A 71731-nucleotide genomic window follows, 5' to 3' on the forward strand; every position below is an offset into this window, starting at 1 on the left:
AACCCAAAATGATACAATAATAAAATGTTGACTTCTTATCATATATCCGTTTGTCTTTGATTCCAAAACTTACGAGTTTTAGGCATCCAGTGTTCATTGAAATTTCTAAGATCTTCATCAATTAAAATAATTAATAATGATTTTGAAAAATTGAGTTCCTATATCAGTTTAATATATATTAGGTTTAAGCACAGAAAAATTCAGGTTTTAAAAAGGAATGATCATCATACATACCAAAACTAGGCCCCGTTGTTTCTGGAATGTTAGTCACCAACCTGATCATTGAGAGAGTTGTATAATATTACAAGTTTACAAAACATTATGCTAGAAAAACTCAACATAGTTCAGTTCATGTATATACGAATATATTCATGGCATTTGGAAATTGGAACCATAATATTTGGCTCACCAATGGAGGTACTCTCTGAAGTTGGGGGATCACTTGGGCTAGGTGCAATGGTGCATCGGGATCAACCGCGTTAATGAAAAACTTACCAAATGACCATTGTAAGATCATTTGTAAATATAAATGATGAAATTGAATATTTTTTAAAACATAAAGAATCATATTAAAAAAATACAAAAACTTAATGGACAAAAATGATAGTGTTAACATTATTGTTTTTTAATTGTTGTTAAATGATCTTCGATAAAATATTAAAAATTAGTCTTTCAATAGATTATTTTGACTAAGTATCAAAATATAATCTTTTCGCTAATTGTATTATTATTAACGGTGGAAATTAAAGATATAAGTCATCAAGGATGAAGATTGAAAATTAAAACCATCCATGGTAAAGATTGAGGAGATATTATCAATGATTAAGATTCAAGATTAAAATCATCTACGATAAAGATCTAAGAAAAGTTTATAACGATTACGGTAGTTATAATTCATACTCTATAAATATAGAATTTATATTTTGCAATATAGGTTGAAACATGTAACACTCTTATATCCGTTTAAGTTCACACAATATTTATAAATCCACATAACGTTTACGAATTGACGCGTTAGGACAATATTTTTAACCATCATTTCAATTTCAGTTTTTATTTTCCTTTAGACCTTTACTTTTTTAATCTTCATTTTTTCTAGAAACTTTACTTTTTTCAATTTTCATTTCTTCTAAAAAAATTTACTATTTCAATCTCTACTTATTATCAAAATTTATATTAAAATTGTTATATATCAAAATACTATTAGAATTATTATTAAAGTCAATATTATCGAAACTCATTACTTTTTTATTTGTAATTTATTTCAATGATAAATTTTTTATATTGATAAAAATTTAACAAATAAATCCATGACAAAGAACTCCCTACAAAAAGGATAAAAGACATCTAAATAAAGAATTATCTCATTCCTTGCTTTAGTATACTAAGAGATTATGTTTGTTAATAAAACTAGCACAAATTTTACCGGATAGTTTAGCTTCAATTAATAGATTAGGTTATTACATGAGTTACAAACATAACTATTTCTTGTAAGTGTAAAAATGTTGAATAATAATAACTTATTTTTTTATACGTGGGGATTCATTTTTAAATCATTTTAGTTTCAAATACAATCTTATAAATTGAAGTTTAGATTCAGTGTGTGTGTGGTTCTGACTTTATGAGAATCTGTCGAATATATCACCTTTATATTGAAAAACAATTACGTCATATCACTAGTGAGGAGAGGTATATAATACTATATCTTTCCTCTCTCATTCTTTTTCTTTACAACAACGTTTTGTTTAATCTTGAACGCTAGAAACCATACAAAAGTTTTTCCCTGTCATCTTCACTTTTTACATATTCATTGTAGGCTAGTAGCAGCAACAGAGAATAGGTACTTCAGCACAAAAAAGAGAGAGAATAGGTGGGGACTTCGTTGCATAAAACAAAAATGAAAAGGAAGGGAAATATACGATCCAATCCCTAGGATAAGATATTTATTTATGATGATTCCTTTGTAAGATAAGCAGTTCATTCCCTCGTTGGCCCATGTTTGCCTCGCCTCAAATTATTATCTTTAGAGGCATTCGTGAGAGAAGTTTATTTTAGGTATGATGAATAAAATTTGTTTAATTCATCAAAAATATTTTTATATTTTTTTGAAAATAAAAAAATTATATAATATTTTTATCAGTTATGTTAATTAATTATCATATTAAATAATCTAAATGAGTAACTCATATTTTTATTACAATATAAAAATATTAACTTAGAAAAATTAAATTCCTACCTCCCAAAGGAAAGTTAGGATATCATAATTATTACTAAAAATTAGGGTATCATTAAAAAAAAACAACCAATTTTGCGTAAAAATGGTCTGAATAAAGGTGGATGAGGCATTGGTCAGGCAAAAAGGCATTATGAGAGATTCCCAGTACCACTCCACTCATCTTTGATTATTTTTACAGTCGCTTTTAGAAAATAACTTTTATGCTAATAGAATTGAAATAAAATCAACACTAACTGATAAATTTTGAATTTCAAGTGGCAACCTAGCTTAATTTTTTATTGATTTAAATTTTCTTCAACCCTTGGATTTTATTTTTAATTCAATTGATGGACATAACCCCTTGCCTACTGCTTGTTAATTTAGAAATATTTACGTTTCCTTGGAGGAATGATCAAAGTTGTACCTTATATTAACATCTAGTTATATTTTGAGTTGAATACAAACAACACTTGTGTCGGCAATCGCTTCTTTTAGGATAGGAAAGGAAAGACAACATTTCATGAGTTTTTCCTCCAAAATAACATTCGTGTACTTATGGCGAGCCATATTATTTTGTATTCTATTTGTTCTCATGCAGGGGTATCTATGGGTATGAATCACTTGCCAATCTGAATTAACTCAAATTAATTCGAATAGTTCAGATTGAATCATTTATGTATTTGAGTCAAAATTGAATGGAATCGATTAAAATCGATTATACATGGGTTAATCACGGATTTATATTTATAGATCCAATCAAAATCGAACCAAATCAATTAAAATTCTTAGAGTTGTTTGGTTTGACTTTAAATAATTCTAATACTAAGACTCAAAGTATTGGAATTGCAAGTGTTGAGATTATTAGTGTTGAAAATTTTATGATATTTTTTCAGATACATTGTTATTTGTTTTACCTTTTTTCATATTTTTTTTTTCATGTTTATCATATTAATTAATTATATTTTGTTCATTTGTTTCAACAAATTTGGTTGGAGTAATACTTATTGCAATAAATTAGATTGTAGAAAATTTTATTTTAATTTGTATTAATCTATTTTAGAATATTATGTGGATAACATTAAATGAATCAATTTTATTACTTTCACACATTTTATAATATTGTGTTAATTGTATTGGATATTTGAGTGAACATGATATAAAATAGTAGTTTAAAAAAAATTAAATGGATAACCCCATTGGCCTAAAATGAGTTGAGTTGGGTTCAAAAAAATTTATGAAAACCAAACCGAATTAAACCGATCAAATTTAATTGAATTGAATTCTAGATTTGATCAAAACTCGCATAAACCGATCAAATTTAATTGAATTGAATTCTAGATTTGATCAAAACTCGCATGAACCGACTCACCAACACTCCTAATTTCATGTACCCTTTTCTATAATAAGAAAGAACTACATCTAAAGGTTGTTGCATCGAATGTATAAAAGCAGATAAGACAAGAAAAATTACTATATCCAATGAGGATTGACCATATTCAATGTAATAAACTTTGGCAGGGATACAAACTATCACATATATCATACACGTTAGCAAACTGCTCCTGTAATCTATATGCTCGTACTTGGATGAAATTTTATTTGGAACTTCCCAAAGTAAACTTTGCCAAGCTAGGAATCGTTTCATTCAAGAAGCAATTGTTTTGTCTACTTTTGAAGTACTTTCGAACCTTCATAGGATAATAACCGGACAGCATTCTGGTAACTTAATTCAGCAAGATCTTCTTTTGTAATTAGTAGCATAGATGCAACATAATCAAGTACCTGCAAGTAGAATGAATTGAAGAGTTTAAATCTAACGAAACAAGTCCCTGTAAAATTTAATAAGGTTAAATTAATCTGGAGGTCCTTGAACTACTTGATAACTTTTAATTTGGTCCTGAACTTTTTTTTTTCAATTAGGTCCTTTAACTTTATTTGTTTTTTAATCGAGTCCTTTAGTCTAATTATTTGTGGAAAATTAACTGTCTGAGTAGCTGTGCGTCAGGCTTTAATTAAAAATATTAACATATATCTCCACGGGAATCATATAATATGAGATGCTTATTTTGAAAACCCAAGGTGATAATAGACTGAATAGAGACAGATACTTGAGCTACATACATTATGAATGTTTGTGGGATGATTGAGTGTTTCCTTTGGCAACATCGAATCATCTGCCAAGAAATGGGATGAATTACCGAGGGAAGAACCAGAAGTTGATGAAGTTGTTGTTTGGGCAAGAAGCTCTTCAATGAGAGAAGTATCTCCTTCAACAAAATGAAGAGAATCAATGTCTGACATTGGTAGTGCATCAGGTGTCACTGTTTTGACATATATAGTACTAAATTACATTCAACATTAATCATATATCAGAAGTGATGAAAATCACCATCTTCAGCATTTTCTTTGTTTTACTTGCTTTTAGTGACATAAGAAACCCAGAGAAGGAAAAATAAGCACTAAGCTTGGAAAATTCAGGAACCATCTCTGCAGAACCTAGGCAAGAATGAAGAATGACACCGGGAGGAAAAGGCCCCAAAGACCTGAAAATATTGCAATTTTTTAGACTGAAATTTCAGAGAAGCCACTTCATTATGAAAAATGAGAACAACACCATAACATTAATTGAATGGCTTTCCATTAGATAATGAGAATCTGAGCATCTAACCATGTTAAAAAAGAAGGCTAAGTTACAGATTTTAATACAGAAGCCTCTGGTATTGTAAACATCTGAGGCTCTAATACAGAAGTAATTTGTAAGGGCAGACAAAACATTGTGATACCCAGGAATGTTTACAGATTTTAATAGCCTTTCAATTTTCTCAAACACACACACACCCCTAATAGAGAAGTGATACCTTTAATTATATGAGTGTATCTAGCAATATCAAGTCATCTTATTTTCAGCAGTTGATATAAGACCAAGTGATAAGCATTGTTACATGCACCAATTAACAGTACTGCAAATATCACTAAATTTTATGTGGTACTACACTACTTCTGACAAGAAAAAATACAAGCAGTTTAAATATTTAGCTGATTATATCTGGTGAATTGAACACATGGCTTAGGTAACTGATTTCACTACCAAAATATTAGAAATTCAGGCAATTTGGGATGATAAACAAAAAAAGGAGGAAGTCAGAGAAGCTCCAAATCACAAAGTAGAATGATGAAGCCAACTTTAGAAGTCATTTTAGTGTAAGAGAATGTTGAGGATGACAAATCCTCCAATAGAGTTTACTAAAATTAATATCAAATCCAACTATATCTGAGAAGCACTGGTTCATTATAACTATATATCAAAGCAATTCAAAACAGAAAGAAAAAAAAATTTAGAGAGCAAAGGAAATCACAATTCCATTTGTAACAAAGATAGAAAACCTTCATTATATCATTTAGAAGTCTTACATACTTGACAAAGTCTACAGAAACAACAATGCATACTTTGACTTTGACCTTGTTGAAATTATATAGTTTCTGAATTCTGATAGGGAGTGACCCCATATCAATAGGGTCTATGTCAGGTGACACAAAAGAACATGATTAGTTTGGAATTTGAATTTCTGTTTGAATTTAATAAAACAAAGAGATGGGGGATTTTTACTAGTTTGAATATAAACACTCGGATATAGTAAGAAATAAAAACATCACCAATAGCTGTATCCTACAGAACATGTCCTTTAGTCAAATATGAATTTTCTCTTTCCAATCACCTCAGTATGGAAAGGAACTTTTGCAGTTCGAAAATTTGACATACCATCATCACTATTATTAAGCAATCTTTTAAAGTAACAATTGAAAGAAGAGAAAAGAAGAATAGATATTCATACTTCATTAGCTCAAGAAGAACACCAAAAGCACTTACAAAATGAACAGATGCTGGTTTGTTTAACTCTTTTGCAAGTTCAAGCTGCAGCCTCAATACTTTAATCTGCACAAATGTCCTAATGCATTAGAAGCCAACGATATAGGCAGCATTCTTCTGCGTAAACGGTCATCTTCTGTCATTAATATATGATTGGTCAATGCGTTTCATATTTTAGCTAAAGCTTTGCGTCATTTTCTTTTCAGTAGATCTAAGTTTGCACAAATACCAGAAGGCCAGAGCTCTATTTGATAATCTGGCAGTGAAATGTCATTCTTAACTGAAAGGATAAGGGAGATGGGACTGGGCTTTAGCCTTTGTATGTACTATATTATAAGCAGCATTACAAACTACAAAGCATTGATAAAGATTATATAGAATATAACCTTTTATATCAAGAAAAATAAATGTTCATTGAGAAATTGTAGTTTGACTCATTTTGAAGCCTAACTGATATGCTTCATAGTCCTTTGAAAATTAGCTCATCCTTAAGGCAGTAAAGCCTCAGAGATTAACAAAAACGGCACCTACCATAGATATTCAGAATTCAGCATCTTTAAAGGAAAGGCTTTTATCAAATTACACATAACCCATCCTTTTTTATTTTCCTACACTAACCCCCCTTTAAGTTTGAAACCATTACACTAACACCCCCTCAAATCTTATACTAACACCTCCTACAAGGGAGGTGAACGTAATGGTTGAAAAAAAGCAGGAAGTGCTTATGTAATTACACGAAACCTCAGGGAGGTGTTACTATAATTTGCTCTAAAGAAAAACCTTCACTCTCTCACTATGATCGACAAGTTCCACAATTGCCAAAATTCCTAATTATGTCTATGCTGCAAATTCAGTTTGAAATTTAATTTACTGTTTTCTTTACAGACAATTAGTCAGGGTCATTAACTTTAAGCTCACTTTGCTAAGTAATAAGATTGTTCTCAATCCAAGTTCGTTAAGAAAAAAAGGTATTTAATTTCATGTACATACAGCACTTTTGGTTCTCCTACCTGAACCAAGACTGTAAACAGTTGCCAAAATTATCTTTGGGCTTTTTAACCAACAAAATAGTACCACTCATTGCTAGCCAGAGTTTAAGTACTTTATTCTTTGGGACAGACCATAAGGTGTCCCCCAAAACTAAAAGGGGGAGGGACTAACCACTATCTCAGGTATCAGCTTAGCTCAAATCACAAGGTGCATCCAGTGGGTTTCAAACCTTGAACTGCAGTGTTTAAGAGTACTTAGATAAGTAATTGGCTACATTTCAAAATACTCCAAACAAGTAGATATTTATATCGTAAGACCTTTTATATGTACTGCTACTTGCTTAAAGTGGGAAATGGAAAACGAATTTATTTATGTGTAAAAGCTCTTTACAGTATATGGTACAAAATATTGGAATTCTTACAATGAACTCTTAAATAACTTGGCCAATATCATAGTCTCCACTACAACTCCAGATGTACCAAACTGCACCTTAAATAATTCAACCACTATATATGATAAATATTTTCAAGCATATTGTATCTCACATATACATGAGAATTATAGGGAAGAAATAGTAGTATATTAAAGCAATTTGCTCTTGTAACGCTCAAATGAAATGATTAGATTCATAAAGAAAAACCAAACGTTTATCCCTGATATATTCTAAATTCAAAAAGTAATTTACCGACTGAAATAAAGAATCTGCCATCAATATAAAGCAAAAGTTCTATTTAAGCATTACTTCACTGTCAAGTAACACTTCTCCTCTGACCCATCAAAGTAACACTCACAGTATTGGTCAATTTAATTAAATTTCCGAGGATTGGCAGCATCAATGACGGGGATGTTTAGTCGTGCGGATCACATTGCATTATATACATTTTCTATATTACAGTAGTATCTTTAAATTATTTAGAGTATCCAATAATATATAGATTGTGTCAGAATACTTTAGGGTATGTTAGAGATTATCTCTTAGAAGTTAGAATTAGTTTTCCTATTTTCTTAGTTTCCATATTTCCTAATATCTTATGATTTGTTTCCTTATTAGTTAGGATTATGATTAGTTAATAGTATAAATAAGGCATATTGAGTTAGGTTTTATGAACAATAGCATCATATTATAATACGGATCCGGATTCTCTACAGTAAAAAAAAAATCACGTATTCATACAGTCAGACGATTAGAACCGTGAGATGGAGATCTAAAGGTTCATAAATAATTTCAATAAATTCATCTTTAAAAACACTGATCGTCTGATGAAATCAAACGGTCCATATTCATGAGTGGCAGTCTTGTTGGGAAACTCCATTAACGGGGAACCCTGTCTTTCTGTGGTTTCAAATGGGGAAATTTTAATCGATCAGCGATGGAAAGAAAGAAAGAGCGTGATGCTTTCCAACTCAAAAAACACTTTGTATTTACATTTATCTCTCGTCTCATCAGCTTTATAAGCAAAGCACAACCTGATAATTGACACGATAACCTAAATAGCTATCTATCACTTTTATAATATATGGCTAAATTTGATGGACGCGTAGAAATGTCATGTTAGGGAGATGAATGCTCGTGAAAGTAGAATATGAAACTTTCAATATCATTCGAAAGAAAGTCATTTTCCAATAACATGAGATGGAATGTTGAGACAATAAGAAAAAAGATGAGATGGAATGTTGAGACAATCCAAGATTGTTCCTCTAGAGTTTCGTTTGGAATCAAAAATCCATTACAGTAACAAAAATCATTTCAGTCAGAATAGTTAAATTTTCATGAGAGGCACCATGACAATACAATCCAAGTCATCAAGCTTGTGTGGGTCTCGCTGCATTAGAATAAGGAAAGTTTATTCATCGCTATATATCCTTAGAGTCTTGAAGCATGGTGACTCTTGATTCTGTACTACCAATTCTTTGCACCTATATATCCAAATCCAGCAGTCAAGTGTCAAGACACATCACAACTTAAGTCCTTGACATAAATATATCCAACTACTTCAATCAAAAATCATCTATATATATAGATTATACATAATAGTTATCATAACTTTTCAAACATCAAAATACATAACCATCATATGTCCATAAGCTAGGATCAACTATATCTCAAAATAAAGAAAATGTCCTTATCTTTATCCTTATACCTATAGTTGCATTATACTAGAGTCACAAAAATATTCTCTCCATTACATGCAATGGAAGCCTACCATTACTCTTCATTACATAATTTACATACATGTATATGAATGTGTTGTATCTGACTAGTATTATTTTGGTAATATGTGATTGTCTGCAAATGCAATTGTTATTAAGTTGTGACCTTTAATTCTGTGAAATATACAAGGACTCTGCTATATATTCTGTGAAATATATTCTAGTATGAAAAACTATTTTGAAGCAACTGAATGCAACATTTTTTTGTAGCTTTATGATGTTTAATATTCATGTCATTTCAAGTCATGATGATCTTGTTTGTGCCTTTCCACTACTCAAAATGTTGGATAATTAAAAATGCAAGCGGCGCAAGAGTAAAAAAAAAACACTTTGTAGCATCAACAATTCAAAGGTAAAGATAGAGAAAAATCACTAAAACATGATTGAATTATATTTCAATTTCGCAAAGATAGAAAAATCATGGTTAAGGTAACACCTTAACAACAATTAAACAAATCTGCAGGAAAAGAAAAAAAGATGAATCATTATCTCCCATCAAGCACTCTAAACACGATGAGTCAAGAAGAATCATCATCATCATCATCCAAAGTCTCCTCCTTACTAAGCTCAAGAACTGCTTAAACTGGTGACAATAGGAATAACAATAACCAGAATAAGAATGAGCAGAAGAATGATCCCAATGCACATCCACTTCCTGCTCCTCTTCTGGTACTCCTTTGCACTCTGGAGACTCTTGGTTCCATCCTTGACATAGTGGGAAGCGTGGAAGACGTGATGCTCGATGTCGTCCATCTTCTCACCCTGTGCCTCCACCATGACAGCCATGTCAAGAAACACCTGGTGCAGCTCAAGCAGACTCTTCTCAACCTCCTTGGCAGCATCATGCCTGTCCTGAATTTCCAGCACGGTATCCAGAACCTTCCCTCTCCCGTGTTCCTCTATGGCCTTAGCAAGAACCTCTTCCTCGTTCCCGTTGGCGATGATCTTCTCAATCACATCCTCATCTGGGTGCTCCCCAGTAACTGTGAAGTACCTTCTACACACAGTATCCTTGTACTCAGTCATCATCCTCTGCCTCAGATCCTGAAAGTCCATCATGAGCTCCTTCAGCTTCTTCCTGAGGCCATTGGTGACAGCAATCCGGGTCCGGTAGATGGCGGGGGTCCCGTCCTTGAGGGCGGAGAGGCGCCTGTTGGCGGCATTGGCGCGGTCCATCTCCTCCAGCTGGGTCCGGATGGCCCGGGCCTTCTTGAGTACGGCAAGGATTTCAGCGTTGATTCGGCTTCTGAGGGCCTTGTGGGCTTCAGGCTTGTGGAGGGACTTGCTCTCCTCGTTGGCCTGCTGGAGCCGGCCCAGGATGTCTCGGAGGGACCCCATCTCGGCCTTCACCTTCTCGGCCTCTTCTAGGAAGAGGCCCATGTCTGTGTCCAAGTGGGTCGTGGAAGAGCTCAGTTCCACCTTGCGATCACCAGGACCACCGGCTTCCAAATCAACGTCTTCTTTCATTGCGACCTTCTTCAGCTCCACGTAGCTGGTGAAGGATTTCGTCATAAGATCGTTCATTTTTTTTTGGATTCTTAGTGAAGAAGAAGAACGATAATAGAACCAGTGAAGGGAAAGTGATACATGAAAATTTCAGAGCAAGTGAAGGGAGTTTTATGACTTGTGAAAGGAAGGGTAACGGATAGTTCATGACAGAAAGTAGCCGTTGCCATTTATCATGTTTGACTCCCAACGGCTAGTTTTTCTTTTTTCTTTTCAAATTACTATTAATTTAGTGACTGTTTTTATTAATGTTTAACTCCTCTTTAATTTCAGTCAAAGAAATAAAAAAAAAACTCCTCTTTAATTTTTTTTTTTTTTTTAGTTTTGGAAAGTGGGGTTTTCTGATTGGATCTGGATTGGATCAAAGAAGAGAACGAGCAGTGCAGATTGATTAAATATTTAGATTCTAATTTAGGGGGACATTTTTTTGTTTTCTGAGATTTCTCCTTGTTCATTCAATTTTTTTTTAATGATGATTTTCATATAAAAGCAGTTTGTTAGATTTCGTGTCCATGATCGGGCATATATATTCACACAAGCATTTATTTTATACAATTAAAATTTATATAAAAAATAATTTGTAATATATTATAGTAATTAAAATTTATACTAAATAATTTTTTTGAATATATAAATTATATTTTAATTTATAATGGATAATTTATATTCGATTAAGGTTATTTTTAATTATTGATAATTCATTTTTAAAAATATTAAAAATTAATTTAAAAATAAATATGAAAAGGACACATTAGAAGTTAAAATGAATTCATAAAAATTCCCATGTCGAAGAAAATCTCTTAAAAATACTATCTTTAAAAAATAGAGCAAATATTTATACAACAATATTTCTTGAATTTTTGTCAAATTACACATAACTCCATGAATTATTGTAATTTGTTCTAAAAAAACGCTTTTATTCAATATAGTTATTTAACTTACCTTCTATTGAATTTTAACCATTTTTTTAAAAAAAATATCTTATCTTTTTTATGAATAAATGAGAAAAGACCCCAAACAAAATATGAAAACACGGTAGAAACTGACGTTGAACCGCACTGAATTTGTCCACAAAAATTGAACTTTTTTTTATTAAAAATTGAACAGATCAAACTATTGTTCAGTTCAGTTTTTAAAAGCTTAACTGCTTCCAAAAGAATTGAATCCAACTGTAGTTCATCTCAGTTTATTGCTGTATTAATAAAGGAAGCACAAGAAAATATGGTATGAAATTATATAATGACAGTAGAATGTTAGTATCAAATTACTAATAGTAACATATTCACTTAAAAGAATAGCCGCAGCCAACTAGCTTTATTGTTGTATTCTTGTCTTTTTTGCATGCCACTATATATTTTCAAATAATTAATTCTGAATTTTGTTGGGAAAAATATCTGATGATCTGAACCTGCAGTAAGTTATAATTTCACACCATTGATTTCGGGTCTCAAATAATGCTGCGGAAAATGGCAATTTATGACACTTTCTTCTTCCTGCCTCTATTGCTATTGGTAACACAACTTGAGAAATGCTAATGCGTTTCTTTTGACACTCTATTTTCAATGTTGTTTATGATTGGACGGAATTTATTAAAAGTTATTAGTTTTAGTAGATCATACTTATTATTAATGATTATATCTCCAAATTGAAATAAGAGATATACTAAAATGAGTAATTTTTAACAAATTTTAATCAACTATGTAAAAAGTAATAAAATACTAGATGTCAAAACTTAAGTAAAAGAAAGTATGTTAACCTTCATTCTTAGAATTATCTAAGAAATTACAGTTCAAAACAATTTCCTATAACTCGGTTCAATCAAGTTCAAATTCAACAACCATAATCATAACGACACTAATCATTAAAAAAAAAAATACTTAACTGGCCATCAACAAAATAAGCAAACTTTGTCAAGGCTCCCCCCATAGCATGAAATCACATTAAAATGACCCTCCGATTTGAAAATTCAGTAATACGACTGACTTAATTAGAGGAGTACATTGCAACTTGCGAATTAAATCAATAGCTACTTTAGAGTCAGATTTAATAGTGAACTCCTTGAACCCCTTACTCCACGCTGAATCAATGCCAATGTACATGACCCACAATTCTGCATAATTAATACTGCAAAATCCATGATCAACAGCAAAAGAAAACAACACAATCCCCAAATGGTTCCTAAAAACACCATCACATGTAGCTTTCTTAGTGCTCAAATTTAAAATCATCTTATATCACAATTTAGATTATGCCTTATAAATCAAAAACATAATTATATGTTAAAATATTTATTTTTCCTAATGTTTAATTATAATAAATGTCATATATTAAAAATATTTAGTTACTGTAAATTTTAATTATATAAAAAGAGTTTAACTTTTATATAATTTCAGCATAAAATTAAAAGTTTTAACTTCAACCAACATTCACGAGAGACACTGGTTTAAGTTTTGATAGTTTAATTATAGTCCAACCGATATTAATAAAATAGTTAGATAAACAAAATATCACCACTTTGTATCACTAAAAACTAAAATAAAAATAATTTAAAAAATTAAATTAAAATCATTTTATACCTATTTGTAATATTTATTAAAAATAAAAAAATAAATAAAAATAATTTTTATTTTAAAATATTTTAGATTGAATTTAAAATTATTTTTAAGAAAAGTTTGTTTAAAATTATTTTTTCATCCATTTTTTTATGAGAAAAGATTATATACAGTTTAAAAAGTTTTACACCATCACCTAATCACAATTTATTATATATGATATAATTATTTTAAAATAATTCAAATGATAATTTATGATTGAATAATTTTACAGGGTAAGTATATACTCAGTAAATCTTTTTTTTTTATTATTGATTTTCACTTATTAAAGATCGGTTTTATAACTTTTATTGATCTCACTGTTTTTTATTTTTTTAGATTTAATGAACTCATTATTTGACTGGCTCCTTATTAGATGGATTCTAATTTTCAAAGTTATCTTATCAATCATTCAAAAATTATTATAGTTGATACGACTAATAAAATCAAGAAACTTGAGATATGAAAATCAATACGGGTATCTAATATAAGTAATACAGTTTTTTTTAATCTTAAATAAGATTATTTTTAAAATACCTTTTATTTAATATACTTATTATTTTTAATGTTTGTTATCAAATTCTAATAAATGATAGTTTAAAAAATAACACAATTTATAATAAAGCTTACTTTTTAAATAATAATAATAAGCGCAAAGTATTTTTTTTCTATAATCAAGGGATGAATTATTTATGTGTAAAACGAAATATTTAATCTACTTTCACACAAGTACAACTGCTTCTGTTTTGTTTTTGTTTTTGTTTTATGAAACTGATAAACATAATCTTTCTTCGCCTATTGTGGCACTTTTATTGCTCGCTCACTCTATCTCCATCCAGAACACAATCTTCTTCTGACTCACCCTTTTGGTTTGTTTTCTTTCAAGAGATCCAAAAGTAAAAGAAAAGAAAAAAAGGAGAAACTTTTTTCGGTTTCAGTGTTGTGAGATCCAAAACCAGAAAAAGAAGATGGTTAGTGCAATAAAAGCAGCCATTGGAGATTTGGTGTTGACTTTCCTGTGGGTCTTCTTCTCTTCCATGTTGGGACTGGCCACCAACACCATAACAACAGCGCTCGATCTTCATCACGTTTCTTACAACGGTTTTGATTACCCTTCCGCTGTGATCATCACTTCGCTCATCTTTATCCTCGTTACCATCTTCACCTTCGTTGGCAATGCCTTGGGTGGCGCCAGCTTCAACCCCACCGCCAATGCTTCGTCCTACGCTGCCGGGCTCGGCTCCGACTCCCTCTTCTCAATGGCTCTCCGGTTCCCTGCTCAGGTTCGTCCGTTCGTTATGTTCGAAGGTTTTAAATTTCGGTCGCTGCCTCCGTCTCTATTAGAGACCGAAACTTTGGTCTCTGTATCGAGGCTTTTCGGGAGTCATTTGCGACCACGTTGGCTGCATTTGTCAGCATTTTTTTTGCTGTCGCGGTTTGGTAGTTGTGTTCAAGGTTTTAAACTACGGTCGCTGTCATGGTTTCTATCCATGGCGTTGCGGAAAAAGGTTTTAAAAAACGGTCCACCATTGTAATTTTGGTTGCAGTGTCGAGGTTTTTCGAGTGATTGTGATTGCATTAGCTGCATTTGTTCGCAATATCCTGCAACATCAAGGATTGTTGTTACTGCAACTGTGACTGAAATTTTGAATTTTGGGCAAGACTTTGTGGACCAAGGTTTTTAAATTGCAGTCTCGGTCTCAGTTTTGTCGCATTCCTTGATTTTGTAGGAAATTGCAACAAACTAATGTGGTGAATCGGCCACGATTGTGGTCACATTGCTGGAGACCTTAACAAACCTTGACGTTGCAACTGAAATTGCAGACGTGGACTGTTTTTAAAAACTTGTTGCGGATAAATGTGGCCATAATTGACCCTAAAAACCTTGATTTTACTACCAAAATCATGTTTGCAGGCTGAATTGTTAGACCTTGGTTATGTTATGGTTCCTTTTGTTTGAGCATTTTTGGAGATATTTTGAATTCAGTTGAATTAATGAGTGGTGGTGGTGTTACACAGGCACTGGGTTCAGTAGGTGGTGTTCTGGCGGTTATGGAGGTTATGCCACCAAAATACAGGCACTTGATTGGAGGGCCTTCTTTAAAGGTTAGCTTGCATACTGGAGCTATAGCAGAGGGGGTTCTGACATTTGTAATCACCTTTGTTGTTCTACTCATCATGATCAGGGGTCCTCGTAGTGAGGCGGTGAAGACTTGGTTGATGGCAATCTCAACTGTGGTTTTGATCACTGCTGGTTCTGCTTACACAGGACCAGCAATGAATCCTGCCTTTGTGAGTGATTACTCTATACATCTCAATTAATATATTTATTGGTGTTTAATTGTGTTTTATCTTTCTGCTTTGCTCTATATCTAAAATCGTATAATTCAGCATGCTTTCAAATTGGTGTACATCCTTTCTGATCTATCCTGTCACTACTCCACTGCCAAACACCCAGAAATTCAGAGTTCTACTTTAATTTGATGGTTTTTCCCTCAAACTGTTTCCAATGCTGTGTCAACCCTCTTGCATCTTCTGGTATTTTAGCTCCCTTCCACTTTAATATTTTATTTCCTTCCTATAAGTTGGTCTTCTTCTATCTGTGTTCTTCATTTTGATCACCTCTTTCTCCATCTTAGCTTCTATTGTGCCTTTTATCAGCATGTTTCAGACAATTTTTCAGTTTCCATGTCTCACTCCTCCATCCATTAGTCTTTGGTCGTGTTCTTTGGTTTCACAGGCTCAAATTATATAGCTTGATTTCTTTTATTTAAAAGAATTATTTGTAGCAAGCCTAAAATCTTGACGGGAAGTGTTAGAATTAGTTTTCCTATTTCCTCTATCTTATCATGATTTATTTCTATAATTAGTTAAGATTATGATTTATGAGCACATCAACACATGCAATGCATCTCAATTAATATCAATTAGTGTTTCATTTCTTTTATCTCTCTTCCTCCCTTAACACCTAAAATCATATAATTTCAACAATTACTTTGTTGCCTTTGCCGTTTATTATCATTGATTTCCTTGTCTTAATTATATGTGTTGCGTGCACCAGTTTTAGCACACCATATCATCTAATCTTTGAAGGAAGCCTGATTTCTCTTCTTTCTTTTATTCCTTTTTTAGTAGATTATGATTATGATATGCACCTCAAGTTTGAAATTTTGTGTTGTCAAATCTTTTTCAGAAAAGTGGGATTTCTGGAATTTAACTTTTACCTTTTGTTGTGGTATAATGCTATTATGAGGTATGGTGTGTGCATTCATGCTGGAAGATTGTGTGCATAGTTTGTAGTTCCTTTTCTTTTGGTTACTATCTGCAGATACAGATTTTTCCACTGAGATTTTATACCCTCTGATATGATTTTTTTTCCTGGCTCTCCTGTGTGACAATACTTTTTAGTATTTTTCACATTTTGTACTGTATTTTTCATGATAATTGTTATTGGACATCTTAACAATTCTCATATTTTGCCAAAGTTGGCTTTGAATCTTGAACAATGGAAATGCCATCCTTTTATCTATATGTTAAGGCATACAAAATAAGGGGAATACTTATATAAGTTATTTGAAATTGATAGTACCAAGATCAGTTGTAGCTGTTGTGTTTCTACTTATAAAGTAAAGTAACTATTGTCATTATCTTCATGTCTCTTTATTCATCATTAAAATCACTCCATTTAACCTCATGTGTCGCCTCTTTTATTCTTCCTCTGCTGTATTATTGTTTTCATCTAATTGACTTGTATGCCAAGCTGCATCTTGTTTCTGCTCATAAAATTATCAATGTATAAACTTGTTCCAATGCAAAACTATAATACATTTGTGAATATTAAGTGCCAGTGTGCCACAAAACTTTATGTTTGGGAAATTTCATGGTTGATTTCAATTTCATATTAAATTTGACAAGTAAGAACTGTAGAAGGGGTGTCATAGAGTATTCATGTTAAATAAATGTCTGATGTCTGTCCTCTTTGTGTGAAAGCTGCTTTTGAGAAATTTTACAGAAAACCTACTAAATTTATAGGAAATATCTTCCTTTGTCACTTTGCCATAACTATCCCTCCCTTGCCTATGAGTTTTAAGGTATGGAGATTCAGGATTTACAATTGTACATGAGTTAACATTAAGGATAGATAATTTTGGGATCAGGTATCTCTTAGGGATGAAAAGAGAGGAAAGTTGAGTACTTCGAAGTTTGAACTTATTTGGAGTTGCTATGTGATGATTAGTTTAAAGTTTAGTGACTGTAGTTCCATTTTTCATTTTATTTTCTTGTATATTTGTCTGACCTTAATGCACCAGTGCCTTTGGCTCTAAGGGCACTCCTCCTCCATTTTAGTTTGGTTTTGGTTGTACTTTTTCTGTTTTTCATCCATTAAAGTTTGGTACTTACAGCAATTTCTCTTCCTCTTCAACCTCTTTTATTGATATATATGAATATAATGCCATGGATTTGAAATCTACCGGCCATTTCACTCCTAAAATAGTTATAAATTCATATATACTGTCGATGATAGCATTATGAAGTATGAAGTGCCAACCTTTCCATTCTATCCTTCCATGTTGTTTTTGATAATCCTGAATCTTTCTGACCATTTTTTTCTTTTTGTAACATAAGATGTTAATGTAATGTTGTGAGTCATATATGCATAATGAATAACTCAATGATTGGTATTATTTTCAGGCATTTGGTTGGGCATACTTTGAAAACTGGCACAACACATGGGACCAATTCTATGTATACTGGATTTGCCCCTTCTTTGGAGCAATACTAGCTGCATGGCTGTTCCGAATTGTCATTCCTCCAGCCCCAAGAGTGGTAAAGCAGAAGAAAGCCTGAAGAGACATGGTAGATATGGTTCCTGTGCTGCTGTTAAGCACCAATGCTAGTACATTAATGACTCTTTTTCTGTTTTTATCTTCTTTATTTTTTGCTTAGACCCTTTTATATTTATTGTTTTTTTTTTAAATCATCTCCTGTTCATTCCCCTCTATTCTGCTGTTGTTTTAGACTCTATCTTTCAGCTGACAGTAGAACAATACTTTTATCAGTTTTATGAATAATATAAATTTTAAACATGTTTCACGTAATTTGTAAAAAAAAAAAAAAATCTATTTAGCTACGAGGTAAATAAAATTATTCATCATAAAAAGATTGAAGAGACTTGGAGAAAGAATACTTGTAAATTTTATCAATTATGATTGATCCTTCAATTATCAACAGTAAATGCAAGGGAAAGCCAAGGAGCAAAATTTTGGTAAAATAAAAACAATATATTTGCATATTCAAGATGGTCACGAATTGGAGTTTTACAATATCTTTTGAAGAGATGAACTATCTCCCCTTCCATTCTCCATTCTCTAGTTTGTTTTTTTCTGAAAATTTGTTTCCGGCCTCTCCTCTGCAAACAATATGAGCAAGAGGTGTATATATGAAGAACGGAAGCATAAGTTTGAATTGAGGGTATTTTTGGAAAAAAGAGAAGTATATATATGTATCTATAATATCAATTTCTAACATCTGATGCACAATGACAAATATCGCATTCAGTAAATTTCTTCTACTAGTTAAATTGCCCAACTTGTTTATGAGTGAACATTGTCATAGGATTTTGGGTGTTATGATTTTCATGCGACTTTTGTTTTCGCATTTGGATATCTATCTACAAGGGACTGAATTCGAATTTGGTGTTCATGAATATTCTATATAAATATAAATAACATGATGATAAAAAAATTGAATTAAATATGTTTTTAATCTTTTAAATTTAGATAATTATTTTTTTTAGTCTTCAAAAAAATATTTTTAGTCACTCAAATTTTCCAAAAAATACTTCTAGTCTCTTTTTATTCATTATGTTCATAGTTTCACAATTTGGGATTTTTTTTTTTAATTTTAACCACCAAAATTTATTTTTTTAATTTAATTTTAAAAAAATATTTTCTAGTAATTTTAAACCACAAAAACATTTTACTCGTATGGTTTATTGATCATTTTTTTTATTTCATATTCCGGCAATTTTAAAGAAAAAAAAACATGGATGTGGAATTATCATGTTTTTTTATATATCATGATGATTTTAAACCGTTATAAATCATTTTTAAAAAATTAAATTAAAAAAACATTTCTAATGATAAAAAAAAACACTTTAAATTATGATATCAATAACACAAAAAATGAGAAAGATTAAAAATAACTTTTAAAAAATTTGAGAGAATAACAAAAGTAGAATTTTTTTAAGGACTAAAAATAATAATTATCCAAATTTAAATAACTAAAAACATATTAAACTTAAATTTTTTTAACAGTGAATCTATTTGCTTATCTATTTCCTCATTTCTAAACTTTTTTTAAAACATTTAATTAGTTTTCTAAATTATTTGATTTTTTTTTAATTAGGACCTTAAATTTAAAAAATATAATTGAGTACAGTTTATCATTATCAATTAGAATTTTTTTTTATCTATTTATCCATTTCCAAATTATTTCAACTTTTTTTAATTAGATCCCTAAATTATTTGAAAATTTTAAATTAGGTCCTTAAACTAAGAAAAATATAAGGGTTAAATATATTTTTAAGAATTTGAATTTAGTCATTTGAAAAAAAAACTTTGTATTTGTCCCCAAAGTTTTAAAAATACCAAATTTTAGTCATTTTCTTGACTTTGTGTATTGCTATAGTTAAATGTCACACCACGTAATCATTCAAGTCAGCGATTGTGAAGTGATTTAAAATGTCATCTAAGAGCATCTCAACAGTGATTTTTGGAAGGAAATCTTAACTTCAAGATCTGATATTCTTAGAATTCACTATTGGAGTTAAGAATCACCAAGATTCGCACTGTTTCCCAAAAAAGTAATTTTTTTCTCTCTTTCCCTAGCAGAGACCCGCAAGAAGAAACTACCACAAAGGGGAAAATTTCATAGGAAAGGGAGGAGAGGAGATGAACAACATAACCTAGTAAAAATGAAATAAAAAATTAAAAAAACGTAAATATGGGTTGATGAGCAACAAATATATCTCTTACATGTTGTTGATGAGAAGGAAGATGGTGGTTGCAAAGGTTTGTCACAGGACAGAGGGTGGGGTTGGCGGCGAAGGGAGGTGAGGGTGGGGGTTAACGGTTCGCGGAGAGGAAAGAGAGGTTGTGTAGCGCGACAGAGGGTGGCATGCTCAAGTGTGAAGGAGAAGTGGTGTGAGGGGCACGGCTTAGAGAAGGAAAATGGGAAGAAAGATAGGGCTTGGGCATGCCCATTGCACATCATTTTTTTTTTGTTAAAAATGATCATTGCACATCTTTTTTTAAAATGACCATGTCCTACCCTTTTTTTCTTCAAAAGATCATTCCCTACTAGTACCTATAAAAATTTACCATTGCATTTAATTTTGTTTAAAAAATATTATAAAATTAAACTTTTCATCTCCTATAAATTAAGTCATTGGTCCCAATTTATTTCACACCAATTTTCATTCTCATTCTTTATTACGGTCCAAATCAATTTAATTGACAAGTTTATATGAATTTATTGTAAAATCATTAACAACCTCTTTCCAACCAAAATTCTAACATCCTCTTCCGTTTTGGTATCAATAATGATAAAATTTAATTTTTATTATTCAATGTCAATGTTTTTTTATCAATGATATGTATTTCAATTATATATATTATCTTGTTGAATAAATACTTTAATTATTAATAAATTTTCTTTTTATGTAATTAAAAATAATATGATTAATTATTTTAAAATAAATATTAAAAGATAGATCCTTCGTAAAACCTAACAAAATGATTTAAGATCTCACAGTAAGATTTACGGTTGGAATAAAAAATGAGAAAGATTTTGAGAGTAATGAGATACTATAAAATCAAAAAAAAAAAAACTAAAATCTCATTTTGGGAATTATTATTGAAAATGCTCTAAGTTGTAACTAATAAAAAATTAAATACAAAATAAAATTAACTAATTAAAAAAGAATTAGAAAACAAGTAATAAAAATAGAAGTTTGGAAAAGGAAATGTTCCTATGATGAATCTGTTCCGTTCAGGTTCTATAGAACTAGTTCAAGTTCAACTTAACATTGCCATTGAATTCACTCGGAGCATTGTCTCCTGTCTCCTAACAAAGTTAAAAAAGAAAAACTAAAATATAGTATTTTTAAACTTCTTAGATCAAATACAAATATTTTTTTTAAAAGGATTAAAATTAAACTTGATATATTTTCAAGAGAAAAAGAGTTATAAAGTTATTATTGATAAATTTATTGACTTTTAAAATAATTTAAATAATAATCTATAATTAGACGATAGTATAAAATTATTTTAATTTTTAGGACATTAAGTTATAATTTCAAAGGAATAAAATCATATTTAATCCAAAATATAATTGAATTACTACAACTAGTTAAATGGTGACAAATTTTTGTATTGTTTGAAGTTGTTATAAACTAATTCTAGAGTCTTAATTGCAATATTTTTACTACATCAAAGATTGAATGACAAAATATTTTTAGTTAAAAATATTGAGAGAAGTATAATAATTTTGAGCATCCAAAACGGTTATCGGTAATTCCCAGCTTCACAAAATACTGTTACAACCATTCTGGCGTAGAATCCGGTTCCAGACAAACACACACTCCCACATCCAAATCCAAATAGAAAACACAAACACACTCTCACTTTTTCTCATTCACACCGACACACGCATTCCCCCCATACGCCGTCGTTTTCCAAAGCTTCGCGCCTTCAAATCCAATCCACATTCCCATCAATCAGCACTGGAGTCGCTCCAAGTGCTGAAGCCTCCCTCCCCCTCCGCCGCCGGCCAGATTCGCTTCCGCTCCCCTTCCTCCGCCGAACTCCTCGCCACCGCCGAGCTGGATCTCGAAACCACCAAAATGCTGAAACGCTCCGGCCGGCCCCCGCCGCCGACGCCGGAGTCGCTCACCGACAAGATCTACCACCTCCGGGGTGCGTTTCTGATGGTGGCGGTGCCGCTCCTCCTCGTCACGCTCGTGCTCTACGCCATGCCTTCCGCCTCCTCCAGCGAGTCCGTGGAGGACTACGCCCTCACGCACCGCAAGGTCGGCAACGAACGATCCACCTCCTTCGCCGTCATCTTCGACGCCGGCAGCTCCGGTAGCCGCGTCCACGTCTTCCGCTTCGATCGGAACTTGGATCTCGTCCACATCGGGAAGGACCTCGAGCTTTTCGTTCAGGTGACTCAAAATCCATGGATTGCATTTTATTTTATTTTTATCGGCAAATATTAGTCGTCGTCATTGAAAGATTTGAACACCCTTTTATCTCCAGATTTGCATTTTATTTCCTTCGAATAATTTGCATTAATCTAATAAATGCAAACCAACAATTTAGTCCATAAAGTATTGCACTATCTCCTAAATAGATTTTAAAGTAATGGAATTATATTAATCAATAAAATATTGAATATCCATCAGAATAATTAATATATTTTACAAATAGACTAATTTGAAGGATTTTTTTAATACTTAAAAGGACTATTTGGTATGATTTTTAATACTGTACTTGGGTTAGATTTGGGGTGGAAGAAGAGAGATAGGGAAGAAGTGAAGTGAAGTAAAAATGAGATAGAAGAAAAACTGTCTCTGATTTTTAACTCATGATTTTGAGAAATTTATCTGAACAACTTTACATCAGAAAAATCTATTCTAGTCTAAACGCATCAATATTGAATTTATTTAAAATAAATCATTTATTTATGGTTAATCTATTAAATTGTTAACAACTTATACTTCACTACTTTTCCTGCCAGAAATTCGTTAACTAAGTATGTGTATGATATCTCTCTATTTGGCCCATGAGCAGTGATGAGGTATTATACTGAAATATGTGGAAATTTATGTTTGATATTTTTCTATTTTATACTGTTGTTTATGTTTAATCATGGTATAATTTGAATGTTTCAAGGATTTAGTCCTTGAATTTTTCAAAATTGAATTCTAGTTGTAAAAGAAACACATTTTCATAAACCAAAATGCTGGTTCAAATTTTTTATGTCAATTATATAAAGGTTTTAACAAATGGTTGCGAACAGCGGTTTCATTGCATTGGGAAATTGCAAACAAATGTGGCCACAATGGTTGTTGCAGAAACTCCAAAAACCTTGATGTTGAAGTCAAAACACACAGTCATGGACCTTTTTTTTAAAACCTTGATCAACGTTTTTTCTGTGGTGGTAAAATTTTTATGGTGTTGCAGATTAAACCTGGTTTGAGTGCTTATGCTCAGAATCCACGACAGGCAGCTGAATCTTTGATTTCTCTATTGGATAAAGCAGAGAGTGTTGTTCCTCGGGAATTTCGGCCAAAGACACCCGTTAGAGTTGGGGTGTGTGTTGTTTTTATTTATTTTTTGTATTCATATTCGTTTGGATATCTGAAACTATTTGTATGCTAATGCAGGCAACTGCAGGTTTGAGGGCTTTGGAAGGAGATGCTTCTGGCAGGATATTGCAAGCGGTAAACGTTGCTTGCTGCATCTTGTCTCATGTTGAATACTTCTAGCATATAGTAGCCATACTCGACATTTTAAACTTATGTTGCTTCTGTGATTTTTGAATATAAGGTCCGGGATTTGCTTAAGCAAAGAAGCACTCTAAAATCTGAGCCTGATGCGGTAACAGTGCTGGATGGAACACAAGAAGGTGCTTTTCAATGGGTATGCTTTATGAACTTATTAGTCATTATTTTTAACTTCTGAACAAATTTAGACTAGAGGAGAATTGGCAAATGACAAGCTTTTAGTGACATCGAATGGGTAGTTACAATGCATTTTCTCTAAAGAGCAATTCAATCTCTTTGATAATATATAGAGAAGCCTCACTATACAAATCATCTGCAGTCACTCACAGAGATATTAAAAGGAGAAATCTATAGTCTATATCATGAAAAGGTGGGGGAAATTTCTCAATTAGAATAAATGCTTAACTCATTGACAATTTTACTCTAAGGTTGTCTTTAAGAACTAAATTTTCCATCTAGTGGGATAATGTTTGGTTGTTGTAATGCGACATTGCTCTTTACTTTATGGAGAGTTGGATTTAATTGCTGATTTGGCCATTAGTGATATGGCAGCTAGACGTACAATGAGCATTAATTATAGTGATTATAGTACTATTTTATTGTGAAACAAACTGTTAACAACAGACATGCCTCATCAGCTAATTTTAAATGGGTTATGTGGTTGGAAATACAATTTAAAATAGTTAAAGAATGCTAATCTTTGGGACCCTGGAATGGAAAGCTTGAGTTCTAACCTGTGATTTCAAGTTCTTGATATGAAATATCAGTTCAGATACCATTTCCTAGCAACTAAAATTATACACTGCTAGAAAACATTTTGCATGATTCAAAAGTGGACTAAATTTTTTAACTTGAACTGCAAGCAAAATGGGAAATTAAGATATTGTGTACTCTCCTCTACAGTATTTTGTTAGTCTTACATTGCCTTTTGTTTTATTTTAGGTGACTATTAATTATCTACTGGGAAAATTGGGAAAAGATTTTTCAGAGACTGTTGGGGTAGTTGATCTTGGAGGTGGATCTGTTCAGATGGCATATGCCATCTCAGAGACAGATGCTGCCAAGGCTCCAAAATTATCAGTTGGAGAGGACCCATATGTCAAGGAGATGTTCCTAAGGGGAAGAAAATATTACCTCTATGTTCACAGGTTTTTCTTCTTGCTCTTGATATGCCATTCTGAGATGTTATGTTTTATGGAGCGGCCAGTTCTGTAGTCTTTACCATGATTTTCTGATAGATAGATATTATGTAATACAATTCCATCTCCATGGTCAATAGGTTTTAGCATTTTGCTTGCTTTCAGTTACTTGGGCTATGGTTTACTAGCAGCTCGTGCAAAGATTTTAGAGGTTTCGGATGATTCTGGAAACCCTTGCATCTTAAATGGCTTTAATGGTAAATATTACTTTGGCTTTCTGCATGTCTGGTTCTAATTTGATGCCAATAAGAAGTTTTATTTTAAAACATCTTCAGGATCTTACATTTATGGAGGAAAATCGGTCAAGGCTTCATCCGCCCCTTCTGGTGCAAGCTTGAATGAATGCAAAAACATAGCTTTCCAGGCTCTCAAAGTTAATGAGTCAAAATGTACACATATGAAGTGCACTTTTGGTGGGATATGGAATGGTGGGGGGGGTGATGGACAGAAAAACCTTTTTGTTGCCTCATTTTTCTTTGACCGGGCAGCTGAGGTATTTATTATTTTATTCTACCTTGGACCAAATATTAATTCCTCTATTTAATGCAACTTTGTCATACTAATCATGTTATTTATTCATAGGCTGGTTTTGCCAATCCAAATTTACCCGTTGTGAAGGTTCGTCCCGTGGATTTTGAGGCTGCAGCTAAGCAAGCTTGTAAAACAAAACTTGAAGATGCCAAATCCACTTATCAACGTGTTGAGGAAGGGAACCTTCCATATTTATGCATGGATCTCTTATACCAGTATACATTGCTTGTTGTTGGATTTGGTAGGTTTTGTACTGGTGTTGGAACAGTTACTGCGTGATAATTGATGCTTTCTGTAAAATCTTTTACTTTTTCTGGGTCAATCATTCTCCAAAATATTGAGTAATGGTATTATCTTCCAGTACTGATTGGATCATATGTTTGCAGGCCTAGATCCATGGCAACAGATTACATTAGTGAAGAAAGTTAAATATCACGATGCTTTTGTTGAAGCTGCATGGCCCCTAGGCAGCGCCATAGAAGCTGTATCATCTACATAATGACAGACACCAGTAATGATAATTACCCACCTGAAATCTTCTGGGATGAGTTTTATCACAAGTTCTTTTGAGGTGAAGTTGCCTCCATTCATAAAATGATCAGAAATTGCTATCAGGTCAAATTGGAATTAAATATGGGGATACATTTCAAGAATAACAAGAAGACAGATTCTTTATTTTCATTTGTAATTATTTTACAAAAGTATCTGATTTACAGCTTTGGAAGACTGATTCAATTCATTTTGTTCATCTATTTTTTGTAGTCTTTAGAGATGATGGACATAAGGGTGACGGGGGGGTAGTATTTTTTTTTTTTTTTTTGTTGATTCCTGATAATAGTTAATTGAGCAAATTACAGAAATTTCCCAAAGATTTAATCATATCACGCATGCACCCCCTCCTTTTCTTCATCCTACAAAAAATCCCCTAATTTTTGCCTTGGCATCCCCTACACCCCAAATGACGTAAGCCCTGTTTAATTTACGGATCATGCTTTTTTTTTCCTAAAATACCCCCACCTCATCTTCATTAAGCCCCTTAACCAAAATCATTTTGCAGTCAATGAAAATTTCCAAGAAACTTTACCAACAATTTTGTAAGAAGCAGCATCAATTTTTTAAAAGAAATTGCTACAAGAAAATTAAAACTAGCTTCAAAATTTATATTAAATAAATGGATACATAATTCCAGAGCAATCAAGAACTCAAAAACTAGAAGCAAAGAAGACATAAATGGATACATTATTTCTTTCCCCTCCTTCAAAGGATTTTGTTTCTAAACCTCCTCTTAGATTGAAACAAACACCCTCTACTCTTATGCGACGTGGCTTTTGCTGGAACGTCGATGGCAGCAACGACTGAGTAGCATGCTTAGTGGTTCCCGACAGCGGACGTTGTTCCATAGGTTTGTTGGAAATAGAGAGAGTGCATTTTTGGATTTGACAAAAAAGATGGAAACATTAGTTAAAGGGGTTATGGGAGGGGAGGCCAAAGTAATGTGAGAAAAAGGAGAGGATGCATGTGAAATATGACTAAACCTCTAGTTAATCCCTCTTTTCCTTCTTATTTCTTGCCCAGACTTGCCATGCTCTTGAAAAAGCCTATTGGATCTTATTGAAAGATAGGTTGCCACAAAAGTTAAACTTGAAAAGTGAAAGGGACCTAAAGAAATAAGCTTGGAACTTGCAAATGTTTGGAGTAATTACTCCTTTCCGACCAAAATTATTGATGTCTAAGATTAATACACATATTTTAAGAAATATTTAATGTACTCACAAATTACATATACTTAGTCTAAAATACTCTTATTTAATGTCTATGGTGGGACTAGTTGTAGAATATATCATAATTGTCTAACTCATGTTAAATAAGGGTATATGTGAAAGAAACTAAATAACAAGACTTGAATTCTTGAAATATGTAAAATAACAATAGTTTTAGAGGGAAAAAAAAGCTAAAACATCAACATTTTTTATGTGAAGGGAATATTGTTTTCATCACTTGTCAAACTCATAATTAATTTGTTGGGACAATGCTAAGGGACTACACATATAATTACGGGTGTTTGTGACTTGATTGATTTGATACACATATAATTAGGGGTGGTTGTGACTTGATTGATTTGATTTTTTTATCGAAAAGTTATCCAATCCAAAATTAAAAAACATGCACGATTTGATTTGGTTTGGTTGTCATTTAAAATAAAATCTAAATCAAACCAAACAAATATTTTATAGTTTGGTTCAATTTGTTTTTTATTAAAATATTATTTCATTAAAATATATATATTTTTTTCATATTTTAAATACAATTACATTAAAAAAATTGTTAATAACAATCTATGAAACTTATTAATATGCTTAACCTTCTATAATAAAAATATGTAATATTTCATCTATTTTAAATCAAGTATATATTTAAAAAGTTGTTGGAAAAAAAAGTAATATATATTATATAAGTTTCATATACATAACATTATAAAATTTGAGAAAAACATCATCCAAACAAATTCAAAAAAATCAATTTGGTTTATATTCAACTTTTTTGAGCGATTTTTAATTTTTATTTTGGATCAATTTGAATTTGAACATTCGTACGTCTTACCTTAGTTATGTTTATTTTTTTTATTCCTTCAATTTCAAAATAGTTTTTAATTTTTTTTTTTTTTTTGGGAAAAGTCTTTAAAGTTATGTTATGGCACCCAAATTAAGAAATACTTAATTGATATAAATATAGACTCAAATATTCTCATTTTTTCAACTGATATGTCATAAATTATTCTACAAATTCTCATATTTTTTCAACTACTTACATTAATAAATAACAGTAAGATTTGGTTAGTATGAATTGAAGAAAACAAAAAATGTTATTTTTAATGGTTGGTGTCTCTTTTCAATGCAAATATTACTTTATTCTCTTAATCATATATAGGGGTACTGTTGGAAAAAATAACTACAAGGACTAAAATTTTGAAACATATTGTGATTGTTGGTATTTATCTGGATAATGAATATTGTGTATTATATAATGCATTTATTTGTTGATCGACTACATAATGCATATTGTGAATTGCATAAGTTCTTATCTGTTAATTGTATAATGTATACTTCATAATGCATATTAAGTTTCACATCTTCTACGTTTTTGCAACTACAGGGACTAGATTGATAAGTTTTAAACTATAGTGAATAAAATGAAAAGTAATTATAACTATAAGGATCAAAAGATATTTAAATTTAAAATAATACTAATTTTATATCCTTAATTATTATAAAAGTATACAGTAGTTTATATAAAATCTTTTACCCTCTAAGTATATGTATTATTTTCTCATAAATTTTACTGAACATATCTATTATCTAAACGAAAATTCGTGCCCCATGTGGATAAAAGAATGAAGTTACATTGCAATAGTTTAAGGCTATAGGCAGGATGCATTAATCGTTACAGCAATGGAACCTTCTCAAAGAATTATCTCACTAATTTTTTAAAAACTAATTAATATTTTTCACAATTTTGATCCAACTAAAAAACTTATATTACGTAATTATTACTCATTTGCTTGATGTAAGAGTTACGTCAGATAATTCTTTTTTTTTTTTACACAGTTTTATTGTTGTATAATACTATTATGTAATTCGAAAACAAGAAGTAAGAACACTGCTAGCTGCAAAGGTACTTTGACAAGGGATAAGTGCGATTCTTTCTTTGGATTAGGTAAGGTGCACGTGGAAAACTACATGAGTGTGGAAGGTCAAGATTTTAAGGCTGATTGGACTAACCTAATACCATGAATTTCGATTATTAATTGGAATTGGAACGGTGCCCATATATGTCCCTTGACTAGTTTGGAGCATATAATTTTCAGAATGTGATACAGTCAAACTTTCTAACAAACTCACTGTTTCATCGAAGGAATTCTTTTCATGTTGCCCGAAGTCGTGTAGAGATGGACAAGAAGAGTGAGAACGAATCAGGGTCTGAGGCATTTGAATATTTGATGTATATCCAAAATTTAAATTAAGTGTCATTTTCATATTTATTATTCGTCTATGTTTATACATCTTGGAGGAGAAGTGAAAATTGGGAAACTTTGAGCCCTTGTTTAGTATAATGGAGTAGAAAGGAATCAAATAAAATTGAGAATAAATATTTAAATTAAAATAGTATAATAAATGTGTAAGTCTCACTAATTTTAAAATTTTCTTTTTAGTTCTCTGGTGTAACTTCTAATTGAAGGGTAAGTGAGTCTAAATTTTGTACGGAAGATTAATTTTATAAAATATTTAAAAGATCAAAATTTGTGAGATATCTCAATGATTTTTTAAGGAATTAAAGGTTTTAATTATAATAGTTAAAAAAATTATTATTTATCCTATTCTTTTAAAAATTTAAGACAATTCACATTTAGAGAAATGATCAATAATGAATATGGTGTTGAGAAGATAAAAATAATTTTAATATCAATCAGGATTTCAATTATATTCTTAATTCTTGTGTTACTTTTAAAATAGACATATAAAAAGTTATTTAATATCACTCGGGACTTTATGAGTATTTAATGAATACTTGTCTTGGTTCTTGTCCGTTTAGATAATATGGATTGCAACTTTAATAGCCAGCGTGGACGCTAAGGAAAGCGACTAACAATTGATATGCAATTAAGCTTTAAGCAAATTAAATCTCATTCTCATGGTGCACAGTCCACACAAAGTTGAAACTTTAGAATGGTCGTACTTGCTAGCTCGCATATTATGAGCTCTATCCACTCCAATTCTTTTTAGATAAAGAGAATGTAGTGTAGATTTTGAGTGAAAGAGGTTTTGCTATCTTTTCCACCAAATTCATGTATCCAATTATTATTTTAACATACTATAAACTGATTTGCTAGTTGCTGTCTTCCTTTAGTAAAAACTTATTTGATATTTATTTATTCTAGCAACTACAAGTAGTAGGAATAAAAAGTACCAAAGAATTTTATAACAATTTTGATTGTGACGCATGATATTCAATCAATTGAGTTATATTCCTTATCAATTATTTATTGTAAAATATACATATATCTATAACAACTAGTAGTTTAAATATACAAGCTAACTTGTTAAATTTTGAATCAAAGATATTCAACTGGATGCTTTGACATTCCTTTCAATAATGTAAGACATGTATTTTTTATTGTTTATCTGTTGTCGTGTAGTTCTTTTTTCTTCTTTGTGAACGAAAAATTAATGTTACCGGACTACACGGGAAGAAAAACCAACAAGCTAGGGTTGTGTGTGTATCCACCAATATATAAAAATGAAACATGTAAAGTAAGGAACATATTCGGTCACAACAAATCTTCTAAATCCAATATTCTTAATTAATAGTTTTTGCATATATATAATTTTCTTACCCTTTCTTTATCTTTAGCAATAAGGTTACCCCACATCTAATATATTCTCTTTATTAAATTCTACAATATTAATTATCCAATTTAAAGTGAGGCTCTAGTACTATAATAATTCTTTTTTCTAATAAAAAGTGAGATTCTACTATTAATTTAATTAACAATATTATCCAGTTTTGTCTTTAAGATATTTATTGCCATTGTTTTATTATTTAGCACAACATTTTTTTAACTAACATGAAAATTAAACTGATGATTTTCTCACATTCCATCAAAGAGTGGGAAAGAAAAAATAGAAAAGCAAGGAAAAGAAAATATGTGGATAGTCATAGGTAATGCAATGAAAAAATAAAGAAAATAAAATAGAAAAGAATGTTAAAAATAAAAAATTATTATTTTTTAGTTTTTACAAACTCTCACAATCTTCAAAATGTGGAAGCTACCCTTAAATGAAGAGTTCAATTACCTTGCATTTCTTCTTCTTTTTTCCAATTTTATTTGAATTCTAGAATGAATTTCCCTAATTATTGAAGGAAACGCTCAGAAATATTTTTTATGCTTAAATTCTATGAAGTAATATTAAAATAATATAAAGTCTATATACAATGTAATGTGAGCATATAACTTATATCAGTGCTATTTTTTATGTGAATGAAAGCAATGGTCCTTTTAGAAATCAAAATCCAAGCATTAGGTGCTTCTTCTGACTTCACAGTTGATACAATAGTCCAATAGTGAAACAAACGTGTGCATTCAAAAATACCCAAAATAGTATATATGGAGACAGCTTAGTTCGAAAAAAGCATCTTTGAAGAATAATTATTGATTCAGTCAAAGAGTTGTGGATAACCATGACCGTTTTTTTAGAAAGACATTTTAACATAATTGCATTTTCAAAGTGTGAAATTATTTCAAATTATTTTTTCTAAGTATTTTAGGAAAATAAAAAGACATAACCTTTGTTCACTTTATATCTCCTTATATATATATACTAAAATAAACAAAAGAATATTAAGGGAGTATTATAATTATATTATATAGGTTTATTTTTTAAAAATTAATAACTTCTAATTTTTGCAACACGACAATATATTACTAATATACAGTATGATTTAATTGACAACTGCGCGTTAAACTTGTAAAAGAGAAATTATACAAGTTTGATTTTCGCAAAACACATTATTGAACATGATATTTTAAATATTAGTAAACTCTGAATGAAATATAAGTTTCATTGAAAAATAAAAAATCTTAACTACGGTTTTAACACTTTTTTAAGAATACACTATCTTAACACGAAGAGAGTAGAACCCAATAATTAACTCATTCATGCATTCAAATTTGGTCAGATGCACTTGCCACCAACCCGGCAAGTTCGGTATGTTATATTTTCTGGGAGAAAAAAAGGACATAAAACTGAGTTTCAACTTTCAATTCACTTAGTAGAAGCAATTAATGTCACCGACTGTGGATCGAGATGAACCCAGACAGTGAACAACAAAACAAGGAACACGTTCACACCATTTGTAGGAATGAGAATTAGGCGAAGCATGCATGCATGCATGCATATATGGTCTCAGAAATTTGATATGTCGTATCAGAGGTTTTAATGGAACTGTACCATTTCCACCTACGTGATGGCCCCTATAACCCAACGTGCGGACCACGAACCCAATACGTACTTGGCACATGTTGGACCCCAACGATTTCCTAAAAACTTGGCACAACACATAGAGGAGTGGTTGACTAAGGTGACTTTGAGTATGACACAACCTTCTCAACTTACTTGGAACGTGTATATATAGATTTGGGGAGATATTTTGAGGTAGTTTTACTGATCCTAGTGATAGACCCATAAATACCTCTGAGCACCACTGACTTGCTCATCAGATCTCTTTTCACATATACATTTCCACGTTAACACCAAAGATCAGAGATTTCACTTAGAAAAAAGGACTAGACAGCTCAATCGGAACTTGTCAGAAATCAACAAGAACAGAAATCAAGAGATATATAATAAATAACTTTGTTGATTTTAGCCGAAGATATGGAGGAAATTAAAAGAACTAGGGAATAAGATAGCTAATTGTTCTACAAATTAATGAGAAACTAGGTCAGGCAACCAACTCTAGGTTTAAATGCTAATTTGCATTAGATTTTATTTTACTACTCATTTATTGAATAAGTTAGAATAAGTTTTTTTTTCAGTATGTAAAAATTATTTTTTAAAATATATTGTATTATTTGTTAAGTATACGTAGAGAGTTATTTTTACTATGTCTCTCATAATTTACAAAAAAAATATAAATGCTTTTACCAAGTCATTGATTTAAAAATATATTTATTAGTTAAAAATAAGTAAGAATTTAGGTCAATTAAAAAAATTAAGCATAATAAATTGGTTTATTAAGTATATATTATTATTATTAGTTTTTTATTAAAATTTTGAAAATTACATACTTATTAATTTATTTAAAGGTTTAAGTCTATTGATTTTCTTCATATAAGTTTAAGCCAATTAATTAGCTCATTTAGAGTAAGAATTTTTACTTATTCAAAATATTTTATTATAAAATCAGCTTTTGAGATAGACTTTTGATGTCAGACTTCAAAAAAAAGTAAGGTATTGTATCACGTAAATAAACTATATTCAAATCATATATAGATTTGAAAATCCTTGCGAATTTCCATTAATTCTTAATAATTAGGCTAAAAAATATTGAGAAACATCACTTTAATTTATCCAGAAGGAGACCATGATGTGTAAGCTTTTAATTACTTGTGCATCATAATTTGAGCAATAATAAAACTTTCCTTTCTAATAATTAAGCAAAAATATTGAGCAGTCAACCAAGTAGTTTTTTTAAACCACTTGAAACTACTCATGATATTTTTGAGTTTATGGGGATATGTGGCTTTGTAATAAAGTGACAACAATTCAGTAATCACAAAATTGGATTATACTCCATTCTAGTTCCATGAATGCCATCTGGACCAATTCATTTGGTTTGATTGAAGAATATCGTTTTCGTTTAAGATTTTGATAGTATATATATATATATATATATATATATATATATATATATATATATATATATATATATATATATATATATATATATATATATATATATATATATATAATATTTTTGCTATGAAAACTAAAAAAAAATGCACACACTTTTTGGGCGATTAACTGGATTCATGTAATGCATCCAATTGATAATACTTGTAGGGTTCCAACCAAAAAAAAGTTGGTCAGTGGTAAAAAATTATATGGCAAAAATCTTGATCTGGTATGTTTCCATTTTCTCATTTACAACATAATAACAACTATTTTCACTGATCGAAGATAAATACTTCATGAGAAAAAAAAAAGCAATGCTTCATTAATTTTCCAAAATGACAAATAATTTTAATTTTTTGATAAAACGTCATAAAAATGAAATTGACGAAGTATTTAATATTTTTAAAATCAGGTGGATAATTAAGGCAAAAAAAATTATTTGTTCAAGATTAATCATCAATTCAAATGTAATTAAATTAGGGTTGAATCAATAAAACTTAAATATATATTTACAAACTTTTATGATATATTAAATAATAGTTTGATATAAAATTATAAGAAAATTCAGTTAAATAAAATTTTCTAAATAATCTAACCGATTTCCAATCCAAGCAATTAAATTAACCGTTGTGATACTATTCTCTAAACTATATATAGTACATATGTCTCAATTGCATTTAATTACAGTATTAAAATTAGTTTTAATAAAATCAATTTTATCCTACCTTATAATAAACGGTCCTGAATAGGTAGGTGCGCAACTATTTCCTAAGAATTACTGCAGAGAGAAGGTGCCACCCACCAATCATTTCTACCTTGAGTTTGGTGGACACGTGTCACAAGCTTATCTCAATGATGATTATGTCACTAACCCGCCACTATCACAAACAAGCCACATTTTTTAGAGGTCATAGATTTGCTAGAAACGACAAAATAGAAGTGTGACTTATTTGGTAGAACAAGCCAATAGGGTTCATTGGTGTGCCAAAGTGTCCCTCTTTCTCTCTCTATCAAGCTTTGGCCAGCCAGCACATCTCTCTCTAAAAAATGGACCCTACTTTGGAAAATCTTGCAGTTGCTTTTCCTAGTCCTTCATCATCCCCCCCAACAGCCATAAAAGGCCTTACCCTCTTCACACCCCCAAAAAAAATTCCAATCCTCTCTCAACTCCCAAGATTTGGCTTTGTGTCTTTGTGTGCTCATTTTTCACTAAACACCAACCCAACCTCATACACAAACATTCTTAATTTTGATTTTTTGTTATTATTTTCTTTGTTTGTTAATTACTTATATTAAGCATCATGGGAACCCCACAATCCAATAACTTGCCACCAGGTTTTAGGTTCCACCCTACAGATGAAGAGCTCATTCTTCACTACCTAAGGAAGAAGGTTGCCTCTATTCCTTTGCCAGTTTCCATCATAGCTGAGGTTGATATCTACAAGTTTGATCCATGGGAGCTACCAGGTTTGTCTACGTTTAAATAAGATCTATATTCTTTTTTATATTTTAAAACTTATAAAGATAAGAATTGCTTTAATATCTAGAAAAAAATTATGGATTTTGATATAATTAATTTTAGAAAGATTGGACACTCTAGAAAAGTTTTTCAATAATAGCATTAAAATCTTTAAATTTTCTATCATGTCATAGAATTTCTCTTAAGATATACCATGTCAAGTCAGGTTGACGTGTGTTATTCATGTGCACTAGAAGAGTTTTAATTTTCTTAATTTTCTTCTTTTTGTATGGAGTGTGATGTGGAAGATTGATGTTTTTTTGTTTGGTGTACGTGGATCTTCAACAGCTAAGGCCGAGTTTGGGGAGAAAGAGTGGTACTTCTTCAGTCCTAGAGACCGGAAGTACCCAAATGGAGCAAGGCCAAACAGGGCAGCAGCTTCAGGGTATTGGAAGGCCACAGGCACTGATAAGAACATAGTGGCATCACTGCCAGGAGGAGGGGTTAGAGAGCACTTTGGTGTGAAGAAGGCTTTGGTGTTCTACAAAGGAAGACCCCCAAAGGGTGTCAAGACCAATTGGATCATGCATGAATATCGCTTTGTTGACACCAATAGACCCATTAGGATCAAAGACACCTCCATGAGGGTGAGTCCCCCCACACTACACACTTATAAATGTATTTTATTTAACAACATTTTCAATTTTGCATGACAACTAAAGAAATTCAAGAATATGCAAAACTTCATCATGGATCTTATTGTCAACTTTATTGGAACTTTAGTATATTTTTATGTTTTGATTAGTTGTATTTATAAACAGTGTTAAAAATTTCTCATTCTATCATATTACTCTGAAATATCGGATTTATGGAAAGTGAACAATTCATTTTAGAGAATAAAATAAGTAATATATTCTTACTTGCTAATGAAAAGATTAATTAACACATGTATTATAAATTATACATGTGTCAGAATATTAACTTTTTTATTTATCAATCACTGAAATTATTTACTCACTTTGAAAGAGGACAATCCTATTTCAAGACTTCTGATATTGTTTTGAAAAATGATTTTTATAGCTAAAACGTATCACAACTTTTGTTACTTTTATTCTCTACTCTTTTTTATTTTGAAGGAATATTTTCTATATGTGTATAAGAAAAGAATAAATAAATAGATGAATACATATATGAATTAATGATTCAATATTTAAATAGCAAATTATATATTATTTTGTTTGTTTGTTTGTTTAGTTGGATGACTGGGTTCTATGCCGGATATACAAGAAGACCAAACATGCTGTATCTCCAACCACAGAGGCAGCATCATCAACACTGCAAGTGATCAATGAGCAATTAGATCAAGCAGAAGAAGAGGAGCAAATCAAAGACAACCTTTTACCAATTTTGAAGAACAACACTACTCTTGTCCCTCCTCAACAAACCACACTGCTCATGTCTCAGAAATCTTTATCCTTTTCCAACCTCTTGGATGCCACAGATTACTCCATGCTCAGCACCATCTTATCTGAGAATAACCACTCCAATAATTACCTTACTCCAAGTGAAGCCTTATTCAATAATTGTGAGAATCTGGATCAGGAAATTACCCCCCAAAATTACTACTACAACAACAACACCAATAGCTACTTGTTTCAGAAGAACCCTTCCCACATGGAAAACATGGCTAGGCCAAAACGCCACCTTTCAAACATGGATCATGAGGACAACATGATATTATACCCTTCAAAGAAATATCAAAGTTCCTCTTGCAATTTTCCTAACTCTAATCCACAATGGAACTTCATGTTCAAGCAGCCACTCATGAGTCCTCAATATCTTCCATTTCAGTGATAAATAGCCAAAAATTATACGAGTCACATAAAGAAAAGAAAAGAAAAAAAAAAGGTTAGGGAGAAAATAAAAATGAAAAAAAGAAGTGAAATATCTACTAGTTGAATGTGCCGTATGGTATCCACAACCTGTTCACTAGGTAAGGATTAGCACACAGAAATATAGCAATCATTTTCTTTTACTTTTTCTTTCTTCCCTTGTTGAAAAATGATGAAAAGAGGTTTCATTGGATTAGTGAACTGTTTGGTACGGAATCAGAAAGCAAGGTTCCACTGTTCAAGAGTCCAAAAAAAAAAAACCATGTGGGGAATCACAGACAAATCGTGTACAAATTAAAATGTTAATTTGTACGTGTTGGGTTGGGAAATTAGTTTTAATTATCTGTACTTTTGTAGACTTGATGGGATTGGTTGTATCATGATATTATTACATTCTTATTTGGGAATGGCTTTAAATTTTCTTTTGGATTTGCAGTATCACCATTTGCCATTTATATGTATAACAGTGCACTTTTCAGTATGTTTTATCACCATATTTTACTGCATTACTTTATTGAATACACGGTGAACATATAACTAGATTGAAAAAAAATATAAGAATGGGTATATAAGAATATATATCTCTATATAAGAATATGTACATCTAAAAAAATAATACATATCTCTATCCAAGAAATTAAAATACATATAAACATTAAAAATCAAAAGTCAAATTAATAATTAATCAAATATATTAGAAAAGGAGCAAGAATTAAAATTAAATAGTTTCTATGTATTCGTAATAATTTTCATTTTATTCTTTTTATATGAAAACTGTTGCGTTTTAGAAACTAAAAAGTATAATAATGTATAATATGCATTCCCAAGCCAAGTCCAACTTTGCTACATATGTATTGTTCAAATCAAAACATTGAGTTTGCGGTTGTGGTTGATTTAATGAGTATTTTGTAAAAGTAGTGTTATTTATTTGCGATATCTTTTAAAAAAATATATAATACAGTGATATCAGTCTTTCGTTTTCGTATATTTTTTTATATATTCAAATTAATATATTATATAATATCTACTTGATATAGTCTATCAAAAACTATCTATTTGATATAGTATCTTTTCTATATATCGTACACGTACAATTTTTAATTTTTTTTTAATAAATTGATGGGTTAAATAGAAAACACTGATTCTTTAAATAGTCTGTTTTAGTTATATAGTATGCGACTTACCAAACCCACAATATTAGTTGGCGCCTAGGTATGACACACGCATATGTGGAATTCTAAATAATTAAAATAATTGTTTTTTGCACAATAGTTTATTTTTGGTATTTTCTTCTTTTGGGCTCTGGCTTCTTTATTTTTGCATATTAAGTTATGTGTGCCATAATTAAAAGAATTTACTGTATCATACAAATTTGTCCGAAAAACACAAGTAAATTAGTAAAAAAAAAAATTAGATTAAATTATTGATTTGATCCCTATAGTTTCATTATTCTTATTTTTGAGTTCCTATAGTTTGAAAGTAATTTTTTTAGTCCTATATTTTATATTTTAATTCTTTTTTAACTCCTGTAGTTTAAAAATGTTTTTTTAGTTATTTGTATTTTAATTTTCTTTTAGTTCCTATAGTTTGAAATGAATATTTTTAGTCCCTATCATTTTGTATTTTAATTACTTTTTAGTTCTTACTAAAAAATATAAAAATAATTAATTACAAATTAATTATAAATTATCAATTATTTTTTATTACAAATTATCTTACAATAAATTAATTACGAATTACTTGCTCATATTTTTTTAGTTAATTGTAATTGATAATATTATTCATATTTTGATGGTAAAGACTAAAATGAAATTAAAATATAAAATATAGGGACTTTGACCACTTTCAAACTATAGGGACTAAAAGAGAATTAAAATACAAATTATAAAGATTAAAAAAACCATTTTTAAAACTATAAGGACTAAAAGAGAATTAAAATATAAACTATAGTACTAAAAAAATCACTTTTAAACTATAGAAACAAAAAAGATAAGAATCGTAAAACTATAGAGACGAAATGAGTAATTTAAGTTTTTTTAATATCTTATGCATTAAGTGCATGTATGTTTAAGAAGTTAAGGAAATAAAAAAAAGTATAATAAAGAATTTTTCTATTAATGATATATAAAAAATTGTTTATTTTCTAAACATTTTTTTTATTTATTTTAAACCCTTTTTTATCTTATGCACTAGGTGGATCTAAATAGAAACTCACCTTAATGGTAAATAATAAACATGCAGAAGTAATAATACATGAATAGCATATCTTCAAGATTAAATAATTAACAAGTTGTGATTAAAATATTCTAAGAAATAAATACCAAGACATCAAAATAAATTAGTTGAATGAGGTACATAAATTATTGACTATGTTTGGGAAAATATTTAAGTTGGTTTAATTTTTTTTACTAGTTGAAAAATTCAAACAAGTTTTTTAGTAGCTTTTCAATAATTTTTAGTGTTTTTTTTAAATATATTTGAAGTAATATTTTTTAAAACATTAATTTTTAAATTTTATTTTACTTTTATCCTTGATATATTTATTGATTTTCATGTTATTTTTTAAAAATAAGTCATGATATTATTATTTTATCATTTTACACTTTTCAACTACTTTAATTAGTCTTTATCGAACACTTCTAATTTAATAAGTTAGTTTTTTAATTTCTAATTATTTTTTCAATTTTCATTTAACTTTTCAACTAATTTTATCACATGATTATAATTTTTTATACTTATTTTTGCTTTCTACATATTAAAAAAAAAAAGAAATCTATGAGAATGGGTCCTCTACATGCGTGCATCATCATCGATGATTAATTAGTTATATTTTTTTGAAAGACATGATTAACTAGTTATATATCTACTATGTAATTATGCATTAAGTCTCGATTGCTCGATAGTTATTAATTAAGGTTGCATCATGCATGACGGATAATTCTTAAGTATCTCGCTAATGCTATACTTTTCTTGAGTCTTTCATGTGTTTAAAGCGAACTTTGATTCCTTTCGTTAACGAGAAGGAATAAGAACAAGGAATGTGACAAACACTCATGTCTCGTATACATATAGTAAAGAGAAGGACTCAGGGAGATATCTCTTCCACGAATATATGCATGTTCACACTACTATATATACCTATTATTTGTTGGTTAAAAATATGTTTAAGAAGGGATTTTTAAATCCATACTCAGTGTTTAATATATTTACATTATTTAGCAGAGATTTATAGTATCACTGGTATCATTTTTCTTGTTGGTGATAACTGGTATCAAATATCAATTCAGTTATTAAGTTATAATTATTTATCATGATAATCCTTCTTGCCGATTTTGATAAAATAAAAGGACAATAATAATCATTTTGGATTAGCTGTAAAAAGACCATTATAATAATTGATTATTTAAATAAGTTATATATTTTTTGTCAAAAATAAATAAATTTTATATTTGAATATATATCATATATGTTAGATGAAAGTAATTTTTAAATTATCTATTTCATTTAAATTATCTAGAAAATTTTCTTTTATATGAAAATTACAAATAAAAAAATAAAAGTTATTTTAATAGTTTGTTTTGTATTTAAAGTGAGCTTTAATTAATTATCATTCTCTTTCCAAATATTAATTAATTAAATGAGAAATAATTAAGTAGAAGAAGAGATGATTACTTCGAATAAAATAGGGATATTGTATTTTAGAATGGTTGAATAATATTTTGGTGGGAATAAAATAGGAAGTTTGTACTTGAATTTCATTATTATGTTGTGTTTGTTACGAAATAAATACTCAGTCATCTAGCAACACCGAAATAGAGTAAAAAGAAAAATGAGTCGATCACATTCTGCAACATTTCTACTCTGAAATGAGAAGAATAGAAAAATAAAAAAAAAACTTGCTTGCATCGTTACATAGTGACCCCTTGTTTTGTTTCCTCTACTAAATAAATAAGACTCTGTAAGGATCATATAATCGATAATGCTCTCGCATAATTCATTATATGGTCATTGGGGACGGATTTAAAAATCTATTCAAGGGGTGTTTTTTTTATAATTATTTAAATATTTAATTTTTAATAAATAGTAATTTTTAAAAATATTTATTATTTTTACACATAAAATTGAATCTGATTTTTAAGACCTTCTTCCTCACTTTTTCTATCTTGCCTATTGCCTATGCCATGTTCTCCCAACGCTCCTCACTCACTTTTTCTATCTTGCTTGCCAAGTCACCAACTTTTCCTATTTCAAAGACAACAAACAAGGTAAGACCTTCTTCCTCAACTCTAATGCCACCTTCTTCGTCTTGTTACCACTCTTCAGATATTCTATTGCTTTCTCAAGTAAGTTGCATTTTTATTTTTTCTTTTACCCAAACTGGGTTTTCTTCAGGACTATGCTTAGGGGCATTCTCTCATAGGTTGATAAAAAAAAACTTCAATAAATTCTTAGGAGTCACATAGACTGATTTGTTTCTTTTTGGTAAGTGGAGAAAATGCTGTATCATATTTCACACCAGCAATAATGCTAGCCTCACTCAAAAAAACTTAAAAGGTATTCATCCTTGCTAAGAAGTTTTGAAACATCAACACCTGTTTCTTCCAATTTATCCCTCACAATGTAACGAACCAATGTTCAAAACTCTGCTAAGAGGGGGTCCATATTTAGTGTCTTGATAAAAGTTTGCCTCTTGTAGAGGATAGGATACTTAAGGGGAACAAAAAAAAAATGGAATAATCATTAGATTCAGTTGAATATAGCTATTTCGAAGCCCACCAGCTTGTTGATTTTTAGTATTCTAACTATTTTAGCAAGTTATATAGGCACCTTTTACTATAGAGGAACATGTGGCATGTGTTTCACACTAAAGGGGCAGTGCTTTCAACCAAACAGAGGTGTCAAACCATATATATTGTCATGCCTTTGATTATTCTGATAAATTTGATGTTAAGAAGTGTTTGATTCTTTTTGCTTATTAGTTTTTCAGAGATTACACTGTAATTATTGTGTCTTTGTGTTGTCTTGTTGATCCATTACCAAAGGCGACTCAAGGACTCAGACCTAAAGTAATTTTAAGAATGAGATCTTTTATTTACTCATAAAATAAAAGAAAAGTTTTTAGATTTTTTAGTTATTAACTACTAAATCTCTTTTTTTTGTTAAACAAAATTATGATATTGGTGAAAAGTTCTGCTCATTAATTGTTACTTAAGGTACCATTAAAAAGATTAACAATTACTTATAATATTTTAATTAAAATTTATTTTCAAATATGATTTTACAATAAAAAAAATTTGAGGTATATTAGAACAAAAATTTTAGGACCTTTTTTTTGAGGTCTAAAGCCCTTGCTTGGGCCTAAGTCCTTTCCACTACTTCAGTGTCCTGAATTTATTATCTTAGCTCCTGAGAAACTCAATTTGTTTTTTTGTTTTATTTTTTATTTTTCAGCTCTAAAATTACATGCTTATAAGACATTCAGACTGTTGTTGTTGGTGTGAAATATGTGATATGTTATATACTTATACCCATTACCATAGCAGTGTGAGCTAAATGGTTCTGCTACATTGTTCTTTAATTTTTATAAACCTCTGAATGCTTATTATTTGTTGTGATTACTCATGAATCATGATTAGTTTCAAGGTGGTTTCTCTTGTTTAGTTGTTCATTTTTGTTATGTGATGTAGTTTGGCTAACACCTCTCATGATGGATGTTTCTGCTGAGACATAAACACCGGGTCATCACTAAGGAATTGAGAGACATAAATGCCGGTGTGATTTTCACACAGCAGCAGATTGCATCCATTCGTTGGTCACTAGACATGATCATGGATACCCTGCGAAACCTTTCACTGCAGAGCATGGTGTGTAGCATATGGAGCCCCCCCTGATTCTCTTTTTTGTGTTGTGGGGTTTTTAGTTTTTCTTTAGACTTTAGACTATGTTGTGATTGTGTTTAGATTCATGTTTTAGTTTTGGGTTTATTAACTTTTTGGTCCATCATCATTGGTAGATTTTCATTTTTAGTCCTTAAGAATTTTAAACTAGGAACCAAAAGTGAAACTAATATTTTTAGGGACTAAAAAGAAATAAAAATTTGAGGGACTAAAAATAGAAATTCACACACAAATAAAAATGGATTCAAAAAGATAATAAACTCTTTAGTTTTAGTTAATGTTTAGACTATGTTGTGATGCACTATTGTAATTTTGTGGTTATTTTGAAGTCTATGGATTTTGGGGATTTTGCATGTGGATGTTTGATGTTATCCCATTCTTTGGATTCATTTTGAGCATGATTGTTGATCCTTTGGTGTTTTAATTTCTATGAATTGATTGTCGTATGCGTTGGTGGGGGCTAATGTGGTTATCATAGCCTTGATACATAGTTGAACTTAGCGCGATTAATGGATGTGGCATGATAACTTTGGATGGAATATGTCGACTGAATGTCTTAGCTTGGGTTACTTGCGACTGTGAGTCCCTTGCGTCTTGATTGATAAATTCCTGGTGAGTATTTTTTGGTCGGCATAAATTCCTTGTGAGTGACACCATTAGGATTTATGCACTTGGTTTTGCTGAATTCTTTGGAATATATGATTGGCATGCATGTATAAAAGTCATCTAGGCAATTTTTTTTGTCCTTTTTACTTGGCCAATTCGATCGTGAAGTGAAACCCTAGCTTAAATCTTTTCCTTGTGATGCCCCTTGAGCATGAAAATAAATTGTTCATAAGTCATAACCCTAGCTATGAGCCTAAAATGAAAAACAATGTTCTACCCACATCTTAGGGATAGGAGAACATTAGTTTGAGTTAAAATTTGATTTAAGTTTGAGAGAATTATTAACAAGGATTTAAAGGGATATAACGCTTGAAAAAAAAAAACTGGTTAATGTTTAGACTTATATTAATATACTAATTTGTTTTACATAGAGGGGCTTATGTTGATGCGTTATGGGAAATTTTTTATATTTATTTTTTATTTCTACACATAAAATATTATTTTCTTAAAATTATATATTTTTTCATTTTTAAAATTAAATTATATTAAAAATTAATAATGATAATTTACGAAACTTATTAATATACTAAATATTTTATAAAAAAACATTTGTCAAATTTTTATTATTTTAAATTAAATAACATATTTTAAAAAATTCATCCGAAAAAAATAATATGTATTATATAAGTTTTATATATATTTCCTTTAAAAAAAAAGTTTCATAGTACTCCAAAATTTATGTATAACATTAAAATAGTATAAGTCTTAGTTTAAGTTTTGGAATTTGATTCGGATTAAAAAAATATAAATCCCAAATAATTCAAATTAATCATTCAACCAAATTTAAAAAGAATCAGTTTAGTTGGTTTTTCGTTTTTAATTTGGATTGATTTGAATTTCAGAACCTTGAAAATAGAGTAGTAAAAAAAATGTGCAATTTAAATAATAATTAAAAAAAGAAAAGGAAAAAAATGCTGCCTCCTACCCTAGTGAGTAGATACGAACAGCAACACTCGTGGTCGTGGCCGCGAAACTCGTCGTCGTGTTCTTGCCGCACACCACTTCGTTGCGCCATCTTCTTTCAACAATCAGCCACAGCTCTTCTCCCACTTTCCCTAACTTCGAGGCCACCAACTTCTCATATTTCAAGACAAAAGGTATGAGCTTTGCTTATTCACGTTGTTACAACAACTGCAATGTTCACACATTTAACTGCTTTCTTAAGCAAGTTTTTTCGGTTTTACACTAACTGGGTTTTCTTAATTTTGATACCCTTTTGCTTGAACTTTGTTAGTTACACTTGCTTCACAATGAAAATTTTCATGGTGTGGTGGTTCTCAAATCTCAATGTTTGATGTACGGACTATGCTCATAGCTTTAGATTTTTTATTTTTGTTTTTTTATTGAAATTATATTATATAGCGATCAAGTATTGTGAGTGATGGAATATAACTCAAAAAACATGGAAGAATATGAAAAGGGATCCGAATAAATTGAATTTGAAGCTGTATAATGGATTTAGTTTCACACTTGAAAGAAGAAATGGAGGCAAGAAAAGTAAAAATACAACACTCAATGTCAATGAGATTACAATTAGAATGAATTTTTTTTTATTGTTTGCCTTCTCTTGCATTCTTTTGTGCTAAGTGATTATCACTGGCATTATTGTTACAACCTGTTGGTGAAATGTGTGGCCACTGTTGGTTTGTTTCTATTATCACTTAGATCTATATTGTTATTATACTTTATTTTATCATTTCTGAAAGTTGAAATGGGTGTACTTCTTGTTCCCAACTTTGCATACATGGTTTAGTTTAAGTAGAATTGCCAGGTAATAATTAAAACATCAAAATGTTTAAGTGATAAAGCATGATAAAAGTTGATTATAAGATCTAAATGTTTAAGTTCTTGACTAATGCTGATATGGAAGCCTGCAAATTTTTAAAAAACAAATCATAACAAAACAATGCAAACCTAAGTCCCTATATTCATTAAACAGTAGATATCAGACAAGGAGTGAATAGCTGTTTTGAAGCCCACCAGCTAGTTATTTTTTTGAAGTGTTCTGGCTATTTTAGCTAGTTAGATGGGCACCTGAGGCACATGTTTCACCGAAGGGGCACTCCAGTTTCCACTTTGTACTTATCATTATGAGGTTTCTCAAAACTCTTGCTTTGCAGGAATGGTGGGTTTATCTCTTGGAGAAACGCATTTCATCCAAGGTGGCATTGCTCAAGATCTTCGTTGTGATGGTAGAAAGAGATTGACATATCGACCAATCTCTGTTGAAACTGGAGTGATTCCCCAGGTAATGCTTTAATCAGTTGACATTTGGCAGGGTATTATGATGATTTGTCATTGGTGTACCATTGATTTTTTATTTTTATTTTTTGCTTTAAATAGTTCTAATTTATGTATTTGATAAAATAACTTCATGTCAGACCAATGGTTCAGCAAGAGTCAGAATGGGTGCCACAGATGTTATTGCCAGCGTTAAGGTGGTTAAAAATTAAAATGTTTGGATTGATTTCTTATTTCTTGACTTGTAATATCCTTTTGTTTGATACTATAATAAAAAATTCTTTTAAATATATTGAGTTGTTTTACTAACCATGATATATTGGCTACACAAGAGCAGGCTGAACTTGGAAAGCCAAGCTTGTTGCAACCTGACAAAGGAAAAGTCTCTATATATATTGATTGCAGTTCAACAGCAGAGCCAGCTTTTGAGGTAGCATATTCTATTGATTTTCTTCATTCTATTTGTTTAATGAAGTCATCCATGTATTTTGGCTTTCTTCATGTTATTAACTTTAACTCTTTTAAGTACCATGAACATTGATAGCAAAACAAATAAGTAAATCCTTAAAAGCTTTAAATGAAAGTTAAATGGTGGGTGCATTGGATTAATAAGCTTTAGAAATTCATCATTGATAGTGTTTTCTATTATTGTTGTGTTATTTATCATTTTGGTTCTGTAAATACCTTTTAATGCTTCAAAATTACTATTTTATTTGGTGCTCTAAATCTGTGGCTGCCTTGTATATAGGGTAGAGGGGGTGATGAGTTGGCAGCAGAACTGTCAAATGCTCTTCAACACTGTCTCTTGGGTGGTAAAAGTGGAGAAGGTCTATTTTCCCCCTATAGTGAAGATTATGCTTTCCCTTTCATGTTGTTGCATCTTTTTAATATAGCTGTTGAACTCTTGGCTCTTTTATTTTCCCCTTCAGGTGCTGGAATTGACCTCTCATCGCTTATTGTTGTCGAAGGAAAAATTTGTTGGGATCTTTACATAGATGGGCTTGTTGTTAGTTCAGATGGAAATTTGTTGGATGCTCTAGGCGCTGCCATTAAGGTACAACTCAAAACGTAAAAGGGAATGCTAGAAACAAAGACAATGATGGATTCCTGGCTAAAATAATTAGCATTTCAGAGATCATGATTTTATGACGATTTCAATTTTCAATAATGTTGACCTTTTAAGTCTTCTATAGTTTAGCTATTGAGGTTACTAACATCAATAGCAGTTCTTTGGAATGGTTAGAGGTTACCTGAAATTATTTGTTTTCATTTAGGTACAATTGAAAATATCTTCCTTGCTGTTTTCTTTAATCTTTATAATGTCTCAACGAATTTGCCATAAGTTTCATGGAGGTTTTCCACGTGGATTTCCTTTTCTACTATGATGTTGAATGCAAACCCATTTTCAGAATTAACTGGAAAGCCCCATTGCAGCTTATAACTATTATTCTTTTAGGCTGCTTTGAGCAATACAGGTATTCCAAGAGTCGAAGTTGCTGCTGGAACGTCAAATGATGAGCATCCAGAAGTTGACGTAAGCGACGAGGAGTTTCTGCAGTTTGATACATCAAGAGTCCCTGTCATAGTTACACTGACTAAGGTAACATACATGTGCTATCCTGTCTTCTCAGAGTAGAAGTGGCAAAACGGGCCACCCTTATGCGGGTTGTGGACCATATAGTGGGCTAGGCTAAAAGAAAACAGGACTCAATTCGAGTCTCTAAGATGAAGCTCAAGCATATTGTTAAAGCCCCTTTTTTTAAAGCTTTTGGCGGGTTAAGCCTGATCCAGGCCATAATCAAATCAGGCTAAAAAGACTTGTGATTAGTTAGTGCTCAAAATTTAAAGCTCAAGTCCTATATTTCATCAAGCTGGGTCGGCTAGCAGAACATATTTTGCCACCTCTTATCTCAGATTGACCATATATGATAATTTCTTACGATCTCTTCTTTCTAGGTTGGGAGGCACTATATTGTGGATGCAACATCTGAAGAGGAATCACAAATGAGCTCTGGTGTTTCAATCTCTGTTAATAGGCAAGGGCACATTTGCGGTATAACCAAACGAGGAGGTGTGGGGCTGGATCCAAGCATCATTCTCGATATGATATCTGTCGCTAAGCATGTAAGCGAGCAATTAATAAACAAATTGGATTCTGAAATTGCTTCTGCTGAAGCTGATGAGGAGTCATGACACAGAAGCACTTAGTGATAACTAGGGTGTACCGAATGCTTCAATTATTTTGGACAAAAATTTGTAACCGAGTAGGGATTAAAGATACTAAGTGTGTCCGAAATAGTAATTGTTATAAAAAAACGTATATGTGAGATTCTAATTATGAGTTTATTCTAAAAAAATCCTACTAAAAAAAACGTACATGTGTGTGTGTTTTCCATCCCTACAGTGTATAAGACAAATGTATCCATTTCGATTAGGGTCATGGTTACGATTCTACAATATATGTTTTTTTCATTTCGTCGAACATTAATTTTATGGCATAGATGCTTATGACCTCTTCCTCTATGCCCTGCGGTAATGATTTCTCTGACATTACGGCCTTTACCATAATGATGTTGTCCATAGATCAAATGATTTTGTGGATTGGATTATACATTATAATCTAAAAAACTAATGCAAATTATTGTGATAACATTATAATCTAAAAAAATAAGTAAAAATAATGTGTGATATTTTGTAATTTAGAGAAAAAAGGACAAAAAGTCATCCATTAAATTATCCCTAAATTATTTTAGTTACAAAACCTTATAAAAAATTTTAGACACTACATGTATTTTCATCTAAAACCATCATGTTTGGGTTGGATAACATTTTTTTTTTGTTGAAAAAATAGAGGATTAAAAGCCCCTAAGAGCAGTCACAGGAACTATCGGTCCCTTCAATATCAACTAAGAACCCAAGCTCCTTTTAGCCATTGTATCTACTACCTGATTAACATCTTTGGAAATATGATTTCAAGTTACACCCTCTGATCTCCCATGCACCAAATGAATCTCTTGAATTGACTGGTAATGAGGATGAAGATGATCACAATTACCCTCTAGTGCTTTAATAGCCTTAGCAAGCTTGATGCCATGAAGAATAGCCTTAAGTTTCCCATATAGGATAGAATCTCCTCTCAACTGAGCTTGAAAATCACAAACAGAGCTTCCTGCATGATTGTGAATAACTCCTCCGCAGTCCATAACTTCACCAAACTGGACCATTGATGCATCACAATTTAGTGCGACTGGTCCCTCCTTTGGCATTATCCAATAGGTTTCCTCAAGACCCGAGCTAGAACGAACCTGTTGGGGGAGAGTCCGGAATGATCCAAACATCAGAATGAGACCAAACCTCATTGCAAAATATGCACATATTCCTCCTCCACCAAATCAGATTCAGAATAGATCCAAACAACTTGCTCCAATTTAAACCTTTTCTCAAAAGTCTCGAACCTTGGTTCACCTCCAACCATCCTTTCCAATAATCACAATTATAAAAAATCTGATTATTATTTGAGTGCATAAAGAATTGCCAAATCAACATACTAGATTGATAATCCCTAAAGAGATGAAAAAGAGTTTATGCTTCATTCTAACACAATTGACACGAGTCATTCTCACTGATACCAAAATGCTTCCTCCTCACATTTATTAGCATAGTCTCGTGATTAATCTTCCATAAGAAGTTTTGAAATCGTTCTGGTCCTTCCCAATGATGCACCAACTTAAACAACCTCACCTTAAGAAGATGGATTCTCCTAGCTTTAGTTGGGAGTGGACACAGTATTCCAAGCAACAAGATGGATTCTCCTTGCTTTAGTTGAATCTCCCCATGTAAATCTCCTGCAAGCTTTGTCAATATCCTCATAAACTGACACTGAAAGCAAGGTGGACTGCATCACATATGCAGACAATGTTTGAATGACAAACTAAGCTAAAGTTACTCTTCTATACCAATTTCTACACTTAACTGGTTCCTTTGAGGTACTCCTACATTTTTAGGAAAAAAACACATGCGAGATTTCTCCAAATTAATTTTCTGGTTAGAGGTCCTACAAAAAAACTTCATAATATTTTTAATCAACATTACCTGTTCCAACAAAGCTTCCGCAAAAAGAATAAGACCATCTGCAAACGCCAAATAAGAAGTGGGAGAGTCATGTTTACTCAAAGAAATAGGATTCCATGTTTCGTGACTCAACTAGATTAATTAATTCAAAAGGCCTCTTTGTGCACATGACAAAGAGATAAAGAGAAAGTGGATTTCCCTGGCTAATACCTCTCTAGAGGGAGCAAAATCTTCCAAGGCTTTCCCATTCCATAAAACCTTAATGGATGTAGACAAAATACAATGTCAAATCAACTCCATAATATTTCCAGGAATACCCACATCATGCAAGGTATCACCGACAAAATCCCAATTAAGCCTATCATAAGCTTTCTCAAAATCAATTTCGACCACCATCCATTATTTTCTACTCTTCTTGTTTCTTATTGTGGAAAATCTTTTGAGCCACAATAATTCTGTCACCACTTTAATGACCAGGAACAAAGCTAGATTAAAAATGATCTATCAACTTACTTATATAGGGTCTAATCCTCAAAGAGAGTAACCCGATAATCACCTTATATGTCACATTACATAAACTAATAGGCTTAAAATCTTTCATAAGACTAACCTCATCTTTCTTGGGAATGAGAGTGATAAAGGTCTGGTTCCTTCTGAAATTGCATGAAAGTGGTAAAGGTCTGGTTCCTTCTGAAATTACATAGGGAGGCACCAGATATGGTTTCCAAGATGAGAGTGATAAACCTCATCTTTCTTGCAGAGGTCATCACCAACCACAACTCAATACTTCTAGAAGAAAACTGCTTGGAAACTATATCTGGTGCCTCCCTAAGAATCTTACTGTCTGATAAATTTCCTCAGATGTTGGCATCCTCTCATAAATCCGAAAATACATGGGAAATGACAAAAGGTTGGTACACTTTCTCGATAGTATACAAACTCTTGTAAAAATTTGTTATCATCCCTTCAATCTCATTCGGGTCAGTGACATAGTTCCCCTCTTCATCCTTAGTTATGCCATACATGTTCCTCCTCCTTATAATTGTGACACCATGAATATACTTGTATTCTTATCCCACATATATAGCCATTTGACTCTTGATTTCTGATACCAATGTATCTCATCTTCCACTAGCATTTGTTCATACTCCTTCCAACTCTTTTTATATTCTAGATCAAGATAAGTATTAAAGCCTAAACCCTTTCTAGCATCCAACACATCGAGCTTCTTTTTCCAAAGATAGCCAAAAACCTCCCTATTCCAATTCTTCAACTGATAAAAAAAATGTTGGATATTTTTGTACCAGAGGGTCAGATTCTTGGGCCCAGGTCCTTTTCACCAAATGGGAAAAGTCTTCATGCAAAGTTTAGGCTGCCTCAAACTGAAAGGATCTTCTGACACATTTATATATTTAAAATTTGAATTCAAGATTATTGATTAAGTTAAAATATCTTCGTATCAAATTTATTATAAAATTAATTTGTTTTAAAAGAAAATAGTAACGAGTTATAACTAAGAAAATATATTTTAAAAAAAATGTGAAAGTGAAAATTCATACATTTTGCACTCATTAATTTAATTTTTATATTTTTTTAAGTATAATAAATAATTTTTACTACCCATTTGTTGAATTAATTATTGGGGCAGAGCTGCAATTGGCGTTTGTATGTCTGAATTAATTAGAAGGGTCCACATTCAACTATCAACGATCACAAGGGTTACGGCGGCTATCAATGATGACTTGTTTACATTCAAACTAACAGCAGACATTTTTAGGTCCTATGCTAATCAAATACACGTCCAAATTGCAACGTTGAGAAACTGTACTTTTATTTTTGAAAAATAAAAATGTTAATCCATCAATGCTTGAAAAAATTACAATATATCAGGAATGTAATGCAATGAAAATTTTATTAGAAATTAAAAATACAAATTAATAATTTATTGGAGACTTCAAACATTTAAATAAAAAAATACCTTCTCCATTCTATAATGAGTATTGTCTTAGTTTTTTTTATATAGATAAAAAATTCACTCCTTCTAACTTATAATAATTGTCGTCATATATTATTTTACATAAATTAAAAAAAATTAACAAGTGGATGAAAGAAAATAATAATTTGACAAAATTAATCTTATCATCATTAATTTATTTTTAGTTTTAGTTGTTTATTATTAATATTATAAAAAATATAAGTAGAAAAAATAATCATTGTTACATTAAACAACTAAAATGATAATATTTTGAGAATTATTTTTTATTTCTTACATGATAATTATTATGGTACGAGAGAAATAATAAGAACTTATAAATAAAGAATGATACTTTCTTTAGTTTATGTAGTACGACATAATTTAAAATAAATTCATGATTTTTTTATAAGATATTTTAGAATTCCTATGGAGTATTTTATCTTTTTTTCATTAATGATCCTTATTAAATATTTAACGATCCTTATTAAATATTCAATGTATTTATGCTTTTTATTGATAGTGATGCATTATATTCTTAAACTTTAATATTTTCACATTATTTATTACAAGTTAATGATTATTAATAAGGGTATATACATTAGTAATATTTTAAAATAAATTAATAAAATTAACTGAATTAATTACTTTTATTAATTTATGTGATTGATGTTTAAAGTGTTTTATAATAAGAATCATAGGGAGTAAGTACTAAGGACACTAGTTAAGAAACTTAGGGTATTTTTTTATTGAGATGCTAAAAGTGTATTACCCGTGATCTTTGCACTCTCCTATATAATTTTTATAATAAATATTTTATCTTTTTAATTTTTTAATTATTGTTATCATAATTATTTTACAAAATAATTGGTTACAAAATAATTATTTTACCAAATTAATGTTATTATAATTAATTCATTTATAATTTCTATTATTCATCATTAATATTGTTAAAGGTAAAAATAAGAAAAAGTAATATTATGAGAAGAGAGAATTTTTAAAAGTTTTATGTTAAAAGGGTTTTATTCTTTCTTTCTTTCTTTCTTTTTTTACTGAAAAAGGATTTTATTCTTTTAAAACGAGTTACCCACTGAAGTAACAAATCTCAATCATTCATGAAAAAAAGATAATTAACGGTTAATATTTCAATATATTCATTATTTATTGTGTAAGATATTGGCAGTTGAATTTCATATCAATATTTTTTTCGTCCGAATGTAAGCATTCCCATAATGGACTAATCTCTCGACGCATAAAAATCATTGAAGTATATTTTGTTCTTCCAACAAAATCTTCATATGCAGTATTAGTAATTAAACCCTTATTAATATACTTAAAAATTTTAAAAATTCAATTATCTACTGGAGGACTTTGTTGTAATTTATTATTTTACCCTCTGAGCTGAGTTGCTAGTCGATCCCATCAAACACTATACTTTTTTATTACAGCATTTTTTTTTATTCCGTGTGAATCAGAAAACAACGACTTTAGACCAGACTATTAGTTAATGTTTCCTATACATCAATTTCATCATAAATTGAACTTACACAATTACAGATAGTTGCAAGAAAGAAGTTTCATGGTGCCTTTTTTGTACCAATTGTAAGTGTGATAACATGCTTTCAACTGCATTTCATCAATAATGATGACGGAAAATGAAAAGTGGAAAACAAAAGGTGAAATCAATTGATTTTGTAATGCTTTACAAATTTGTGTCATCCTGTTCCGAGTAGCCTTTACTTTAAGATTTGCTGTGCTAATCGCTATACATTGCAAGTGGCAATTATGCAATACCTTTTAAAACGAAAAATCAACCAAAAATTAGTAAAATAAAGCAAAAATAAAAAGAAGCTCATTAAATTTTAAATAATCATTTTGATTGTTTTTTCAAACCTCAATTATTCTCAATGAAATTTAATGGTTTGATAGAATAGTTATGAACGATAGAATTAAACTAAAAACTATTTATTAAACTTGAATAATCTTATTTCAATTGATTTATACCTTTAATGATTTAATTTTTTTGATTTTTGCTTTTCGTTATTGCGTATTCTTCTTTGACGACATACCAGATTTTTTATGACTTTGATATTTAATTTTCCTTTGCTATACAATCAAAGCAAGTTCAATCAAATTTTTAGTAGCGCAAAAACAGAACGTTAATTAAAGTGAACCCTCCTGAGAAAGATGGCTAGCCAACTTTTCTTCTTAATGTTATCTGTTAACTGTTGAAACCACTTCCGTTTAAGCCACATGATTTCTTAAATTATTCAAATAGTTGTAATTTGTAAATTATCAATTTTAAAGATAAATAAAATTAAATTTGAATATATAATATTTATTTAATATTATTAAAATACATGTCTAAATTAATTTTGATCATAATTTTAATATTAAAACATATATTCTGATAAAAATAATTAATTGTGTAAAATATGTTTATATTTTTTTATCTCAACTCATTGGTTGGAGATTAATTCTGCTTGTGATATGCATTATTGATCTAAGGGAATTTTAAATAAAATGAAAATCAAATATAAATTTTTCACATAAAATAAAAATCCAATATAAATTCTTTTAGTGAATAGATCCTTCTCACTATACATAACAAAATCTTATTTCAATCTTTAATTTAATGTCTTTATACTACTCATGCATTTTAATTAAATTATTAATATATTTCATCATAATTTCTACTTCCTAGCGTCGTACTCTGAAAAGATTTGATTCCTTTAAATTAATTTATCTGTCCATTTAAGAAAATGATTCATCTAACTCACTCTGATTATTAACATTAATTAAGATGTCACAGTCTATATAGTGCACGAGTAAAACAACCCTTTTGTACTTTCTTTTTCTAGTCTTCCTTCTAAGTTCTAAATACTCATTCCATTACACTGTGCACTTCCTTCCTCTCTCTCTCTCTCTGAGTGATTTGGTGGTGGCCATAGTGAGTAGCCAAAGTGCAAGAGAACAAAAGGGTGATGTTTCGTTTGTTTTGTGAGTGTTGAGAGTGTGAGACATGGAAGAAGCAGAGAAGGAGTTAGAGAGAAGGAGCAAGTTTCTGAACAGTTTGATACAACAGAAGAAGAAAGCCGCCATAGAGTCAGAGCATGAACATGAGAGTAGTCTCAAGGTTGATGTCAGAGCTTGTGACATGCCCCTCCCTTTGCAGAACCGTGCCTTCCAATGCGCACGTCTCTACTTGGAGTCTATGCCACCTGCCAACAAGCTTGACAGTAAACGCCTTGCACTTGCCCTTAAGAAGGTTACATTCATTTACTTTCTCTCTCTTCTGGGGAAATTTTCCTTTTCCAAAATCTGTTTTTGGTGTCTGATCCTTGGCATATAATAGAAGCTAGAAAGTCTCAATAATGTCTGATTTGGAAGTTTGGTGTTGTGTGGGAAAATGGTCAGTTATTGGAAAAAGGTTGTTGTTAGTTCTCAATGTCTTGGCTGGATTAAAATTAGTGTCTTTCTGAGTCTGTGACTGAATATTTAATAGGACAAATTAGATGTTTTTCCTTTGGTGCTTTTAGTACGTACTGTTGTCGAATCAGAATTGGAGTTTCACCCAGATAACTTATGCTATTGATCTTTAATGCAAACCTTTATTATAGAAATTACCAAGGTAAAATTCCACTTCTGATTAAACAACAACACCAAAAGCTCTTAAAGAATTGTACCACCCAAGGCGAGCATCAACTGACGCGGGTTGCATTTAAGTTTTGTCTTATTTAATATTGACTCTTTGATTTGCCTAGCTCATTTTTCCTTATTATTTTTTGAATCAGTGGATTAGGTATATATAAGCAAATTTGTATGAAGATTTTGATTTTGGGTGTTGATATTAGGTCAATTGGGTCAACATCAATGGAATGTGCCTAATTGCTTTCTGCTTCAGTCAGGCAGTTGGGACTAACTTGTTTCTGTTACTTTGTCCTTCTTGATGGTGACTTTTGTTCGCATATGAAATATCTATGTTTTCTCATCCATGGCAATACTATCTTGCAAGCGCACATGGTCTAATAATTGTTTTGTTGAGCTTGCTGAAAGATTGGTTTTTGAATAATTGTGGAGTTGATAGATGGATTTTTTTTTCCAATTGCTTACTTATTCTTGAACTCTTTATTTTGATCCTAAATTGCTTCACCAAGTCATCCTCCGGAAGTCTCTGAACATATATTTGTGCTTCAAAAGTTTTATGGTGGTGGTTCCATGAAGTTTTCTGTTGCTTCTATCTCACCTTCCTTCTCAAGTGCACCGAGACCACATATTCCCAGCTTGACAAAGTCCTTATTACTTTGTTGTAGTAGTTTGTGGTACATATAGTTCACCAATACCAGAAATTTCAGTTCTGTTTGCCATCTGAATCTTACTATATTAATATAATTTGTTATGTTGTTCTGGGGGTGTATTGATAAATAATGTTGCAGGATTCCAGATCTGATGCAAAGTCCTTAGAAGCTGTTTCCTTTTCCCTCTTCTCCTATCAGTGTTTTTGGTCTCCTTTCCGAGGTTTCCCCATATGGATTTATGTATAGACAACTGATCTTTGTTATAAAGAATGCACAAATGCTAAGAAAAGAATAATACTCAAAGCAATGAGGTCTTAAATTTTTTGCAGTATTGGTCTTCCTCTAATCAGAATTTTCTCATTTCTTCTTTTCCCACAATATTTTTCCTCTTATTTATAAAAGTTGCATGGATGGTTAATCCTTTATATGTTTCAAAAATGAGTTGAATGTCCTCACTAAGCCACAATTCAGAAACCGCTCTCCTCGCTAAGCCGCTGCCCACTATACATGTTTAAAGGGTGCACCAATGCATAAGGCTCCCCCCACTCTCTCTGCATCTACAAGAAGCAAGAAGTTACTTCTGTGTCATTTGGGCTTGTTGACGCTGTTCCAAACACGCTATAAAACTATCCAAACAGTTTCCTATTGTTAGTTTGAAGGACCAAAATCAAGAGTATGCTTGCACTTGAAATGGGCTTTTTCAAGCTCAGAGTTTAAATTATAATGTTATTTTGACAAGAAATATTTGCTTGCATAGACTTATCTGTAAAGAAATAGAAAGTGGACAGAAGTTAACCCACAAAACAGATCCAGCACTATATGTCTTAGCCTCTTAGGTATCCTCTTAGACTTATTAAATTTAAAGGTTTGGGATTATGATGATCTTGTGAAGATACTGTTACTATTTTTTTATCTTTGGGAAATACATGCATATATGGAATTTTATAATCGAACAGATTCAAAACAGACCATGCTTGTACTTTTTGGATAGTTATTTGAAAGGAACTGCAGATTTGAGAGCATAGATTTATGGTTGCATTGAAATGTTGGAAGTGGTCTTTGCATTTGATTTGGTAAAGAATGTGTTGATCTTGCATGCTATGTGAAATCTATAGCTATTTTCTGTACCATCCATATCAATGTGAAAACAGAACTAAGATCAAAAGTGATACATTGGAAATTGCTTGTTCTGTTCAGTGTTCACAGCTGATCATAGAAAATGGAAGGGCATGATGAATTACATCAAACCTACTTGTTGCTGTCATGCATAAGGATTTGTGCATTAGTTGACGTTGAGCATAGGCTTAGTTATTTTCAATAAAATGGTGGAGGTGGGTAGTTATTCTTTTGAGTTTTGTATCTTTATGGTCCACTAAAGGTTGCATACTTGCATGACTTTTCTTTTGTGACTCTCCATGGATTCAACATTCAAGTATGGATAAAATCTGAAAAACATGTTTATTAGGCATGTTAGTTGTAAAAATAAATAAATAGGTTGCTTATTTTGGGTTGTCTTTTTTGTTGAAAATGTTATTTGGTCCCTCATTTCATTTTGATAGGGGCTTCACGGTTGGCAGATGCTATTAAAAGTTATAATTTTAGGATTCCTATTACACACCAACAGCATGCTGCATTCATATCTAGTATATCTTTTATTAAATGCATGTCAGAGACGTTTCAATGAATGATGGTATCTTTGGGACAAATTTGATTCTTGCTAGATTCTTGGTTGATGCTTGCTCCATATATTACACTCACACCAAGCATACCTTGATCATTTTAGCTAAAAGTTTACGTGGTTAGTGGCAGCCAAAAGTTTTATTTATTTATTTATTGGCTAAAATAGATTGTTGGTACCTTATCTACATTTTAGGTTTCAGTTTTGTCTCTTAAATTTAAATTTTTTCATTTTGGTACTTTATAATGTCTGTTATTTTAATTGGTCCTTATGTTAGTTTTTGGCACAATTAGTATCAATTTTGACGCGACATCTCTTACTACACAGTATGCCATGTGTCACCAAGTTGACCAAATTAGTGTGTGATAAACTAACAAAAAGACCAATTCAGTGTATTTGAGAAACTTTAAGGGACCGAAGTAAAAAATTTAAACACAAGGGACTAAACTGAAATGTAGACAAGGGATCAAAATTCTATTTTAGCCTCTTTTTTTTTCTTTCATGTATTTGGTTCCTCACCGATTTATAATATTTGAACTGGATGAATCATTGCTAGATTTCAAATTGACATTACTTGAAAACCTGTTCTTAGCCATTGTCCTTTTACCCCCTTTTGAGCAATGGTTTATTGTACAGCTTCTTTGTTACCTAGTATGAACTACTTGGATGGCTAATGATACAAAGTACTCTTACAGGAATTTGATTCTTCTTATGGTCCAGCTTGGCACTGCATTGTGGGTACTAGCTTTGGTTCCTATGTTACACATTCTGTTGGTGGCTTTTTGTACTTTTCCATTGATAAGGTTTATATCCTTCTCTTCAAGACAGCTGTTGAACCATTGGACCATTGATAACTTAAACAACTGTGAGCCATGCCTCTTTGGGAAAATATATTTAAAATTTTTAAACCAGCTGATATGTAAAATTACAAAGTGAAACATTTAAATACCTGTATACGGTGATATATTTGATGCACTTCTATTTGGATTTGTAGTCTGTGGGAGAGCATTTCGAATGCCAAATTTGTTGTGGCATGTCACAAGATTTTCATATTGATCAGCTCAAAATAACTTTTTATAGAGTTATCCATCTGATGCAAAAAAATTTATGGTTGATATTTGTATTCATTGAAATATATGCACTTAGGAAAATGTTAACATTAGTGCTTGGGGATGATTTTAAATATTTAAAAGTGGCAAGTTTTTTCGATAAAATACAAATGATAAATACTTTTTTCGATAAAATAAATGCATTCTTTTTCTTTTTCTAAAAAACTTATCATTTTTAGATGTTAAAAATGATACCTGTGCGAGTGGTCCGGTCATGTTCATTTTTAAGAATGTATTAAAATGATTTGTAATTTAGAGTGTTGATTTTTTTCCTTTCACATTAAGTAAAACATGTTGAGATGTTGTTCATATGCAAAAATTCAAATGAAAAGTCACACTTATAAGGTATAATAAATATATAATAGTTGATTGGGTAATTTAGATAGATGACATATAAGTGTTCTATAATATTCTAATAGAATTCGATTTCTAATCGTGAGTATGAAGAAGATAATAAAAAATACAGTCAGAATAGGTGAGCCTATTAACCATGATGATACAGGATAAACAAAATCTTTTTTACGGTATTTAAGCCATTTCCATGAAATAATCTTGATCCTATCAACAATATCATGGATCTGAACCTGTTCATGTGTAAAAACTTCTCTGTTTCATAACACTGCACACCAAATAGCCAACCAAACCAGCCATCCTTATCCGTTTTGCCCCCACGTGCAAGTCCACAAAATTGCCCCACGTGATTAGTGAATATTTGTCACTCTCAAATAATAAATGTGCCAAAGACTCCCCACTTTTGCAGCAACCAATACACAGCACCTTATCATCCCCCAATACCCCCCTCCTTCTAAAATGTGCCTAAAGTAATTACTTGACTAAACTAAAACCGTATACAAACTACATAGGAAAATTGGTTTTTGTTTTCACTTTTCAAGTCTTCAAGACGTCAAAGCAATTTATATTCCAACAAAACTCCATGCATATTTGGTTTCATAGGGAAGATTACTTTTAATATTTGAACTGTTTTTTTTTTTTTTTTGTCAGCGTTGAATATTTGAACTGATTAATATCAGGTAATTGGTTTTAAGCGACGTTGGGATTCTTCTCACAGCACCGCTAATTATCATTTGAAAAGGTGATGTTATTATCATTTCCATAATAATATATATATATGTATCAGTCAATGCAATCTTATATATATGCATATGAATGTCAAAGAAAGAATAAATACTTTAGTAATATCAAATGTGGAAGTCAAAATTTGAACATTAGTGTTACACCAAAAAACACTATACATGCCTCTTGCTTTAAAGTAGTTGTTTCATTCTGTCTTCTAGCCTCTACCTCTCTCTCTCTTGAGAGCCGTAAAGATAGCAACTATGTCCTCACACTGTGGTAACTTAGGATGAACATGCTTAGGATGTGGAGAAGAACGTGAATATGTCCTTAACAACTCGTCTTTGTAGTTTTTGGGCTGCTCCGTGGTCATAGTCAAGGCTCTTGAATAACATTTTTTATCGTAGCTAAAGCAACAATAACAAGGCAGATCAGCTGCAGTCACATTAGTCAAGGTTGAAAGCTTTTCTCTTTGTGTAGCCTTGGCTTTGACATGATTGTATACAATTTTCCTTATCTAAGTTATATTTTGTTTGTGGATTTCCTTCAATCAAAGGCTTTTTTCTCATTCTGTTGTACTGAGTAGTACCATAGTTCTGAGTAGAGGGACTCTTGCATGGCTGTTGATAATATATTATACATCCATTTTCTGTTGTGCCTTGTCTTTCAAGTAAACTTGATCTCCTTTTCAATCTTTTCTTAGGTGCCCCTTTGCTCTTTCTTAAGCCAACCCTTATGCTTGACCTCTCACTTGCTGATTCTTCCTGACCATCTTTTGATTCAAAATTCTCAGATTCTTCAATCTCTTCAACATAGTACTCTACCATTGCTTCAGCATATGGAAGCAAACTAACTCCTTCTGATGAAGGTCCCAAAGCCATTGTTTCTCCCTTGTTTTGCAAATCAGGAAAGTCTTCTTTCTCCATTTCTTCACCACACGGGGGATATTGCTGGACACTATACACCAATGCAGAATTTTCAGTTGAGGTATATTCTGCAATTGTGTGATTCGTTTCGCCATCACTTTCCACTAATTGATTCCCTATATGTTCTTTCACCTGTACAACATTTGAACATAATAATTTGGTATAGTAAATAAGATAGACCACAAATATATATTATCACGTTGACCGTGAAAATAGATAGTATTGAATATTATTGAATAGCTTATTATACCTCTTGTTGGAGGCAATTGTCGCTAGCAATTTCATCAACCACTTTGTATTTCTGATCATCCGTCAGAGACTTCAATCAGAGGCTCTCTATTAACTGTAAGTGATTTTGAAAATTCATGAATTCGTACAATACATTAACTTGAAGTTCTTAAATTTGCTTAAAATAAAAAAGGTGGGGGAAAATACCTTTTTGTATACAAGATTACTAGGAAATAGCTCCACAGCTACAGCTACAGAGAGTGAATTATCACATTTCTAATTAATAGAAAAACAAGACAAATATATATATATATATATATATATATATATATATCATATAAATGAGATACAACTTACTTAAACATAACTCACTTGCATTGTGACAGCAATAGAGGTATCTCTAGCGATTTCTTGAGATTCCTCCAATTTTTTCTCCGATTGCTTTGATAGGGTTCCCAAACGTTATAGAGAATGAGAAGGGATCAAAGCCTTCATTTGTACTATCTTCGTACGATTCAGTTCTCTCTCTTTATGAACATTTTTTGAAAATCCCAACTGTGAAGTTGTGCATAATTGAATCTCTAACCACATATCAAAATTTCATGACAATCCAACGGTTAACGAGTCCAGGATCGTAGTTTTATTGAGACAGTTTTGGGTTTTTGCCAGAAAAGAAAAAGTTGCGATAAAAAGGGTTTTCTCTCAAATCTGACATCTTCTCATAATTTCCAATGAGAATGTTTGAAAATGAGTTCCGACCTTGGTGCTTAAATTTCACAACGATCCAACGGCGAATGAGTCCGAGATCATCATTTTTCTGAGATAGATTTGATGGTATGCAGAAAAAAGAAGATTTTGAAAGGAGGAAAGGGAAAAACGAAATTGAGAGTATCCTTAGTCTCAAACTCACCTAACATGTCTCTATTTATAGCTAGGGTACTTACAACTTATTATTTATTCTATTTATTTGTTTTTATTATTTTATAAAAAAGAATTCTATCTTATTCTCTATTAAATGAATAAATAAAGTATTTTTTTTTCTCAAATCATTATTTTAATTAATAAAATTATTTCTCCTTATTTATTTAATTACAAAAATCTCATCATTTTTTAAAAAAATTTATTTATTTTAAATGAAAAACCTTTTTAATTTAATTTACAAAAAATGAAATATTACACGGTCCAAAGAGCTTCCTAATGACATAGAGCTCAGGAAAATCTCCACATCCTGCAGAAGCAAATATAAGACTGGATACTGCTTCATCAATATCAGGTGGACAGTCCCTGGATTTGGCATAGTGAACCATAAGACTAATTTTATGATGGAAAGCTTGTGTGTGTGTGTGACAAATTTGAATATTTTGATTAGTGTAAGAAGGTAGCAAATTAGAAATTAGGAAATCATACTTGTGTCCTCGGATGTATGAGAGTTCCTCAAGGATGAATACAGGAATTTATCTAACAATTCATATGCAGCAACTAGGCTTTCACCTTAAATGAGCTGCTCGACCTGAAATTTTGAGAGAATTAGTTGAGATTTGATACTGTGAATTTCGGATGTTCAATGAAAGTATTGTTAGAAATAATGCATAACAAACATAAAGAAAGAAAAACACAATGTACAGAGAATTAACAAACATAAAGAAAGAAGAACATGGATTTAACATGGAAAACCTTTGACTAGAAAAAATCAGATATGCGTTTTATTTTTTCATGAAAGCACTTGTATCTTGCAAAACAAGTTATCATTTGATAAACTTCAATGAACATTTTTTAGGGTTTAGACATTTCATAGTTGGTTCCAACAAAAATAACAAAGCATATATATCTTCGTACTCTCATAATAGCTGTTTCTTGATGACCATTCTGTATTAACTCAGACAAGTCTTTGCCAATTTGCATTGCCATCACCTCCCTCTTGCTCTTAAGATGTCGGAGTCGGCACTGCGCTCTTTTGATCATCTTCTTGCTGCAACAATTTGAGAGAGAGATTGAATATAAACGTTGCTGTTATATAACACTACAAAAGAATCTCAAACTTAAAAAAAAAAAAAAAAAAACCTAGGTACCATTTTGAGGCTTTTGGCCATCTAAAGAAAATGCTAAACATGTCTAGAAAGAGAGTGAAATTGATGGAAAATATAAAATGAGTTGGGTTCGTGGAGGTTGAGGAGAGTGAGTTGAAAGTTGAAAGAAGTAACCTAAGACAAAAGGGAACACATGCAACACAAATAGAGACTAGTATCTAGTAGTGTTCTTCAATTCTTCAATAACTGCTCCACTCCACTAAATCTCTAAAGCGTTTTTTATATGACGCGTGTCTGGTTTACAAGTAAATTGTAATAGATTCAAATTCACCAATATATACCAAACAAGAAAAGAAATCTAATATACAGATATGATGGTGATGAAGATAGATTTATTTTAGCACCCTAGATTTTCTAAGGAGATTTGTCTTATTCTTAATTGATTGTCCAAATCCTTTGTGATTGAGCAATATTCTCGAACAACCTAAATTAAGCAATCAATTTAAATTTATCATGATAGAATTTCTAGAATATTTAACCGTTTTTTGACATGATAGAATATTTAATCGTTAAGAGATTTTTCATTTTTTAGGAAACCGTTAAGAGATTTATTTCATGCTGTTATCTTATGAATTATGATAATTTAGATACATATTACAGTTGCAATTTATCCTATCTTATCTTTACTACTTAACAGTCCCCAAGGAATCAACCCGAAAAAATGATGATAACAATTTCCTAAATTTAATTTTACCCATGTGATTAAGAACCAAACTCTCTTAACTTACCCAAGAAATTCAATTATTTACCAAAAACATCTGACCTTGTTTGTGGGTGTAATCCATCCCATACAATTTTATCTTAGCGTACAATAATCTGGCTCCACATTATAGTTCCCGTAACTCCTAATTGCTGGTAATACTCATATTCATGAAAGTTTTTATATAATTGCTAAAATCAAGGCTTTCTAATTAAAGCGTCAAGGCATCACGATCAAAATCACAGATTTAATAATCTTTTTGTTTTGATACACTTTTTTTTGGGTGTTAAAAAGAAAAGATTAGACCTAACAAGGTAATTACATCAACGATTTTAAATAAATTCTTCTGGTTCGTTTGTACAAAAATTCAATGGGCAACTCCCGTTACAATTGCCAATATACATTTTGACCAACCTCGCCACCCTTCAAATCCTCTAAATGAGGAACACAAAATTGGGTATGCAGCAATCTCTTAAATGGTAGTTGAAGAGTGAGTCACCATTAATAAGATTCTAATGCTGAGCATGTTATGTGCCTAGTTTTACAAGACAACTACACTCAATATTAAAGTAAGAATCACAGAGCTTGTAAAAAATCCACCATTGTAATATTGTGTCAAGCACCCTGAATTTGTGGAATTGGTAGATGGAGCCAATGCTGTGCCATTTACGCTGGTAACATTTTTACCACCACTGTTCACCAAAAATATAGAGAGAAACAAAAAAAATGATAAGGTACATGCACCAGTAAATTTTCAGCTTTTTGTGGTGAAGAAATGAGAATTGGTACACAGGAGATCAAGGCAACGACGAGCTTTTTGTGGTGAAGAAATGAGAATTGGAACACAGGAGATCAAGGCAACGACGAGTACATATAATAAAATAAATAAATTGATATCAATTATACCTTCCTGGAAATATACAGGAACCATGACCTGTGACAATGAAAAAACAATAAATCAGTTATGTTAAAATAATAAACATTGTCTGTATGTCCATCATTCATCAAATCTAGTTATGGTGTGTTACATATGCAAGGGTGCAAGTGTAAACATGCATTTTTTTACTATGTTCGTAGTTATGACGTTCTAATTTTTTTCAATTAATGTATTGATACTTTTCTAGCAAACATCAAATGTAGATATGGTTTATAAGTATGTAAAGAAAGACTCCTTACTCGGGTTTGTAGTGGTGACAGAGGCAACTCCTTTGAAATCACAGGTCCCAGCAGATTTAGCCATCTGCTGATAATATGCATTGATAGCATATGTAGCATGTGAAGCTACACTATTTGGTTCATAACAAGGTTGACCCTGCAGCAAAGGCGAACAATCCACCTTCCCCGGTCCACAAGCCCAGTCGAGCGCTGCCTGAAGCATCTTTGTATCGGCGTTACTCTTGGCAACACAAAAGGTTTGGTTTGTTGTGTCATTTGCAAATACAGTACCAGAATTGGTCAAGTGTAAGGTATAAACTGGAGCTCCATTAGCATAAAACAGCCCCCAATTATTTTCAGACACTGGTCCTGATCTCAAGTCTTCATTATAAAGCTCATAAATATAAGTGCTAACTGCAATTCCAGGTTGCTTAGGAGTCCCACTATTGTTAAGGACATGTCTGATCAAGTTACTATTGTAAGTGTTAGCATTATCAACGGTTGCATCCGGCTCAGACGAGTCGCCTTTGGAGGGCCATCCTGACTCGGTGACTAAAATAGGAATGTTGGTAAACTTCAAATATGACATTGCAAAATAAGCAGCATCAACAATTGCATCAAAGACATTAGTATAATGCAGGAGGGTGTTGGAATCAATAGCTTCCTTATTCGGAGGCAAGGGCCGGAACAAAGCATAGTCTAGAGGGACTACACCATTGGTTTGCATGTAATCATAATAAGGGTACACATTGAGCATAAGATATGAACCTGTTGATTGCAAAAAATTGAGCAAGGGAACCATAACAGGGTCCCATGTTTTATTGAAAAATGCCTGAGAAGGTGGGAAAGAGTCAAGGATGACAGAAGAAGAGTGTGGAGTAGAGACTTTGATTTGCTGGTCGAGATTGGCTGCGACTAGTGCAGCTTGAATGAATTTTAGTGCTGAGACTAGGACAGGAGCTGCATTTGGGAGGGAAGTTAGGACTTCGGAACCAACAGCTATGGCAGTGATGTTGGTAGCAGGAACATGAGCTATGACATTGCGTGCAACCCAATTTGCAGCCGTGGCATTGGACTGACCAATGCCGAGTATCTGATCATTGGGAACAGAAACAATTACACGGATTCCTGTGTTGGCAAGAGTGCGAAGCATGGCTCTGTCGGCATCGTAGAGTCTAACATGTTGGATACCTTGAGCCTTAAGAAGGGCAACAACCTCTGTTGGACTTGGCATGTTGGTGGCATCTGTACCAATGTTGACACCGATGAAAGCATCTGCAGAGAAAAAACACCAACAAATGAAGGACTTTTGACAACGAAATCATCGAACAGAAACGGGTTTTTCATTTTCAGAACAGTGAGTCAAAGTTACCATATGATACTGATGAAATAAAGCTGTGAATTAGAGACATAACAAGTTATGAAAATGCAGCAACCATCCAAAAGAAATATAAAGAAAACTATGAATCTGTCTACATGTTACAGCAAATATCAATATGTAGTGTAAAAGGATTTCTTTTCCCACTTTCCAAATGATTTCAAACATGTCGCTCTTTAATTTCATTACTGCATGTAACTTATGTTGGAACGATGCTGAAGATATATATAGCACTGGCTGTCGTAAAACTTTACATGACCCATTTTCGCACCCGCAGGAGGGGCCCAAGCTCATGCACGCAAGACTTCCACCATCTCCATAGATTTGGAGAGTACTATGCTCATACTGGCAGCATTTTGGGGTGGGGCTAAACCTAAACCCTATGGTAATAGACTAATAATCCCCCTTGGGAATTGGTTGCCCCTAGCCACAAGGTGCTATCAGTGGATTTCAAACACTACAAGTAAAGTGCACCTACATAAGACTAATTTTATCAATTGAGCCATACCTCTTGGTCTGCACTGGTAGTATTTACTTTGTTTTTTAGTGCAATAAGAATATTCCAGTCACAGTAGATAACCCTTTTGGACTATAGTTTTATGCCAAAAAGTAATAATACAAAATGAAATCTCATAACCATACTCAGGCTTTTTTATGTTAGTAATCAATGGCACAATCAACGAGCCAGAGGGATAATGTGTGTCACAAATATAAAAGTATTACAATCCATGGACGTGAATACATTTTTTAAGGATATTACATTTAGCTACGGTGTTCAGCTCCACAAGTGAGAATACTACAATAACATAAGAATGAAGAAGAAAGGATACTATAATAAAAAGAATAAACCAGAGATACATCGTCCAATTGATCATCTTGCTAATGCAGCAAATAATAACCTGAATAGTTAAAATTTTATGATTTATCATAAGCCATGACAAAAATTCAGATTAGTGTACGTGTACCCCATGTGTGTTTCTTGTGTCTTATCTGTAGGGTCTGGATACCACATTACATTACATATGCAAAAATTCATTTTTGATGATCAAGTTTAAAATTATAATATTACATTTTCCAGGGAAAATGCAGAGGTTAGAATAGAATGGTGTACTTTGATTATAAAGTCTCATGGAAGCTACGCCAAAGTGTCACTTATAGCATGCTTGATTTAGCTTAATTAGACTATACAGAAATAGTCACTTAATTTTCAAAAGTTTTCTTAAAAAATTTAAAGAAAAATTGAGTAAGTTGAACCAAACATTGAGATCCATTCACATACTACCACGGCTATCATTCCTGAGTAAGGGTATTTTAGTCCATGACATTGTTTTTCACAAAAATGTAGTTAAGTGCAAACTGCAAAAGAACTGTGTGATGAGTTGGGACGCAACGACATTATTCCCAAAATCCCACTAAAAGACAGGAAGGACAGTGCGGAGATTCTACACAAAGGAAATATAAAAGAAATACTATTTTCTTTTAAAAAAAAAACTCCTTTAGGGAAAGAAAAAAATTAATGAAAATACCCATTTACATCAACCGTTTCCCAAACTTTCTATTTGAGATTGTCATGCTCATGTAGCAAGGTTATGCCTTTATAAACAGTTAAGCTCAATCCTATTCCTTCTTTCTTCTCAACCCCATTAGTGTCATGTGGAGATTGATTAAGATCATAACAGTGATGAAGCATATAATAATTCCTCAAAATTCACCAGTTAATAAAACAGTTCCTTTACAACAGTCACCATTTTGGAAATGAGACCCACTAAATTCTAAAAGGGACCCGTATATTAAATGTAACTCGCATGAATTTCACCTTACAACAAGCTCACATGAATTTCACCTTAAAACAAAGAGTGTTAGAAGAAGAATGCCAACATTTTAAAATTGTTTTGCATTAATCATGCATAACACTGTCACTTTTAACTAAGGAATGGGGAAAAAGAGAGATAGAGAGATGTAAACCCACATGGACGATCATGAGCGGGAGAAAAAAAAACACAACTTTCATAAGTAAAGTGGGTAAACTGATAAAAGAAGGAAGTCCATATGATATAATGAAGAAAGAAAGAAAGAAATAATAGAAGCTAAAGAATACTACTTAACCAAAACCATTAGACATTATGAAATGGAAAACCCATTAGAGAATACACATAGTTACATTAAGGCCACGGAATACCCAAAGGAACATATAAATAGAAACTAAAAATCAATAAGGGAAACAAAGAAGGAACAAAAGAAAAACACATACCTCCATAAGCAGGCAAAGCTATTGCAGCAAACATGTGAAAAATCATCAGCACAGCCATTAGAACCTCCTAACTATTAACAGAAAACACTGCTTCTAGTGGAAAACAATCAAAAGGGGCTGGGAAACATGGAAGGTTCAACGGAGAGCCAGGGAAAAAAAACAAAGAAGAAGAAAGATTGCAGCTTTTGGAGGCTTTGAAGAGATGAGAGAGGGAAAGTGGTGGAAAATAATAGGAACTTTCTTGTGTTGTGATGTGAGGCCGAGGGAGAAGTTTTAGTTCTTGTCGTGGTCAAAGCTCAGAAGAGGTTCAACTTGGATTTTGTATGGATCCTCGCAACCAATGTCTTAAAGAGTTCATGAATAACAAATTTAAGAATACTGTATCATATAATAATTATTTGTCACTTCAAATATTAAGTATTAATTATTTTTTCAACAATATATTTTATTTAGTGTAAGAAATAAATGCACTAATAAATATATATTTTACCTGTTATCTTTTAAACTTATGGTGTTTTTAAAAGTTTTAAATACCATTAATTTTTTTTACAAATACTCATATTTAATAGTTGTTATTTGCTGTAGAAAAACTATTGTTATTAGAACTAAAGTTTAATGGTTATCTATTATTAGCGTAAAAAATTATCTTATTAATAATAAGAAATTATTGTTAATATAATTTTAAGATAACTATTGTATAAATAAGTAAGTTTATCAAATATAACAACTTATTTTCTATTGTTAATTAATAACCTGTTTTTCTCAAAATCATTTAAAATAATTAAAACACTTACCGGGCTGCAAATTATTTAAAATTACTTAAAAAAACAAAATGATATTATATTTTATAATAAATAAAAGGTAATATAATTAAATAAATACTACATTTTTAATGTATATTTATAAATTGTAGTAATAGTTATTATTAGATGATGAGTGTGTTTGTAAAAATAAAATAAATGATGAATGTGTGTGTCAGGGATCCAAGGGCCGAGACAGATATTACTAGAAAGAGGACAAAAAACTCAGGCTTTAATTATAGAAATGTTTGATTCAGTGTTGGTATGTGGTAACGTGATGAAGCTCTGTGTGAAGTGTGAATAATGCTGTTCTGCTACTGTTGCAGTGCGTGCAGTTAGACAAACGCTGATTGGTGGGACACCATCTACGATAACATTACATCTGCTCGCATCGGACAAATATATATTTAATTAATGTTAACAAACGTTTTCACTATTCACACTTTCCTTCATTATTTTTTAAATAAAATAAAAGCATCAAATTTGTTCTTAATTTTTATTACTACCGTTTTTTCGATTATAAAAAACAGACATATTTTATATTTATTTAAAAATTAATTATTTTTTTAACATATAATGGTTAAAATTTATAATCAATTTGTTCTTAATTTGCAATAAATGCAGTAAAAAAGAATTGTAATAAATAAATATTTATATATATATTAATTATATTTTGAATTTTCAAAGAATGATTTAAATTTTTTATGAATGATTACATTTAATTATAATTTAATTTCTCTATATTATACTGCCAACAAATTGAAATTTATGGTAAGTATCATTTTTAAAGTGATGACAAAAAAGTTAACAAATTTATCATTCATATAAAAAAATTATAATTGTATGATAATATAACTTTATAAAATATTTACTTTTTGTTTATTGACAACTTTTTAAAAAATTATGAAATTCAATTTAGATTAAAAGAAGTTAGATTGAGATTGATAGGTTGTTAAGAAGACTAGGAATACAAAGAAAGATATATAGTTTGATATGGTCAAGAGAGAACTTTTTTTTGCTAGTTGTGGAGTGAGAGTAATGTGTGAAATACATATTTAAAGAAGAGAAGAAAATTATTAAAATATGTAATTGAGAAAGTGAAGAGAATCAGAGTCTCGTGCTATAAATCATTTAGTAAATTATTAAATTTAATTAATTCTAATATACTGATAACTTAAAATTATTTACATTATCAATCAATTTTAATATGTATAATTTTTAAAAGAGTTATCACAAAAGTTCATAACTGAAAATTGGGGTGAGAAGTAAAAAGGGACGGGTAAATAGTGTTTCTGGAAACAAGTCCTTGGGCGGTAGCAGGGCCGAAATGTTATTGGAATGGAAAGAAAGGCTCAAAATGGAAACGCATAACAAACCTTGTTATATATATATATATATATATTGAACAAGCCTAAAAAGCATACCCTCCCTATAATTTAGTCCCATTGAGATTTGATTTGAGATTAACTAAGATAGTGACTAAGTGAATTATATTTTAAAATTGTTAATAACCAAGCATTATAAATGAAAAAAATTATGCAATAATAGAAAGTAGATACCATTCACCCATTCTTCCACTTTCATCATGGTCCTTGCCCCACACATCTCCATTAAACACCCGAGAATGTCCCAATTTATAAAATGAAAATAAAAGCTTGAATAATAGAAACACATTTTTATTTCTTCATAAATTCAAGTCGAACAATCATGACCTA

The 71731-nt window shown here is 31.1% G+C and overlaps 8 protein-coding genes across 8 annotated transcripts; 5 read left to right on the forward strand and 3 right to left on the reverse strand.

Moving 5' to 3' along the window:
- Positions 1-9653: 9653 nt before the first annotated feature.
- On the reverse strand, positions 9654-10932 carry LOC100799493 (syntaxin-related protein KNOLLE). Its single transcript, XM_003518135.5, has one exon. The coding sequence runs from the start codon at positions 10806-10808 to the stop codon at positions 9852-9854; it is 957 nt and encodes a 318-aa protein (XP_003518183.1). The 5' UTR covers positions 10809-10932; the 3' UTR covers positions 9654-9851.
- Positions 10933-14218: 3286 nt separating this feature from the next.
- Positions 14219-18468, forward strand: SIP1-1 (aquaporin SIP1-1). The gene is given in 3 exon segments (NM_001254145.2): positions 14219-14664; positions 15401-15673; positions 18074-18468. Coding segments are annotated over 3 exon segments (744 nt in total). The 5' UTR covers positions 14219-14349; the 3' UTR covers positions 18230-18468.
- Positions 18469-21951: 3483 nt separating this feature from the next.
- LOC100804818 (apyrase 1) lies at positions 21952-26416 on the forward strand. The gene is made up of 9 exons (XM_003518140.4): positions 21952-22607; positions 23629-23757; positions 23832-23888; positions 23995-24087; positions 24894-25099; positions 25256-25347; positions 25426-25643; positions 25733-25922; positions 26068-26416. Exons 1-9 carry the CDS (start codon positions 22287-22289, stop codon positions 26178-26180), a joined length of 1419 nt encoding a protein of 472 aa, XP_003518188.1. The 5' UTR covers positions 21952-22286; the 3' UTR covers positions 26181-26416.
- Positions 26417-35248: 8832 nt separating this feature from the next.
- LOC100806421 (NAC domain-containing protein 2) lies at positions 35249-37966 on the forward strand. Its single transcript, XM_003518141.5, has 3 exons — positions 35249-35601; positions 35942-36240; positions 36848-37966. Exons 1-3 carry the CDS (start codon positions 35436-35438, stop codon positions 37445-37447), a joined length of 1065 nt encoding a protein of 354 aa, XP_003518189.1. The 5' UTR covers positions 35249-35435; the 3' UTR covers positions 37448-37966.
- Positions 37967-44949: 6983 nt separating this feature from the next.
- On the forward strand, positions 44950-48624 carry LOC100806953 (exosome complex component RRP42). Its single transcript, XM_003518142.5, has 8 exons — positions 44950-45145; positions 46169-46296; positions 46430-46486; positions 46627-46719; positions 47038-47116; positions 47219-47343; positions 47746-47889; positions 48246-48624. Exons 2-8 carry the CDS (start codon positions 46171-46173, stop codon positions 48480-48482), a joined length of 861 nt encoding a protein of 286 aa, XP_003518190.1. The 5' UTR covers positions 44950-45145; positions 46169-46170; the 3' UTR covers positions 48483-48624.
- A 6554-nt stretch (positions 48625-55178) lies between these two features.
- LOC100808023 (dynein light chain LC6, flagellar outer arm) lies at positions 55179-59393 on the forward strand. The gene is made up of 2 exons (XM_003518144.5): positions 55179-55600; positions 59004-59393. Exons 1-2 carry the CDS (start codon positions 55355-55357, stop codon positions 59157-59159), a joined length of 402 nt encoding a protein of 133 aa, XP_003518192.1. The 5' UTR covers positions 55179-55354; the 3' UTR covers positions 59160-59393.
- A 1544-nt stretch (positions 59394-60937) lies between these two features.
- Positions 60938-62952, reverse strand: LOC102665643 (uncharacterized). Its single transcript, XM_006575744.1, has 4 exons — positions 62823-62952; positions 61853-61896; positions 61668-61736; positions 60938-61549 (listed from the first exon to the last, which is right to left on the reverse strand). Exons 1-4 carry the CDS (start codon positions 62950-62952, stop codon positions 60938-60940), a joined length of 855 nt encoding a protein of 284 aa, XP_006575807.1.
- A 1810-nt stretch (positions 62953-64762) lies between these two features.
- LOC100810169 (glucan endo-1,3-beta-glucosidase 3) lies at positions 64763-69544 on the reverse strand. Its single transcript, XM_003518146.5, has 4 exons — positions 69217-69544; positions 65609-66862; positions 65339-65366; positions 64763-65124 (listed from the first exon to the last, which is right to left on the reverse strand). The coding sequence occupies exons 1-4, from the start codon at positions 69272-69274 to the stop codon at positions 64974-64976; spliced, it is 1491 nt and encodes a 496-aa protein (XP_003518194.3). The 5' UTR covers positions 69275-69544; the 3' UTR covers positions 64763-64973.
- Between the last annotated feature and the right edge of the window lie 2187 nt (positions 69545-71731).

The sequence above is a fragment of the Glycine max genome, chromosome 2 (genome assembly GCF_000004515.6).
Source record: "Glycine max cultivar Williams 82 chromosome 2, Glycine_max_v4.0, whole genome shotgun sequence".
NCBI classification, from domain to species: Eukaryota; Viridiplantae; Streptophyta; class Magnoliopsida; order Fabales; family Fabaceae; genus Glycine; species Glycine max.

What these genes read in the sequence shown, in the direction of transcription:
- LOC100810169 (XM_003518146.5), bottom strand. Translation starts at nt 69,274, where the DNA reads ATGGCTGTGCTGATGATTTTTCACATGTTTGCTGCAATAGCTTTGCCT. An exon ending in TGTCACCACTACAAACCCGA is followed by an intron (nt 65,367 to 65,608) that starts GTAAGGAGTCTT and finishes TCATTGTCACAG; the next exon opens with GTCATGGTTCCTGTATATTT. An exon ending in TCCTGTATATTTCCAGGAAG is followed by an intron (nt 65,125 to 65,338) that starts GTATAATTGATA and finishes TTTGGTGAACAG; the next exon opens with TGGTGGTAAAAATGTTACCA.
- LOC100808023 (XM_003518144.5), top strand. Translation starts at nt 55,355, where the DNA reads ATGGAAGAAGCAGAGAAGGAGTTAGAGAGAAGGAGCAAGTTTCTGAAC. An exon ending in TTGCACTTGCCCTTAAGAAG is followed by an intron (nt 55,601 to 59,003) that starts GTTACATTCATT and finishes GTACTCTTACAG; the next exon opens with GAATTTGATTCTTCTTATGG.
- LOC100799493 (XM_003518135.5), bottom strand. Translation starts at nt 10,808, where the DNA reads ATGAACGATCTTATGACGAAATCCTTCACCAGCTACGTGGAGCTGAAG.
- LOC102665643 (XM_006575744.1), bottom strand. Translation starts at nt 62,952, where the DNA reads ATGGTTCACTATGCCAAATCCAGGGACTGTCCACCTGATATTGATGAA. An exon ending in TAGGAAGCTCTTTGGACCGT is followed by an intron (nt 61,897 to 62,822) that starts GTAATATTTCAT and finishes CACTCTCTGTAG; the next exon opens with CTGTAGCTGTGGAGCTATTT. An exon ending in GTAATCTTGTATACAAAAAG is followed by an intron (nt 61,737 to 61,852) that starts GTATTTTCCCCC and finishes CTCTGATTGAAG; the next exon opens with TCTCTGACGGATGATCAGAA.
- LOC100804818 (XM_003518140.4), top strand. Translation starts at nt 22,287, where the DNA reads ATGCTGAAACGCTCCGGCCGGCCCCCGCCGCCGACGCCGGAGTCGCTC. An exon ending in ACCTCGAGCTTTTCGTTCAG is followed by an intron (nt 22,608 to 23,628) that starts GTGACTCAAAAT and finishes ATGGTGTTGCAG; the next exon opens with ATTAAACCTGGTTTGAGTGC. An exon ending in AGACACCCGTTAGAGTTGGG is followed by an intron (nt 23,758 to 23,831) that starts GTGTGTGTTGTT and finishes ATGCTAATGCAG; the next exon opens with GCAACTGCAGGTTTGAGGGC.
- LOC100806953 (XM_003518142.5), top strand. Translation starts at nt 46,171, where the DNA reads ATGGTGGGTTTATCTCTTGGAGAAACGCATTTCATCCAAGGTGGCATT. An exon ending in GGGTGGTAAAAGTGGAGAAG is followed by an intron (nt 47,117 to 47,218) that starts GTCTATTTTCCC and finishes TTTCCCCTTCAG; the next exon opens with GTGCTGGAATTGACCTCTCA. An exon ending in CTCTAGGCGCTGCCATTAAG is followed by an intron (nt 47,344 to 47,745) that starts GTACAACTCAAA and finishes TTATTCTTTTAG; the next exon opens with GCTGCTTTGAGCAATACAGG.
- LOC100806421 (XM_003518141.5), top strand. Translation starts at nt 35,436, where the DNA reads ATGGGAACCCCACAATCCAATAACTTGCCACCAGGTTTTAGGTTCCAC. An exon ending in TGATCCATGGGAGCTACCAG is followed by an intron (nt 35,602 to 35,941) that starts GTTTGTCTACGT and finishes GATCTTCAACAG; the next exon opens with CTAAGGCCGAGTTTGGGGAG. An exon ending in TCAAAGACACCTCCATGAGG is followed by an intron (nt 36,241 to 36,847) that starts GTGAGTCCCCCC and finishes TTGTTTGTTTAG; the next exon opens with TTGGATGACTGGGTTCTATG.